At 43.1% G+C, this 72,089-nt stretch overlaps 1 protein-coding gene across 1 annotated transcript; it reads right to left on the bottom strand.

Annotated features, from left to right (window-relative positions):
* Positions 1 to 12,800: 12,800 nt before the first annotated feature.
* LOC140507438 (cell adhesion molecule CEACAM8-like) lies at positions 12,801 to 67,652 on the bottom strand. The gene is given in 9 exon segments (XM_072615527.1): positions 12,801 to 13,016; positions 13,220 to 13,270; positions 15,150 to 15,211; positions 16,671 to 16,720; positions 17,327 to 17,462; positions 22,142 to 22,597; positions 25,932 to 26,026; positions 26,028 to 26,280; positions 67,401 to 67,652. Coding segments are annotated over 9 exon segments (1,383 nt in total). The 5' UTR covers positions 67,612 to 67,652; the 3' UTR covers positions 12,801 to 12,947.
* Positions 67,653 to 72,089: the final 4,437 nt, after the last annotated feature.

The following is a 72,089-nucleotide window of genomic DNA, read 5'->3' as shown; positions in this document are numbered from 1 at the left end:
TCTTCTATTTCATTAAAAGTGCATCCCCATCCTTACGTTAAACTCAATTTGTCATTCTTGGTGGTAAGGCTATATTTTGGGGTTTGGGAATATCATACTGCAATACCATGACACCTTAGTAATGATAACCTTTTTAAAGGTTAAGTTTTGTATGATCACTGCTCTGATTCCTTGTTGACTCAGGACAAGAAAGTAAGGGTGGTGAACTTGCACAACCATCCCTCACTTAAATCAAAGACAACTGCAAGTCATGGCATCATTTTGATGTCATGGTCCTCTTTGAGAGCAAAGGACAAACATAACCTGTGAGTGAGTAGCAGCTCCTCTCCTCCTCCTCCCTCCTTCTGTCTCCTCTGGTGTTCCACCCAGGGGAAGGTACACTCCAAGCCCAAAAGGTGCCTCTTTTCCTCTGGGTTTACTAGCTACATTTCTTGCTCCAAGATCAAGCCTTACATCCAATTCACTCTGGAGCTCATAGACTGGACAACAAGTCCCTACCCACCTAGCACAGAGTGTATGTAATTGCTAAATAGTAATTGTTTCTTTTTTACTCAGGAACCCTGAGGATCTTTCTCTCCCAGTTTGATTTTCTTTCTTTTGATTAATGGGGAGCCATCCTTTGAGTAACTACTTAAAAGCCTATTCGTTGAATGGGTGTATCTCACTCAAACTAAGAATGTAATAGGATCTTAGACTGAAAAGGCTAGGGTCTCAAATTGCATCCTGGGCCATCTCCAGTTGTCCTGATGAATATCAGGCCACTCAACCCAGATGGCTCAGGAGAAGAAAATGAAGTTGGTTACCCTGAACAGCTCTCCCTCACTCAAATCAAAGACAACTGCAAATCATGTCATCATTTTGATGTCACGGTCCTCTTTGAGAATGAAGGAGAAACACAACAACTTGGACAATTTCATTCTGGATTTTATAAATTTTTTTTCTTTGACCTGGAACTCTGGATTTTTACTGTGATATTCCTGGGAATTTTCATTAGAGATTTTTCTTTTCAGGAGCCGAATTTTTACTGTTTTCACTTTACCTTCTGGTTCTCATACTTCTGGACAGTTTTCTTCCTTCCTTCTTTCCTTCCTTCCTTCCTTCCTTCACTTCCTTCCTTCCTTCCTTCCTTCCTTCCTTCCTTCCTTCCTTTCCTTCCTTCCTTCCTTTCCTTCCTCTTCCTTCCTTCCTTCCTTCCTTCCTTCCTTCCTTCCTTCCTTCCTTCCTTCCTTCCTTCCTTCCTTCCTTCCTTCCTTCCTTTCTTTCTTTCTTTCTTTCTTTCTTTCTTTCTTTCTTTCTTTCTTTCTTTCTTTCTTTCTTTCTTTCTTTCTTTCTTTCTTTCTTTTCTTGGAGAGGGTTCAGACATTTCTCATGTTACCATAATCTCTGTACCATGCCAATTTTTGTAGTTTTGGCTCTCAGGTATCACATGTTTTCTTCTATTTTTCAGTTTTTGACTTTGTTTTAATTTTTTTACTGTCTTGTGGATTGCTTAACTTCTGATTGGTTCATTTACATTTTTATGCATCTGTTATTTGGGTAACTTTTGAACTTTTGTAATAAGATGTTGATTCTCTTTGAAGTCTTTCTCTCATAGTTAGCAAGGTAGACAGGGCAGAGTGCTGGACATGAAGTCAGAAAGGCCTCAATCCAAATCAAACCTCAGATGTTGCCATTGGTATGATCTTACATAAGCTACTTAAACTCTGCTTGCTTTAGTTTCCTCATCTGTAAAATGGGGATAATAAAAGCACTGACTTCCCAAGGTTATTGTGTAGATAAAATGAGGTAATATTTGTAAAGAGCTCTGTAAACTTTCAAGTCCTATGTGAAAACTATTTATAAAATACTTTGAAACTCATAAGAAACCGTTCTTAATTTCTTCCAGGACAACTTATTAACCTTGAGTCCGAATTATATATTCCATTTGAAGTTTTGCCTGCAGGTATTTTGGATTATATTTTCCCCATAGGTTGTATCTTGGACATTCCTGTCTACATAATAATTTTTCCATAAGGGTAATTTTTTGTCTTATGCATTCTTCTAGAATTGCTTCCTGAATTTCTTTTTCCTGCTAGGACCAGACCTGGCATTCTTCTGGAAAAAATATCTGGACCTTATTTGGTCTTGTTTTATGGTCTTGGGTATCTTCTGCAGTTTTCTCTGGGTTCTCAATGTTGTATTCTTCAAGGGTATCAGAAGTGGCTCAGGATGTTGACCTGCTAACTTTCTGTGTGTCCCAAACAACCTTATGTAGAGAGAATTAAGGTCATTACCCTCTTTGTCTGAGTTTTAGAAGTGCTTGACTTACACCTGAGTCTTGGCAATGCTACTGCAAACCTTGGCCCTAGTTGGAGTTTTTGTAGACTCCTGTTGGCCACAGCCCATATGAGCAAGCTGCAAGGTTCAGTAGGAACAGAATTACAGGTTCCTTCTCATTCTGAGTTCTCTGCCCTGGTTCCTCAGTTGCAGGTCTCAAACTCAGATGAAACTCAGTTTCCTTCCCACTACACAACCTCAGGGTCACAAATGCTCCCACTCTTTGGCACAGGTCCCCTCCTCAGTCAACACTGATTCCATGGCCTAGATCTGTATCTGGACTGCAGGGCTACTAGTTGGTTCCTCTTCCTATTCCCTATAAAGTTCCAGGTTAATCTCTGCTGGATCCCTCACCATTTGTTCCCCAAGTTCACAGCCTAAAGCTGTCATTCAGTCTCTGGTCTTCTTGTCACATTCCCTCTTAGTCTATATGCTCAGATTTGGGTCTTCGTGACTATGCTGACCTGGGCAGGAAAAATGACTCAGCCTTGGCTGTGATGAGACCCAGAGTAGGCCAGCAGTCTGCTACTATCTCAGCAGCAGAGAACCGGAGATAGCTGGGGGCAGCTGGCCCAAGATCCTTCAACATGCCTGATCAATGGGTCATCCAGCCTCTGCTTTTCCATGACTTTATCAGTGTTCAGGCCTTTCTTTCCCTGGTGGACATCTCTGCTTGTGAAGTCTCCCTTAGGTTGTGTGACATTGTCCTCCCTGTGACATCCCCCCTCTGGAGCCATATAGAGGAATGCCAACCTCAGGGTCCTTGAAGGCCCTAAGGTCTGCTTTCTTCTGCCCTCTCTACTCTGACCAATCCCTCCAATCATGACTGAGTCACCACATTCTTATGGGTGGATACTCTGATGCTCAAATACTTGTGATATGCAGGTCTTTCTTCTACCCCATAGTTGTTTGTCCCCTTAAGTAAATGAACATCATGAACATCTGAGAGCAAAAAATCCATTTGCTGGCCAAGCTTGGGATCATGAGCCTCAACTCACTTGAAAAAAGCCAGTCCTTTGATGAAGGATTCATCTGCTTCATGGAGTCCCTCCTACCATAGCTTGCATAGGAAAATCCTGGGTCACCTTCCTGGCTCAATGAGACCTTGAAGATCAGCTTCATGACTGGGGTCTTGTCCATGTCCATTTTGACATGAGGTGCCGAGATCTGAACACAGCATGTTTTCCTGGGGAGATCTGTCCCGCCCAGAGCTCAGAAGAATGTCTGTTTCCTTAGCACCAGACAGTATACTTCTACTACTGAAACCTAAGATCAAGTTAGCTTTTAGTTCCACCAGTTCCTGAATCTTTTGCACACCAAATGCTGCCAGGCCTTGTATCCCAGCTTTTGTATTTAGTGAATCGCAGAGTATCTCACAATTTGGAAGAGGGGGTCATTTAGCCCAGTCCAATCTAATCTTTGTATGGAGACCTCTGCTGAAGAGGGGCCTCCTATCTGCTAAGTCTACCCATTCCCCTTAGATGAGAGTGGTGAAACAGGGGAAATTCCACCTGCCTTATCACATATATCACATTTCTCCTTCCTTTACATAGGGGAAGACCTCTGGGAATGAGGAGCTCTCTACTTATACGGAGCACTTTGAGACAGGTCAGTTTTAGAAGTTTGTCATGGTAGTGAGATATAGTCTGCCCTCCTTTAACTTAAATTTGATGTTCTGTATTATTAACCCTAAATGCCTTGTCCTTTGGACATGCTCGAGACCTGACAGATCAGTGACTACTGTCATTTTTGATATCTTTTTGAAAGACAATCCTAGAATCTTATAGCTGTTAGAGACCTCAAAAGGACCAGCTGATACATGAGTGGGAATCCCTTTTACATCCTATTGAACAAGTACCACTCATCCCCTGCTGGAATAAACTAAGGCAATCAGGAACAGAATATCTCTGAAGGCAACCCACTCCTGACCAAGTGATTGTGTCACCCCCTAATGTCTTTTCCAGTTCTTTCAACGAATCTAAATAATATGCTTTCCAGTCCCCCAACCACCCTGTTTTTCTTTCTCTTGTCAAACTTGAGATAGCTCCATTCTGAAATGCAACATCTAGAACCAAATGTGATGTTCCTGCTGACTGTCTACCTCCAGGACATGCCCCAAGCTCTGTCACCTCCACAACTTGGATCACAGTTCCAAGGGTTATTGGGTAAGCACTTTAGATCTGGCAGGGACCTCAGAGATCATCTGGACTACCAGCTCCTCAGATTCTTTGTCTCCTGAATTCCTTGGGCAGTCAGTCTGAGGAAGCCTATGGACCTTTGGTCAGAATCATGCTTTTAAATTCACAAAATGAAAAACAAAAAAAAATTATAAAGGAAACCAAAAGTTAGTTAAAATAAAAGTAGAATTTTTTCACATTCATGTTGACAGACCCCTTGAAATCTAAGAACCCCTGATCTAGTTCAATAGCCTCATTCCTAGAGGAGAAAAGAGAGACCCAGTGTTGTGACTTTTCTGAGATCAAACAGGCAGCAAGTTGCAGAGGTGGATGTGAATACAGATCCTCTGATTCCAAGACCAACCCTTTCTCTCCCCTTAGAGAGTTGCTCAAGGCTCAGATCTGAAGTGACCAGCCCATTGCTACAGAATTAGGTAGGGTCAGAGGTAATACTTGATCCCAGGTCTTCCTGTGCCTGAATCTTCTGTTTGTTCACTATACAACTGCCCTTAAACTACAACAACTCCATCCCAAATATGTTCAAGGAGGAAATCCCAATCAGAATCCCCAGTAACTCAAGGCTGAGCTAGATTGTCTGTAAGCTTCCTTCCAGTTCTAGGTGCTCTCACTGGTCAAAACTCCAGCCCTGACCAGTCCAAGGGCAGCTCCATGTTAGAGCAGAGGAGGAACAGCAGTTGGAGGTCTGACATTCCCCAGGGAGCTCACTCATCACGGACAATCCCTGTTCTCTTGATCCACAAGAGTGAGTATGGGTAACACGAGGCTGAGGCTATAGGAAGGGATGGGAAGGGACGGCCAATAAGGAGGGAGGAGGCCAGGGCAAGGAACCAACTCCTCATGGGTCAGGAGCCATTCAGAACCATTAGGAGTAGGAGAAGAGAGAGAATCCCAGCAGCCCAGAGACTTCATGCTCCTTGAGAAAGACAACATTGCTTCTCAGTAGCAATCCCATAAGCCAATACCCCACAATGATTTTTTCTGGTCTCAGGGGATCCCTGTAGAAAGTTGGGTGGGAGCAAGTCTTATCTAGGTGTTCCCTTTTCCTTCACCCTGTGTGGCTCAGGCCAACACAGCCTTCTCCTGGATGGATTTTACACCACTTATCTTTAGACTCACAATGTTCCAGCACACTTGACTTCCATCACAAGCCATACCTGAAAGAATTTACTAGAGTCTAGGTAATTTTTGTCACTTATTGACCTGCCACCATTCCCCTTCATACATTTACATTCTAGGTTTCCTGCAGAAATCCTCTTCCTTCTATCACCCCTAAGAAGCTTTTTTTCATGTTGCCTGCCCCAGGTGACAGCCCCATCCTCAAATTATCTTAGAATTTTTTTTTTCTGATTCACTCTATGCACAGGTCGGCCTAGCTGTCCAATTCATGTGTTGGTCAGGATTGAGTAGGAGGAGCACCTAATGGAGCCTCCAAGGAGTAGTAATCATTCCATCTCTACCACACTTGAAAGGTCTTTCCTCAGGACAGCAAGAGAATCAGGGAATGCTGGGATTTGTATCCCAATTTTTACAAGTGAGGAAGTGAAGAATCACTGAACTGAGGTCACATAGAGAATGCTAGAGCTGGGTTAAGGAGCCAAACCTCCTGAATCCAGGTCCAGAGCTCTCTTCTACCCTTGGTCCCATCCCACTAACAGAAGCTGGAAGCCCTGGGAGAGCCCAGCTCACCTTGTGTCTGGTGAAGGTCCCAATCCTTTGCTTCCTCCAGGCTTGGGAAGTTTCTGCAGGGGAACTGAGGCAGCCTTGACCCCACAAGAGTTCCTTGTCTCAGCTGCTATCCCTGGGGTTCCCTTCATTCCGTCTTTATTGCCAAGCTTCTCAGAGATTCCAGTGGGCTGAGCTTCCTGCCCAGGTTTCAACTGCAACAGTTTCCTGTGCTGAGGAGGGGAACCATGCCCCCAAGCCTGCCATGCCCTTTTCCTGCCATTCCCATTTTACCTTCAAGATGCCCCTTTAACAGGACCTCCCCCAGAACCCTTTTCCTGATGCCATCATCTGCTGTACTCTCCCTACCTAGAGGGCCTGCCTGGGAGCCAGGAGGACCTAGGTGCTTGTTCTGCCTCAGGCACACTGTTTAATACTGGGCAAGCTGCTTCTCCCTCTTACTGCCCAAGAGAACTCTCTAAGAGCAGGATTAGAAGACAAGGTGCCAACCTATCTTGGTGGAGGGGTTGCCACCCCCAGGAACTGCCTCTAGCCAGAAACCATCAGTCTAAGGCTGAATCTTCTTCTTGTATTTATTCCACATAAGTGTATACATGTTACCCCAATCAAAAAAAGCTCCATAAAGTTAGTGGCTCATTTTTTTCTTTGCCATTTATGCCCAGTCCTCTGCCCAATGGCTTTGGTGTAGTAGGTGCCTAATAAATGCTAGTGGTTGAACAGATTGATGATTCCTAGGTCCTTTCTCCCACTATATTCTCTGTTCAGAAGCTGAGGAACAGGAAGTCCTCTGTGGATGACCAGCAGGGCCCTCCAGTAACACTGACCCCTGCCTCATCATTGAATGCATCCAGCTACAGACAGATGCCTAGGACAATTTCCAGAAGGCACATCATGGAAGAAAGCCCCAGGGTAGCCTGAGCTGTCACCCCTCCCCCACAAGCTCAGAGCCAGAAATCCCCCAGAGGCCTCTGGGATTCTTTGCTTCAGACCCTCAGAGGTCATCTTGTCCATTCCAGTCCTGGTGAGGGATCCCCACTCAAACACCCCTGAGAAATGTCTGCTTGAAGATTCCCAATGCTGGGAAGTTCACTCTCTCCTGAGGTAACCCTGCATGGTAAGAAGTATCTAAGTCACGATGTGATGGAATGATGGATGTGGGAGTCTGGAAGACCTGAGATCAAATCCTGCCCCAGCTACAGGCTAGCTGTGTGACTGGCCAAGTCACTCAATCTCTCTCAGGATCATTTTGCTCACTTACACAGAGCACCAGCATCACAGGCTCTATGAGAAGACCAAATGAAATATGATACATCAAGTGCTTTCCTCACCTCCAGGCACTACACAAATGAGAGCTCTTGTTAATCATTCCCCAACTAGAAATCCCTGCTTGTTGGCAAAGTCACCCCAGTTGGGAACCTCAGATGACCTCTTTGCTCCCCACATTGAATTTCTCTTCTTCTCCTCCAGCTGAGACCTCAGCAGGAGCTGTGACCCTCTGTCCCAGCCTGCTGCTTCAGAGCAGCCTAGATCCCTCTGTCTTGGCCTTTCCTGTAGAACATGGAGGAAATACAGATGTCCTCTTTAAATGCTCCCCCTACCAGCCCTGGGAGCCTCAAGATGAACAGGCATCCAGGTGGTCCCAGGCATCCACGCACCCAGACTTCTGGTTCTTGGGGAGCAGGGAATCTAGACATGAGCTCTGTTGGCCCCAGCTGGAAGGGGAGTGACAGTGACTTTCCCCACCACCAGCAAAGTTTCCTTCTGTCCCATGAAGTTTTAACTATCTTGGAGCAGGTGACCTTCAGGTTGCTTGCCTCAGGCACCATTCTTATCCCTGAGCAACCTCTCCTAGTTTCACAGTATGACCTGGGAAAGCTAGCGGGCAGGAGATGGCCCTCCAAATTCTGACTCTGCTCTCCCAACCACCTTTCTCTCTCAAGGACTCCTGGGCCCAAAGCCTCTCTAAAGAACCCTTTCTAAGCTTGGGAGTTGGACGATGTAAGAGAAAATGAGTCAGTGTCAAGCTGATGCCCCTTCTTTGTCCCTTCTGCCCTAAAACTTCCTAGAGTTAATTAGGAGCCTCTAAAGGACTCTGAGCTTAGCCCATCTCCTCATTGGGATGTAGGCCTTGGGGACAAAGGCAGGATTGTAAAGATTCTCTTGTCAAATATGAAGCTGAGTTGCTTTTGTCAGCCTGCTTTGGCCCTGCCTGACCTGGGCCTCTAGGGGCTCCCTGGGCTAATCTCTCCTAGCCTTCTGTTGGTGCTGTCAGGAGTCTTATTCTGTATTCTCCTGCTCCCTGGGCACAGAGCATAGGTGAGGGCTCTCACCATAATGGTTAGCAAGAGAAAGTAGTGGAGGGACAACATGGCCCCTGAGAAGGGTACCACTTGCCATACATGGCTAAATGTCCCGATGCTGTTACTTTGCTTTTGCCTGACCAATGAATAAGTTCTACAAAGTAGCCATCAGTGTCACTGAGGGTGAGGTCAGAGATGAGCAGGGAGCCATTGGAGAATGCCTTCAGCTGGCTATGTAGAGTTGTTTGCTTTCCAGAAAGAACAACATAGGAAGCAATTGGATTAGAACCTTCTCTTGTCTTTCTGAACCAATAATAGACTAGAGGGTGCTCTGAAACCCTCTGGATGTCCAAGATGATGCTGCTGCCCACTGTCCCATAGGGTGGGTTTGGCAGAACATGGACAGTGTCACTTTGAGCAGATGTTGACTGGATCCACCAGCTAAGGATGGAGGCTGAGACGGGAGGATGGAGGCAGAGGTCAGCAGGGTGCCCCTGCCCTACTGAGGGGCCCAGGTCACTGAGATATACTTAACATAAGAGAGAAGCCTGCTAAGCCTTCCTCGGGGTCTTCTGGGGGTTCAGTGGGGTGTGCTTGAAGGGGATTCATGTGCCTAAGCATCAATCTGTCAGCCTCAGTGTCCTCAGTGGTTCTGAGAGTCTAGTCTGTAACATATTTCAAGCTACCTCTGTGGACTTGATATATAAAGAAACCTAATAGCGTGGAAGGCAAGACACTGAAGGGAGAAATGAACCAATAAAGTGTTGCAGTTGAAGAAAGAAATTAGATCTTACACCTGGAAAGAACCTTAGAGATCACTGAGTCAAGCACCCTCAATTTACAGATGAGAAAATTGAAGCTCACTTAATGTAATCAATGCAACCGATATAAACAGGAAATAGGAAACGCAACATTTGAACCAAGATCTTCTGGCCCAGACACAGGCAAGGGCTTTCCCACTAATCCCTGGATGAATTTTTAGGCTGATAGAGGTTAGCTCCCAAACAGCCTGGGAAGAAGGGGAACACAGGCTGAGGGGGACAAGTGAGCTGTCCTTGGTCACAGAACTGAGAAATGTTTGAGGTGGGATCCACACCTAGGTCTCCTCTGACTGTGAAGACGAACAGCCTCTTCAGAGATTGCTCAGCTCCGGACCGAATGTTGCCCTGATTCCCAGGAATATGGACTGAGAAAGCTGAGCTGCTACTCCCCTCTCTGTCCCTGCCTCAGGAAAGACAAGGCCAAGTCCCTGGCCAAGTCTATAGAGACTGTCTGTGGGAGAGACCCCAAGGTCCTACCTCCTGCTCCTTATGTTGATTGACTTGTCTTTGTCTGGGCTGGAATCACCCAATCCCCCTCTGCTCTCCTGGGCCCCAGCAGAGCTGGTGTCTCACCTGTGAGCAGTAACACCTTCCAAAGGCTGTCTGTACTATGGGGAGCTTGTGAGGGGCTCTCCATTTGTCTCTACATTCCTCTGTGTGTGACCACCTCTCTCACTTTGCCAGGAATCTCAATCTTTTCCTCCTGGGCTGTGTCTTCCTTTACAGAGCCTAAGTGCAGATGCTGGAGGTGTCTTTCCTGGGGACAGTCAAGACTGTTCCTGCATGTAGCCTAGACTTCTGTTTGCTCTGTCACCTTCTCCTTCCCTAGAGGACTAAGGTCTCTCCCTTCAGTGCTTCACGTCCTCTATCTGCCAAGTTGACATGGACCCTACTGATAAGGGAGTTGGCCTCTGACTTTCTCCTTCTTCCTCTTTCCCCTTCTTTCTTCTCATCCCAACTTCTGTGGTTTCCTGCCTCTCCCAGGGAGCCCCTCCCCTGCACAGATCCTTCCCACTGTCTATGGAGAAGTGGTTCTGTTCCCAAGGGGAACATGGTTCATTCAGTATTATGCACTCTTGATTTGTATTTCCACCTGACTTCTTCCTTATTTCCATCCCAGAGAGATACTTTCAACTCCTAAATAAGTGCAGAGAATGGTGGGTGGAGGCAATGCTCATGGATCCCTATTCTAAGGTTCTAGGACCCAGACTACTCAGTGTCCCCTCTTTTATCAGACAGAGGACAGGACCCTGAGCATTTCTTGAGCTTTTCACTGGGGCTTCTGGGAGGGCCCGAGAAAGCTGCAGAGAGGGAATAGAGGGTGGTACAGACTAGAGTGGCCTCCTCTATAGCAAGAAAAGATAGAGTGCATCTTCCTCTACCACCACCACCTGCTTTCCCAGTTTAATGGCTCAGTTGATGTAAGGCTGGGTTTGGAGACAAGAAGATGGGAAACTGTCTTCACATCTTCATGGGGGTGGTGGGGAGGACTAGACCTGGACTTTCTGCAGCCTCAAACCAAAGAGAACCTGTCTAGAAAGAATGGAAAAGCAGCAAGGAGGACAGAGAGAGGGTACTGACAGTAGACTGAAAGAGACATGGGGAAGAGCTGTCAACCTCCTCATGGGTTACAAAAAGACAAAGCAGGTGAGGGGGAAAGGCTTTTGGGACAGGACTGGCCAGAGATAGCACATAAGGGAGAGAGGACCTCAATGTGAAGGAGCTGAGGATGGGGAGAAGGATCCTTCTTCAGGCCAAAAGGCTCAAAGGTAGACAAGGAACTGAGAACCCATGAAAGTTGAAGGAATCCAAAGAAAAGTCTCAGGTCTTCTGCAATTGTTCTTTTTTAATGCAATATTTTACAGTTGAACTTGATGAGCAATTGTCCTGAATACATGATACTCCATCTACCAACTGCAGCTTTACACAGACTCTTCCCTCTACCAGGAATGCCCTCAGGCTGGCAGGCATCATCATTGAGTGTCAAATGTGGGACAATGACAGAATATATCATCAGGAATAAGGGAGATTTCTAACAGACAGGAATTGCAGACTGAAACATGTCAGTGAATCTGGCCCCATTTACTCTTCGCTTAAATTTGTGCATGTCTCTCCTGGTTTTTCTGAGAGCATTCTGCTCATCATTTCTTATACTACAATAGTATTCTATCATAATCACATACTAACATTGTCCAACTGATCGTCATGTATCGGTTTCAAATTCTTTGCCCACAGAAAAAAGTTGCAATGGAAATTTTTAATTTTTGTTTTTCATATATTTTTGAATATAGACCTAGTAGACATATAGCTCTGTCAAAGGGTATGCATGATTTTATAGCCTTTGGGTATAGTTCCACATTGCTCTACACAATGTTTGAATCAGTTCACAAGTCTACCAACAGTGCATTAATATCTCATCTTTTCCCCATCTTCTTCATAATTTCTGTCCTATTAGCCAGTCTAAAACTTGTTAGATAGCACTTCAGAATAGTTTTAATTTGCATTTCTCCAATAAATCCTGATTTAGATTTTTTCATATGTCTATAGATAGCTTTGATTACATTGTCTGAAAACCAGTCAAATTTTTGTTCATCCATCATTTGGAGAAGGGTTCTTATTTTGATAACTTTGACTCATTTCTTCATATGTTTGAGAAGTGAAGATTTTATTGGAGAAACTTGTTTGAAAATAATTTTTACATTTATGAGTGCTAACACATCCCTATATCCTATTTCCCCCTTTATTTATTCTACTCTCTCCTTTCACCCTGTCTCTCCTCAAAAGTATTTTGCTTCTGACTAGCCCCTCCCCAGTCTGCCCTCCTTTCTCTCAGCTCTTCCTTCCTAATCCCCTTCTCCTTCTGCTTTCCTACAGGGTAAGAGAGATTCCTATACCCAGTTGAGTGTGTATGTTATTTCTCCTTTGAGCATTCTGGCATTTCTACGTTTTATGAGCAGTCATGATCCCCATAACTCACAAATGTCCTCAAATAGAATTGATCTGCTAAGTTTGGATTATGGCACAGGCTGCACTTGAGGACCTAGAGGGCTACATGTGGTCTTGAGGCTTCAGGTTCCCCAACCCTGATCTGATCCATCCTTGAGGTCATGTTGTCTAGAGTCAAAGACTGCTCATTCCATGGAATCTCAGAAGCAGAAGAGCATAGACTCTTTGATTCTGAGAATCTCAACATCTTAGGATCATGAAGGTCAGATGGATCATCTACACCTGAGGAATAAGTATGAAAGTATCCAGAAGGACTTTTACATGGATAAAGGGTACAAAGAAGGCAGGAAAATAATGTGAGTTTGAAAATATTGAAGCACTTGGGGACCAACAGAGTATGCACCCAAACTCATTCCACAGGGTACCTTGGTTCTAACTATTTCAGGCACACACAGGTGGGCCTTCTTTTATCACTGTTAGTCCTCCCTGAGTAGTCTGGGTGTCTGTGTGTCCCTGGAAGCCTTCCCTCTCCCCACATTCAGCCTCATTCTCTCTCTCCCTGTTGATTTTTCCCACTGACCCAGATGTCTCAGTTTTCTCCCCTGAGAAAAGTCTCTGAACCCTCCTTAATGAAGGGAAATAGAAGGATAGTCACAAGATAGGTGGGGACTTTTGCCTCTCCCTTAGGCTTGAGGGTTCTTCGAGGAAACAATTTTTTCATAAACATCCACTCTCCTGATGTCTAGTGCCTGCAGAAGGACAGAAGAGATGTCACTGGCATCTCAGAATAGACTAGGAGGACTCTTCCCTCTCCAAACCCTGTCTCTACTTCTCTCCATCCTGACCCTATTCTGTTCCCTCTCCCATCAGCAACAAGACATCCATCTTCAACCTGAATTTTGACCTCTCCTTTAGTCCATGAATGAAGCTTGGCCCCTCCTCTTCCTCATAAATGATAGGAACTCTCAGATGAGACTTCAGGAAAAGCAGGGGATGAAGCCAGGTCCTGTGGAGGGGGAAACAACCACTAGTCAAAACCTCCAAAAGCAGAGTTGGAAAGGAATTTAGGACAGAGAATGCTTGATCTAGAAGGAACCTTATGACATGTGACAATCAGGTCTTAGAGATGTCACAGTCATGGATCCCCTGAATTAGAAGGGACCTCAGAGAAGATCTGGTCTGAGCCAGACCATAGCATCAATGTCCTCTATACCTCATGTGACAAGTGGTTATCCAGCCTTTCTTGGAGACTCCCAGTGTGGAAAATGTCACCTAAATATCCCAGGTAGCCATTCTACCTGCATCAATTCAACAAACGCTTATTTAGCGTCCCCTGGGGTACAAACCATTGTGTCAGAAGTCCTGTAAAGACTTATCCTTTTCCCTCCTGGAACTCTTGCTATTAAAAACCTGCCTTTAAGCCATTAATATGTCCCTATGTGGCTACATTTTCTCGACGTCTGGAATTTTCCTCAATGTAAACATTGTTGACAATGAGTACTTTTATATATATTAGCAAATTCTTCACTTAGCAGAATGCTTGTTACACAGAAAACAGTAAATATGATTTGAATGTGGATCCTTCACTGGATGAATAATTTTTTTATTCTTTCATTCATGAGAATTAAAGAGATGACTGAGATGAAATAGCCTCTTTGTCAAGGAGCAAACTCTACTGGAAGGAAGCCATGAGTAGATAATAAATCTAAACAAATAGTTAAGGATGAGCAGAGAGAAGGCAGAAGCAATAAAAAGGAGCAGGGCAGGCCCTTGTTGGGATTGACACTCGAGCTGAACTAGGCAGGAGGGTCAGGAATCCATAAGAAGAAGTAAGGAGGGAACACCTTCCAGGAATGAAACACAGTCTGAACAGGAACCCAGAGAGGACAGGTGGAAGTTGGTGTCCTTGGAACAAAAGTGGGGTTAATTAGATTGAACCTTTGAATTGAGGAAGGACAGTAAAGTGTAATAAACCTGGAGACCATGACCTAAGAGCCATCCAAGGAGCAAGGGACAATAGGTAAAGACTTGACCTGGAATTCAGAAGGAGCAGATTTCAGGTCTGGCTTCTGACACAAGCTGACCTTAAGAACACGGGCAAGTCCCTTATGGTTTCAATGCCTAGCAGATCTTTAAGACTGATGCCTATCAGCATTGAGAATGGGAGTTTCCCACATCAATCAAATCAGAAAGAGAACCCAAACAAACCAGAGGGTGGTTATAGATTCTTTTTCTGGCAATAGGGAGCCACTGAGACTTCTTGATTCAGGAAGTTACTTGGTAAAATCTCTGCCCATGGACGTGTTTCCCAGTTGTCTGGAGGAGAAGGGAGACCCTTGTGCTTGGGACACCAGTGATGAAGCAGCTGCAGTATTTGAGGAATGAGATGACGATGTCTTGAACTAGATTATTTTCATGTTTAGTAGAAGAGAAGGGGATAGTGGTAAAAGAAGATTTGGCATCTCATTTCTGGCAAGATTTCCTGACATCAACCTTCAATTCTTCGCTCCAAATTCCCTTAATTGTTCCCTACTCTCCTCTGTTCAGCAAAGGAGGGTCAATCTGGACCCTTTCCCACATGTCATGCCTCCAAAGAGTTACCAGGCCCCCATTTGCCACTACATCCCTTCCCAAAGCCTTTTCTTCAAACTGGTCAACCAGATCTCTTCACAATGCTAGGGAATGCTCACCTTTCTTTTTACCCTCCTTTAGACACTCCACAGCTCATCAGGGTGATCTAGTGATCCTATAATCTCTCAGATACATTAAAAGCCCCAAGCTCAAGACTGAGAAGAATCACTAGATCAGAGCAAAGGGAGCCATTCCACTCCCTGACAGACACCCAAAAGTGCCGGAAGTGAGTGAAGGAAACTTTATGTCCCTACCTGTGCAGACAGAGCTGAGCCTTTTGGGAAAACAAGGTCTGCATACAGGGTAGTGTCCTCACCTGGAAGAAGAGAAACCCAGACAGAAGATTACATTGGTGTATCCTAAACCTGAATTTCATGAAGGACTGACTCTTTATCCTTCCCCCTCTACTCACTCTTCAAACAGATGAAGAGTACACAGGAGAATTGCTTCCTCTCCATCTCCCCACAGAAGGTCAGTCAACAAACATTCATTTAGTTTCTATCCTGTGGCTGGTGCTGTGCTCAGCAATGGGCCAACAAAGAAAAGGAGGGGACAATCCCTGCCCTCAAGGAGATTATAATCTAAAGGATGAGACAAGATGCAAACTGTGTGTAAGGAAGAAATAGAAAGGATGAATTGAGGAGATAATGAAGAGAGGGAAGGAACTAGATTTGAGGGGAATGAGGACAGGCTTCTTGTGGAAACTGTGATCTTAGCTGGCATTCTAAGGAAGCCTGGAGACCAGGAGGTGAAGAAAAGGAGGCAGAAGCTTCCAGGCATGCGGTACAGAATGAGAAAATGCCCAGTGAAGGACTTCGAGGATCTCCTTCATCTAGGGCCCTGAGTTTCTGGGCTTCTAAGATTTCATGATTGGATGTACGCATTCAGATTTGTTAAGACTTCCAGGTCTTTGGTTCTAAGAACTAGACTTCTATAGTCTGACTCTAGATGGGCCTTGTCTTATCTCTGGATCTCTCTTGATGGGCAAAACAGGGATACTACCAGAGAGTATAAGCTCATTGAGAACAAGGAAGGTGACATTTTGATCACAAAGCCTTGCATCAAGGCAAGGAGGTGACCCAGAGTTGCCAAAGTCTGTGCCCCCAAGATGGCAGCTCTGGAAGGTTCCTCTGTTGTGAAAGGTTTTCTATCCCCAATATGGAGAGGCTCACGCTCAACAGATTGGTCATGCGGAAATGAGTTCTTTAGCTCTGGCAGCCCAGGGTGAAAATAAAACAACACACAATGACTCTAATCTTGTACTTAAAAGACAGCTTGCCTTTAAGTCATTGTTTGGAAGTTGAGATTTTGAGGTAGAAGTGACCATGAAGGCCAACTACTCTAATCTTCTCTCTACACCTAAGGAAATTGTGGCATAGGGACATTTTTCCAGGGCTACACAGGTGTTAAGCACAGAGTCAGAAAGTGATCAGAAGAGTAGACATGGGAGTGGCCAGTGTTTAGAGTCACCATGCCTAGTCCCTGTACAAAGAGCAACTTGACTCTTCCCTAAATATGAGGGGTTTTGACAGTGCCTAATGGGAGTACATGCTAATAAATACTGTTTAAAATGAATCAAATGGAGGACTCTTATCAGAGTTGGATTATATGAGGCTTCATGGTCTTCCCATCAACAAGAAGCCAAAGGAGTAGGCCTTCATTAGCAGGATAACTCATAGGTTCTCCTTGAAATAAAGGAAAGGGACTGTGGTGGGAGCCATACTTCCCAAGGATACCATTAGTCACTGATTTCATTGGTTGATACTGTTACTTACCATGTTTTGGTGTTGAAGGGTTCTCCTCTGAAAGTTGCTGTTTGCTAGCCCTTAAAAAAGAATAGACATGTGGGACTGAGATTCACATGCTAAGTGAAAGATTTCCCTGAGCTGGAAGGGACCACTGGAGCACAGTTAAGGCTGGTCTTTGCATACCCTCAGGTGTTCTACCTCATTGCTCAATAAAGCCTCCTCATTGTTAGTTTCTTTACCTACAGTTAGTAACAGTGTCCTATTCATCATGTCCATGGAATCTGGATCAGCCTCAGTGGGGGCTCCCTCATTTGGGCTTTCCTTAGACTGTGAGTAGTAACCTATCTCTTTTCTCACCACAACCCTTTCCATTTTTTTTCCTTGGTGCCTTCTTGGACCCCTTCTTTGTGGAAAAATGGTTATATCTAGTTCCTACCCCAATGGGAAAGTGATCACCTGTTTCCAAGAGGCAATCAAATGTAAGGGCTGGATAAGATGAAAGCTCAGAGAAAAAAGTTAACTAAGGGAATTGGTGCTGAGAAAATAGGAGTTTGGAAAGGGAGGTAGATCAGGTAAAGAACTGCATACAGAATGAAGAACACCATGGTGGTTCCTCTGCCTTGTCTGCCTTGTTCGTAGAGAGAAATGAAGAGGGAGGAAAACCAGAGGAAGTATCATTCTACTCTCCAGTCTTTCTGAAGAACAGGAAATAGATGAGGGCCCCAATGAGAGCCACTCCAGCCAGGACTCCAATCACAAATCTAACAAAGGCCTCTCCAGAGAGTGAGGACCCATGACCTTCTCCTGGAGACTCTTCTCCTGTAGACATAGAAGAGAAAAAGAACCTTGAGTGTTTTTGAGCAGTCTCCAATATGAAGTGCCTACACTTGTACTCAGTGCCATTACATTAGGCAATGCTTGATGATTGAGGAAGCCAACTTGGCATTTGTTCCTCACAGCCTGGAAATCTCTTTGGCAAGATCGCATTGCCCAATGTCTGGCAAAAAACTGGGGACCCGGAATATCAGCCAAGCACATCAAACTCTACATACCCAACTTCTGAACTCATAATTTCCTCCCCACATGGTGCTCACTGTCCTTCTCTACTTATATTGATGGCACCACCAACATCCCTGTCATCCAGGTTTAAAGTGGCAAACATTTTTAACCCCTTTCCTTTAAACCTCACATGTATACAATTTCTGTGACATTCTCCCTAATGATGTGACTCTTTGGATTCAACTTGGACAGTATTTCTCACATCAACACTGTACACTCAGCTTCTACTCCAGACTTCCTCATGTCTTCTCTTCCAGATTATGCCCATAGTTTTCTCATTGGTGTTCCTGCCTCTGGTCTCTGACCTCTTTAATTCATCCTTTATACCATTGTCTAAAATATAATCTTCCTTAAATACCATCTGGATGATGTCACTTTTTTCCTCAAAAATCTTTAAATGAGTATCTCTCACATTTATCCTTGTAAGGTCATGCACTGGAACAGAAAGAGCCAGAGGATTGGAATCGGGAGACCTGAATGAGAATCCCGACCCTGTCACAAGCTCCCTATGGGATCCTCAATTCTTTCTCTTCTCTGGACATTTCCCAATTAATAAAATAATTCAGTATGCACTAGATGATCTATCTGTAATATTCATCCCAGCTTTAAATCTTGTGAGCTTACCTTTCTCTCTCCTCCCACTACAACACCAAATTCAAGTCCTCATCATTTTTCATCTGAGTATTTTCAATAGCCTCCTTACTGTTCTTTCTGCACCTAGTTTTTCTTCCATTTTTTCCCTTTATCTTTCTGTTTCAAGTACTCTATGTACTGTCATTTATGAAAATGATTACCTTCTGGTACAGTTTAAGCTAAGTTCTGGTATCAGAAATGGAATCACTTACTCTGAACAAGAGGGGAAATGAGAAAATGGTCTTTGATCAGTCAGTTCTTTGTAAATACACTTCGAGCTTAGTTGATCATTTTTAATCTTCTCTCCCCAGGTTTTTTGTTAAATATTAATTTTTTATATTTGGATCAATATAAGATGTATTTGATGTTCTCTTTTGTATTTGTGAGTATTTTATGCCTTAATGAAGGGTCAGTTTTTGTAAAATTTTCCCTTGCCGCTGAGAAATATGTATATTCTTTTCTATTCCTAAGCACCAGAGATCTATCATGTTGGTTTTTTCATTAATTTTTTCTATATCATGCAACTTAGTGCAAATTCATTGTTCTATTCAAACAATAGTTCATTGTTTAACGTACCTTTAACCATAATTCAGTTTCCCTGCTTATTTTTTTTTTAATCAGGTTAATTTTTGGTGATTTCTTGTCTCATATCATGATTGCTACTGGGCTTTTTTGAGTTCAGGGAAGTGTAACATTCTTCTCTAGCCCCTTCATTTTAATTTTGTGAATATTTGTATTTAAAATGTGTCCCTAATGGACTACATATTGTGCTTTTTTTTTCTAATCCACTCTGCTAATCTCTTCTGTTTTATGGGTGAGTTTATCTAATTTACATTCACAGTTACAACCATGGTGCACTTTCCTCCTTCTTATTCTCTCATGCTTTTCCCTCTAATTGCTCACTCTTTTCTCTAAAAAGAAAGAGAAGTTAGAGAGGACAATGTTTGGAAGGCTTCTACTTCATTAAAGGTCCATTCTCCCTACCCACAGGTGGGATGATACGTATTTTGCTGGATATGTTATACTGAGTGGTAAGCCTATAATTTTGCATTTTGTAATATCATATTCCAATATCATCGCTACTTTATAATGATAGCTGCCAGATTTTATGTGATCTTCACTATGACTCCTTGATACTTGAATGGCATTTTATTAGATAATCAAAGTATTTTTTTTTTGACCTAAAAAATCTGGATTTTGCTTTTAATATTCTTGGGAGTTTTAACAGAGGCTATTTTTTCAGAAGGAGAATTTCTTCTATCTTCACTTTGCCTTCTGGTTCCCATACTTCTGGATACTTTTGTTTCACGATTTCTTGAAACCTGAAGCCCAAATCCTTTTTTGCTTGTTTCTTTCAGATTTCTCCTCCATCTATTTTCCAGGTAACTTTTTTTACTTTAAAAAGATATTTTATATAATCATCACATCACCACCATCATCTTCTTCTTCTTCTTTTTCAGTATTTGGACTTTGTTTAATATTTTTTTGCTGTCTCATGGGCTTACTAATTTCTATTTGGTTTATTCTAATTTTCAGAGAGTCTATTACTTGTATAACTTTTGAACCTCTTGTATTAAACTTTCAATTTTTCTTATAAGTCTTTTCTCTATAGTTAGGAAGTTAGAGTGAATCAAGAACTGGACCTGAAGTCAGGAGGGCCTACAACAATTCCAGTCTCAGACACACACTTGCTGTGTGATCCTAGACAAGTTGCTTAATCGCAGTTTGTCTCAGTTTTCTCATCTGTAACATGAGAATAAAAAAAGACCTCCTAGGTTCTTGTGAGGTTTAAATGAGATAATACCTGTAAAGTGCTTTGTAAACCTTAAAATGCTATATGCTATAAATATTATTTGTAAAATAATTTTAAACTCAAAAACTATTATTATTATTTCTTCTAAAAATTCAAGTTGACCTTGGATCCAAGCAATATTTTTTATCCGAGACTTTACTTGTAAGTATTTTGGAGTAACTTTCCTTCCTGGATCTGTATTTTTGGCATTTCTTTTTCTTTTTTTGGGGTAGCATTTCTGGATTATTCAATATTCTATCCTTCTTATTGAATTGGTACTTTATTATTAGGGCCAGGCTCTGTACCCAGGAAGCAAGGTCTGAGCCTCATTTGGTTTAGTTTGGTATTCCCTGGTATCTTGTTGCTGCTTCCTTGGGGTATTCATAGTGTGATCTTCAAGGATATGAGGAGTGGCTCAGGATGGTGATCTGCTAACTTTCACTCTGCCCAAAGCCATCAGATCTAGAGAGAATTCTGATCACTTCCCTCCTTTTCTGAGTTTGAAAAGCTGTTTCCTTAGGTCTGAGTTTTAGCAGCCCTCCTGCAGACTCATGCCTAGTTGGGGTTTCATAGACTGCTGCTGGACACAGCTCCTGCCAACCAGCTAAAAGGCTTTGTTGCTATAGAATTACACTTTTCCTTTGCCCTGCTTACTTATCTGTAAGCCTCAGCCTCAGATAGAGGATGAAACCCCAGCTTCTTGTTCACTGTACAACCTCAGGCCCACAGCTACTCTCAGCCCTCAGCACAGGTCTCTGCTTCAGCACTGGATCTGTGACCTAGCTCTGGGGCTCATCTGACTGCTCCCTGCCCAGTGCCAGGCCATCTCTGCTGAAATCCTGACCACTTATTCCCCAAGTACACAACCTAGGGACATCATATAATAAATAGTCTTCTTGTCACCCTCCTGGTTGGTCTATGTGCCTGCACTTTGGTCTTTGTAACTATGCTGAACTGGGTAGAAAAAATCACTCTCTGCATTTTTCTCTTGGTCTTTTGCTCTTTTGAGACCTTAGTTGGAATGGCTGTGAAGGAGAGCTGGGCTGGAGAGCTTCTTTCTCTTCTTCCTTCTACCACCTTGCATGATCTGCCTCTCAGTGAAATGCACTTGTATAATGACTCCTTCTCACTCACAGCTCTATTTCCTATAGTCTCATCACCTTAGCTTGGGGCTCAGGCCAGTTTTACTGGAATTAAGGGACTGAAAAGAAACTTTAGATCCCCCTAATTTTTACACATTCTGGTTGTCTGAACCAAGTCACAAATGAAATTAAACAAACTCTGAGTCTTGACTGTCAGGTTCAATCTTACAGGTCTATCCAGTATTATGAATGACATATCCCAACCAGAAATGTGTGGAATCCTCTCTTCTTCTCTGCTAATTCACTTTGAGGGACCCCACTTTACCTAATGAGTGGCCTTTGGTGTTCTGAGTCTGGCATTCAATGCTTTTCACAAAATGTCGGCACCCCTCTGTAATATTTCTCCTGGCCATGCATTATCTGCTCAGATTGCATTGCTGTACACTCTGCTCACAGACACATATTTTAGTTTCCATTCTCTGACCCTTGGCTCTGTCCATTTCTCCATAGTAATAGAAGATTCTCCCTGTTGACCTTTTAAACTGCTCTCGTCCTGTAAACCCTGTTCAAGTGATAGCTCTTCTAAGAAACCTGACCTGACTTCTGTGCACCCCCTTCCTAAAATGGTCCTTTCCCACAGGTCTACAACATTTTATTTTGTAATCATAGTCTATGCATGCACATCATGTAATATTGTGTATTATTTAACTGTATTTGGGCTCTGATCCTCCTACTTGATTGTAAGGTCCCTGAAAATAGGAAATGGAGTCTTAGATAAATCTTACATTTCCCTCTGTGCCTGGCACAGTGCTTTGCAGGTCTGCACGTAAATGTGCATCACATACTGGATGAACTTGTGTTGTACATGACTGTTTCTAGAATTATTTCTGGAAAAAGGGAGGCTAGTTACAATAGGCAGGACAGAATAGCACTCAATGGATGGACATTCACTGCAAGTCTGCCCACATTCCATCGAATCAGGTCCTTCTTTTCCATGTCTTCTCCCAATGCACTATGAACAATCACTTTCCTCCATGGGCCTGAGCACCTGCTCCTGGCATCCCTCCTTTGGCCAACCCAAAAAGCTAATTCTCTTAGGGAAGGGAGAGACCACTTACCAACTGAGACTGTGACATCCTTAGGGACTGATAAGTTGGTCACGTTGTTCCATGCCAAACGTGTATACTTTCCTGAATCTTCCCAAGATGTACTGTTGATGGTGTTTGTCTTATCAGAGAAGTTAGAATTCACAGTGCCATTGACTCGCCATTCATACTGTGCAGGTGGGTAAGACTCAACCTGACACATTAAGGTCAGTGGATTGTTGAACGTGACCTGAATCTCATTTCCTACAGAGTCAGGAAAAAACACAAAATGGTCTGGTCCATTTGTGAAAATAAGAAAGAGAGAGATGAGATGTGAGTCATTGTTGGAGAAAGAACTGGAGAAGGAGGAGACTCGGAGTCACTCACAGTTCACAGTCAGGGTAAGGGGGTCACTTCTTTTGGCACTGTTTGGAGTCCAGACTTCACATTGATAGGACCCTGCATCCTCCCTCCTCACATTCCTGGTGGTAAGGGTCTGGTTATTCTCAGACAGGTACTTCCTCTCATTGAGTGACAGGGATGTCTTATTGAAGAACCACCGAATGCTCATCCCGTCATGTTCTGTGATACATGTGAACACCAAAGTGCTATGCTCCAGAACGTTGGTACCATTGGCGCTGATGGTAGGTTTGGATACTGCTTCTGTAGGAGGAAAAGAAGAGAGAGTTGTATGAAGGACTGGCCTGTGTCTTCACCAGGTCATGTCTCCCAAAGCCCAAGCCCAAACACTTCCATTGCAGACATACAGCAATGGTCTCTGGCCCCAAGGGCAGGGAGATGACCCCTGGTTCTATAGTTGTGCGGGTAAGGAAGGTGAGCAGGAAGCCCAGGGGACAGAGTGATGTGTGCTGGGCCAACCTCTCCTTCACACAGGTCCTAGAACATGCAAACCTAGTGACTAAGGTGGGGATGGGAATCAAGCATTCATGAAGTGCCTACTACAAGCCTGGCACATGATAAATGCTCTCTACCCGCTGTTATTTTCCTCGTTATTATGACTCTTCTCGTCAAGCACTGTGTTAAATATCATATTATCTAATTTATCCTCTTGGAAAGTAGGGGCTTATTCTTTCCATTTTAACAGTTCAGGAAACTGAGGCACACAGTGGCTAAGTGACTTGTCCAGAGTCGCATGGCTAGCAACTGCCTGAGTCTTTCTGAACCCAGGCCCAGTGCCCTCCCTATCCACTAGGGCTCCTCCTGCCTCTCATCAGTCATCTCATTCTAATCCAGGGTCCTTAACCTGGAGTCTGTGAACTTCTTTTTAAAAAGATTTTACAATTGTATTTCAGTAGAATTGTTTCCTTTGAATTCTTATAGATTTTCTTTTCTGCATTTAAAAGCATCCTTCTGAGAAGGGGGCCCTGGGCTCCCCCAACCTGACTGCCCCAGGACTGTTTGAAACAAAAGAAAGGGAAGCCCCCCTGTCTCCCGTCATTCTCTGTTCCCCAGTTATTCCCTTAATTTACTCAGCTCCTAACCAACTGTGGTTCCAGGAAGTAATTAACGTACATATTATGATTCTGGGCCTTAGTTCCTCTCCATATGCTGACTCTTGCCTCCTCTGGGCCTCAGTTTCCCCATCTGTAAAATGAGGGAGCAGGAGTAACTGTCTTCTAGGTCCCTTTCATCATCAAGTATGTGATACCCCCCCAGGATCCTCACAACCAGCTTTACAAAGAAGATACTGGAGGCTCAAAGAGAGGATGAGATTGTTCAGACAGAGAGTAACTTCTCCCTTTCCAGCTCCTGAGCTCTCTCCTGTGGCTGATGGTCCTTCTGGACATTTTTCAGACCAGGTACCTGAAGGCTCAGAGCTGGCAGAGATCAGAGGACCCTAGTTCTCCATCTGGAAGCATCTTCTCCATCATCTCATATACCCACTTATTTTTCTGATGAGAAAAATGGTAACTCCCTAGGGCCAAGTAACTCCTACAAGTTCCACTGAATAACAATAACAGACCTGTGGTTGTAACCCTGGCATGCTGGCTCTGAAGCCAGGCTCCCTTCAGCACATGCCACATTCTCTCAGGATGTTGTCTCCCAATAGACATGGGAGTGATTGGCAGAGGGACAGCCTTGAGATCAGAGTCGTTCTCCTTTGGGTACCCCCTTCCTCTGGTGTCTTGGGAGGAGAGTCCTGGGGGCCCATGGACCTTCATTGGCAAACTCAGCCTCCTTTCCAAATCAGAGACTAAGGATGGGCTCCGTTTGAGGGGTAGTGTGGCTGTAATCCCTTCCACAAACCTCCCCTCTAGAGGAACATAGATAGGGCACCTCATGGGGAGACCCAGGACATCCACAGTCCCTGGCTTGGGGTGTGAAAGGCTTAGCCTCCCATAGACTCCCTGAAGATTTGAACCTTATGCACTATCCCTGGTCAAATGAGATGACATTTGTAAAGAACTTAGCATGGTGCATGCACACAGTAGGCACTCAAAAATCCTTGTTCTCTTCCTCCTCCCCCTAGTGCAGCTTTTGTTCCTCCTTTGACCAACTGGGAACACAAAGAGGTCAGCAGAAGCTCTCTGCCCCAAGTGAGACACTGCAGCATCCCCTAAGGACTCAATAGCCTTGGCAGGGATGAGACCCAGGGTAGGCCAACAGTCTGCCCCTGTCTGAGCAGCAGAGAACCAGAGATGACAGGGGGCACCCGGCCCAGTATCGCTCAGCATGCCTGATCAATAGTCATGGAGTCTCTGCTCATCCATGACCTTATCAGTATTCAGACCTCTGTTTCCCTGGTGGAAAGCTCTGCTGGTAAGCTCTCCCTTAGGCTGTGTGACATTGTCCCCCTGGGACATCCCCACTTGGGTACTAGCTCTCCCCTGGGGAACCATATAGAGCACCGCTGACCTGCTTCCCTAGAAGGACCCTTAAGTGGGCAGTCAGGGCTTGAGATGTGCTGCACCTAGCTGGAAAAGGAGTGTCAGTGACTGTTCCCTACCTCCAGCAAAGTTCCCTTCTGCCTAAGAGACTTTTAAATGTCTTAGGGCAGGTGAACTTCAGGACCAGGTTGCCTGCCTGAGGCACAACTGGAGGGGCCAGGTACTCCATCCTGAGACCTCAGTGGTCCTCCTAATTTCATAATATGAACTGAGAAACCTGGGAGCAAGAAGGAAGTTCCCCCCCAAAAAAGAATTCTGACTGTCCCTTCTCAACCAACCTGATCTCCCAAGGATGTCTGGGCTCACAGCCTTTCTAAAGAATTCTATCTAGATTTGCACTTGGATAATATAAGAGAAAATGAGTCAGTATCCAGCTGATCCCCCTCCTCCAGCACTTTCTATATCCCTCTTCCTCTCAGATTTCTTAGAGCTAATTAGGAACCTCTAAGGGGCTCTGAGATAAACTAATCCCCCACTGGGAAGTAGGCCTTGGGGACAAAGCTAGGATTACATAGGATCCCTGGTCAAGTCAGCCTACTTTGGCCCTGTCTGACCTGGGCCTCCAACAGCTCCCTGGCCTAATCTCTCCCAGCCTTCTGCTGGTGCTGCCTGGGAGTCTTTTTCTGCATTTTCCTGCTCCCTGGGCAAGGGGCTTAGAGAGGTCTCTCCACCCAGACTGAATGAGGGATTGGAGGGATAGTGTGGGCCATGGGAAGGGCAGCACTTACCATACACTGCTAAATGTGCTCGTGCTGTTACTATCTGGGTGCTTGTGAACTTAATAAATTGTACAATGTAGTCATCAGTGTCACTGAGGGTGAGGCAGCGAGCCATTGGAGAACACCTTCAGTCGATTATTTGCTGGTGTCTGCTGTTCATTAGCAACATGGTAGAGAATGATCTGGTTGGAGGGGTCTACTTCTCTTCTGACCCAAGTGTAGCTGGGAGGCTGCTCTGAGGACCCTTGGATATCCAAGATCACGCTGATGCCCTCTGTTCCATTGGGTGGGTTTGGCACAACACTGACAGAATGACTTTGGGCAGATGCTGGCTGGATCCAACAGCTGAGGATGGAGACTGAGAGGGGAGGAAGGAGACAGAGGTCAGCAGGGTTCCCCTGCCCACTTGAGGGTCCCAGATAACTGAGTTGTTCCCGAGTAAAGGGAGTGGGCTGCTGAGCCTGCCCCAGAGTCTTCTGGGGGCTCAATGGGGTGTGTTTGAAGGGGATTCATGTGCTTTTTCATCAATGAGTCACTCCCAGTGTCTGCAGTGGTTCTGAGAGTTTAGTCTGTAACATATTTTAAGCTCCCTCCATGGACTTGATTCAGACAGGATCTGCCAGTATGGAAGGCAAGACACTGAAGGGAAAAAGGAATCACTAATATGTTGTGATTGAAGATAGAAATCAGGTCTTACACCTGGATAGAACCTTACAGATCAGTGAGCCAAACACCCTCCATTCACTGATGAGGGAAGTGAGACCCACATAGCACAATGGATGAGACCAGCATTAAATAGGAAATAGTACAGGCAACATTTTTTTCAGTTTTTTTTCAGTTTTTCAGACCAAAAACCAGGCAGGGCCTTTCCCACTAAACCCTGGGTGCATTTTAAGGCTGACAGTGTAGCTCCCAAGCTGCCCTGGGAGGAAGGTGATGTTGCAGGCAGACACAAGCTAAGAGGGGTAAGTGAGCTGTCCATGGTCTCACTGCTAGCAAACATCAGAGTTGGGATACACATCTAGCTCTTCTCTTACTGTAGAGACTAACTTAGCTTCATCACAGCCTGCTCAGCTCCACCACTAAACCTTGCCTTGAGTCTCAGGAATATTGACTGGTAACCCTGAGTTGCTATTTCCCCTTTGCCCCTGTCTCAGGAGAGACTCCCCTGGCTAAGTGTACAGAGACTGTCTCTGGGAAAGACCCCCTGGGAATGGTCACATAACCTCCCTCAGCTCCACCTGGCTCCAGCAGAGCTGGTATCTTACCTGTGAGCAGGAACACCTTCCAGGGGCTGCCACCACTATGGGAAGTTTGTAACATGCTCTTCATTGGTCTCTGCTGTCTGCTGTCTGTGACCACCTGTGTCTGCTTGTGCAGAATCTTTGCCTTCCCCTCCTGAAAATGTCTTCCTTTTACAGAGCTTAAGTGTGTTCCCTGGAGCTGTGTCTTCTAGTGTCCAGACTGAAGGCTGTCACTGCATGTAACCCAGAGCTATTTCTACGGTCTGCTTCTCCTTCCCCAGATGACTGAGGTCTCTCTCCTCAGGGCTTCAATTCCTCTGTCTGCCCTGCTCACATTGGCCCCACAAGGCAGGGACTTGGCCTCTGACTTTCTCCTTACTCCCCTTTCTTCCTCTTTCTTCCCCTCCCACTGTCTGTGGTTTCCTACCTCTCCCAGGGAGCACCTCCTGTGCACAGATCCCTCTTCTTGTCCATGGAGAAGTGGTTCTATCGCCAAGGGGACCAGGGGTCATTCAGTATTACCTACTGTGGATTTCTGCTTCCACTTGACTTTATTCCTTCTTTCCCTTCCAAACAAGAAGGTCTTTAGAGTTTTCAAAGAGCCAGTGAATGGTGGACATGGATCCTTCTTTTGGGTTTCCAGGACCATCCCCTCTCTTATTAGGCCAGGGGAGAGGACCTTGGGCTTTTCTCATGTACTTTTTTAAAATATAAAACACATTTATTTCTTAGTGTGTTTCAGACACTGTGCCTCAGGGACATCACAATCTAATGAAAGAGTCAAAAAGGAAAGAAATATATACTAAGAAGTTCCATATTTAATACATTTTTGTTGTTGTCCAGTAGTTTCAATTGTGTTTAACTCTTTGTCACCCAATTTGGTGTTTCCATGGCAAAAATACTGGAATGGGTTACCATTTCCTTCTCCAGCTCCTTTTACAGATGAAGAAACTAAGGGAAGTAAAGTTAAATGACTAGCCTGGAGTCACACAGTTAGTAAATGTCTGAAGCCAGACTTGAACTTAGGTCTTTCTTACTCTAGGGTCAGTTCTCTGGAGACTGGCTCTGGCCAGTGCAATGTACCATCTAGCTGCCCCAGTCACAGGACTGGAGAAGGGCAACTGTTTTCTCAATTTTCAAAGTGCAAATATATTTTGCCAAATCCATGTTGGTAAGCTGGACTTTGATTTCTTGAACAAGTAAAGTACTTATCCTTAAAGAGAGGGTGAGCATCAAGAAAGAGAACAGATATTATAAAGAGGAGGCATGGTGTCATAAAGGTGAAACCATGTCAGACTAACTTCTTTTCCTTTACTGAAAGGGTTACTAAATTAGCTAATTAAATATATCAGAAATATGCTAGAGTATATATTTCATAAAAAAATTTTTAAAATTATAAGTGTTTTGAAGGTAAGGACCGTCTTTTGCTTTTTTTGAATATTTGGTTTTTAGCACTGTGCCTGCCACATAGGAGGTGCTTAAAAATTGTTTTTTATCAATTATTAGATTGATTAAACTGCTATCCCAATTAGTCTATCTCATTTATATTTCTCATTCCCTTCATCTCTTACAAAAACACATTCCAATATAAATAAGTCTGGGGCAATTACCCAGTGATTATAATGGTTCCTAGCAGTCATTAAAATCCTAAGCTGTGTTCAGTGTCTTCTATATTTTCCCATCACCACAAGAATATTCACTAGATAATACTTTATTTTCATCAGAGCAACTCAAAAAAATTTTACCAAGGTAAAGAAGGGATATGATCAGCATTTGGGAATAAAATGACCAAGACGATTAAAAAAAAAATGTGTCTTGGGGTGGAGCTAAGATGGCAGAGTAGAAAGACATACATATAACTAGCTCTTCCCACACAGCCCATAAAATACCTGTAAAGAAAGTCTCTCAACAAATTCTAGAGCAGCAGAAGTGGAGAACAACAGAGTGGAGGAGATTTCCAGTCCAGGGTGACCTGAAAGGCCGACAGGAAACATCTGTCACACTGGACGCAGAGCAGAGCCCAGCCCAGACTTGGCCTCTAGGAGGAGGACGTGAGCAGCCCTCGGGGGTGCAATCTCCAGTCGCAGTAGCAGCAGTTCGCAGATTCCTCAACCCACAGATGCAAAAGGTCAGTGACAGGATTTTTTCAGGTGGTCAAGAAGGGAGAAGGGCCTTCCCATAGCTCTGGCTTCAGGCAATTGCTGCATCAAGCAGGCAGCAGCAGTTCCCACAGCAGCCTACATCCATTGCTCCATCATAAAACTCCCAGGGGCACTGAGGAGCTGATTCTTACCTCAGCCCTGTGTAGAGGCCCTGCAGTAGCTGATCTTTATCTCACACTGAATGGTGGCCCTACTCCCCCAGTTTATCTGAATCTCAGCCCCCAGTGCTGGCTTGGTGGAACTGGAGGTGAGGTGGTTGGGCAAAGGAAGCTCTACTAAGATTCTGGAAACAGAAATCTCTGTATGCAGCAAGACCAGTGTACACACTTGATTGTGCTACCATGGACGAACTGAGATCTTAAAGATCCCCAGAGTATACCCTACTCTTGACAAAGGACCCAAAAGTCAAGTAACTGGTTGGGAAAATGCCAAAAAAAGGGGGAAAATGAGACTATAGAAGGCTACTTTCTTGGTGAACAGATATCTTCTCCCATCCTTTCAGATGAGGAAGAACAATTCTTACCATCAGGGAAAGGCATAAAAGTCAAGGCTTCTGTATCTCAAATATCCAAAATAAATATTCAATGGTCTTGGGCCACGGAAGAGCTCAAAAAGGATTTTGAAAATCAAGTAAGAGAGGTGGAGGAAAAACTGGGAAGAGAAATGAGAGAGATGCAAAAAAAGCATGAAAATTGGGTCAACAACTTGCTAAAGGAGACCCAAAAAAATGCTGAAGAAAATAACACCTTTAAAAATAGGCTAATTCAATTGTGAAAAGAGGTTGAAAAAGTCAGTGAAGAGAGGAGTGCTTTAAAAAGCAGAATTAGCTAAATGGAAACGGAGGTTCAAAAGCTCACTGATGAAAATAATTCTTTAAAAATTAGAATGGAACGGATGGAGGCTAATGACTTTATGAGAAACCAAAAAATCACAAAACAAAACCAAAAGAATGACAAAATGGAAGATAATGTGAAATATCTCATGGGAAAAACAATCGACTTGGAGAATAGATCCAGAAGAGACAATTTAAAAATTAAGGGACTACCTGAAAGCCATGACCAAAAAAGAGCCTAGAAATCATCTTTCATGAAATTATCAAGGAAAACTGTCCTGATATTCTAGAACCAGGGGGCAAAATAAATATTGAAAGAATCCACCGATCACCTCCTGAGAGAGATCCAAAAAAAAAGAACTCTTAAGAACATTGTGGCCAAATTCTAGAGTTCCCAGGTGAAGGACAACATATTGCAAGCAGCTAGAAAGAAACAATTTGAGTATTGTGAAAACACAATCAGGATAACACAAGATCTAGCAGCTTCAACATTAAGGGATCAAAGGGTGTGGAATATGATATTCCAGAAGTCAAAGGAACTAGGACTAAAACCAAGAATCACCTACCCAGCAAAACTGAGTATAATACTTCAGGGGAAAAATGGTCTTTCAACGAAATAGAGGATTTTGAACATTCCTGATGAAAAGACCAGAGCTAAAAAAAAATTTTGACTTTCAAACACAAGAATTAAGAGAAGCATGAAAAGGTAAACAGGAAAGCAATCAAAAGGGACTTATTAAAGTTGAACTGTTTACACTGTTACATGGAAAGACAATATTTGTAACTCCTGAAACTTTTTTCAGTATTTGGGTAGTTGGTGCAATTACATACACACACACACACACACACACACACACAGAGAGAGAGAGAGAGAGAGAGAGAGAGAGAGAGAGAGAGAGAGAGAGAGAGAAAGAGAGAGAGAGAGAGAGAGAAGAGACAGAGACAGAGAGACAGAGAGCACAGGGTGAGATGAATAGGATGGGATCATATCTAAAAAAAATGAAATTAAGGGGTGAGAGAGGAATATATTGGGAGGAAAAAGGGAGAAATGGAATGGGGAAAACTATCTCTCATAAAAGAGGCAAGTAAAAAACTTTTCCGTGGAGGGAAAAAGGAGGAAGGTGAGAGAAAATACACGAAGCTTACTCTCATCACATTCAACACAAGGTAGGAATAAAAGGCACACTCATTTTGGTATGAAAACCTATCTTACAATACAGGAAAGTGGGGGAGAAGGGGATAAGCAGGGTTGGGGGGATGATGGAAGGGAGGGCAATGAGAGGAGGGAGCAATTAGAAGTCAACACTCTTGGGGAGGGACAGGATCAAAGGAGAGAACAGAAGAAATGGGGGCAGGATAGGATGGAGGAAAATGTAGTTATTCTTGAACAACATCATTATTATGGAAGTCATTTGCAAAACTACACACATATGGCCTATATTGAATTGCTTGCCTTCCCAGTGGGGATGGGTGGGGAGGGAGAAAGGAAAAGAATTTGGGACTCAAAGTTTTAGGAACAACTGTTGAGTATTGTTCTTGCATATAACTGGGAAATAAGAAATACAGGTAATGAGGTTTAGAAATTTATCTTGCCCTACAGGACAAAAGAGAAGATGGGGATAAGGGAAGGGAGGGATGTTAGAAGGGAGGTCTGATTGGTGACAGGGGTAATTAGAATGCTCAGAGTTTTGGAATGGGGGAAGGGGAGAGATGGAGAGAAAATTTGGACCTCAAAATATTGTGGAAATGAATGTTGAAAATTTAAATTAAAAGAAAGGCAAAAAAAATTGAGTCTTTCCAAGCATTGAAAAAAATATGGCCTCACTGAAGATGGTGGGGAACTGTGTTAAAAATTTTAACATAATTTCAATCTGAAATTGTTAAATCCCCAAACAACAAGTAAACTACAAAACCCAGTTATTTCTAAATATTTGATGCCATGACTACATCATGAAGACCAAGGAGTTAGTAGTAGAAACTTGGGTTGACATACACTGATTAATAGGTGGGAGGTCACAATTTATTATTGTTTTGTTCCCAAAGGGTGCTACATCTAAGTCTATTGAAATATGAGTCTTAGTAAAGGGCATTTGAGAAATAAGAAATTATCAAAATAATTTTTAAAATTTAGCCAGGATAGTAATATTCCTGGCAAGTTGAATGAAGAAATTTAGAAATTTCCTGTTGCAGACTTGGAGTGGATCTACGGCACTATTCTAGATGACTAACATTGGAGATGTGTATTCTGTGCTTTGACAGAAGATCCTTCCATAATGTGCCTTTTCCCTCCATTCCATTACAGATTTTGTAATATGCTTCTTATCTTTGTCCTTCTTGAGTAGCAGCTAAAATTTGATGCTTCTTCCTCATACCCACCTCAGGAATCTGAAAACCTCAACATTCAAAATTGCTGCATTTTAGTGTACATTCAGTAATGTCTTTTAATTCATTTTATCTTTCATTAAAGAACTCATTCTAGTACAGGTATATTATTTCCAATATTTTTTTCATTTTCCCCTTGCTCTCACCTATGTATCTTTCTGTAAAGAAAACAATCATTTTCTCTCCCTGCTTAAATAGCTAGCATAGAAAGCATCACTGTTTTTCCCTCTCATAATTCTGTCTAAAAGTTAACATAATTCAATCTAATTGAATAGATACTGCTTAAGTTCCCACCATATGCTAAGTGTTGAGGATATAAAGTTTAGAGAAAGCATAGCTTGAGCTCAAAAAAATTAGGGAATAGTAAGTGGACAAGACACAAGCATACATTTCACATTATAAGTACAAAAGAGATTTGGAAAGCAATTCTCATGCAGTTTTCTGGGGCTTCTGGGAGGGTCCAACAGGGGTGGGGTGAGGAAATATGGGAGGATGTACAAAAGAGTTGTGTACCCTTTAGCAGGAGCAGAGAGGGGCATCTTTCAGCACCACTACCAATCCTATCTCTGCCTACTCAACTGGGTGGCTTAATTGATGAAAGGCTGGCTTTGGAGACAAAAAGACAGGAAACAGTCTTTACTTTCCTATTTTGGAGGGAGAGGCATTGGACCTGGAGACTTCAGAGTTCCCCAAACTGAAGAGATACTGTCTAGAAAGAGATAGAAAGAATGGAGAGTTATCAAGGAGGGCACGGAGAGGGCAATGGCAGTATATTCAAAGGGGGGTAGGGGAAAATCTTTCAGCTTCCTCACGGGTTATAGAAATAGAAAGCAGGTGAGAGGGAAAGGCCTTTAGAACAGGGCTGGGCCACAGACAGTGTGAATGGGAGAGAGAACCTCCAGGTGAAGCAACTGAGGATGAGCAGAAGAATCCTTCTTCAGGCCAAAGGTCTGAGAGAGGGACAAAGATCCAAGAGCTCTAGAAGAAGACAGGAAGCTTGAGGGGATCCAGAGAGAAGTCTCAGGACTGCTCTGATGATCCCTCAAAGCTCAGAAAGCTGTTTCTCTGTCTGGGAGGGTCATTCTCATGTGTCTGTTCTTTCCTAAGGTCCAGAGAATGACACCTTCCAGAGAAGAACCATTCAATGCAGTAAGTAAAGACACCAAGCAATGAAAGCTACAGCCAGTCAGGGTCTTAGGCCATAGGGATCCAACCAGAGACTCCTTTTTTGTCTCTGCAAGGAGAAGGGAAGAAGAATTTCTCCAACCAGTGTTAACTCCCTTCTCTTTTGGTTTGACGAAGGTGACTGAGACTGACACAATTCTGCTTCTCCAGTCCTCTTGCACTCCATTCAGTATAAACAGTGTTCATGAGCATGTACACTCATAGGCACTGTTAACAACCCTCAAGTTTGAAGATTCAGAGTTGAGCAACTATTTGTGCATGGCCTAGAAATGGTGACTCTCAAACTCTCTGCTCCCCATTCCATCATTCTGCTGACATTCTGACCCTGGGCTTCAGACCTGTATGACTGTGTGCTTTGTGCCTCAGCTTCCTCTTTGGCAGGGAGGAAGGACCAGGTTAGCTGGCCTCAGGAGTCTCTTAGACCACGATGTTCTTGCGATCACTCCTTAGATGCAAAGCAGCTTTTAAGCACAGGATATCTTATTTTCATTTTTATCACAGCCTGCCATGGCCAAAGAACTCATAACCAGAAGGCCAAACTATTGATGATGAGCCTCCCCATACTTAGTGGTGTCTTTCTCCAGAAATCAGACCAGTCTGTTGAGCAGTCCCTGCTGCACAGCCTTTGGCTGCTCTGGGTCATAGTTATGCCTAGAAGAGTCTTCAGAGCCATGCATTGTGATCCAAATGACACATTCCTTGTCCTCAGTCAACTTCCATTCCCCTATAGCTTCTCTGTTCTCACCACCAAATCAGAACCAAAGAGGAGTAGAGGTGATGAGAACTGTTTAGAGACAGAATGCAGAAGCACAGGCTCCTAGAACCAAATCCCCAAAAGCTTAAACCTTCGTATCTGTAGAGCCCATCATGAAATCTTAGCACTCCAGAACCTCAGAACCCTGGATAAGGGACAGCCTGAAAGTATGCACAGTGAACATTTCCTCTCCTCCCCTATCATAAATTCTCTCCCTTCTTATCTTCAGCCTGTGGTTTCCCTGGTTTCCTTCCTATTCCAGCTAATATCCTCCTTCCCCTAGAATACTCTTGCTATCCATCCTAATTCCAAAGCCTGCCCTCTCTTGATTGTCTCCAGTTATCCTATATCCATCTTATTTCTACAGAGTTGTTTGCAAGTGGCCTCACCCTTTGGAGTGTAAGCTCCTTGAAGCCAGAAACTTTCTTTGCGTTCCCCCACTTCTTAGCACAGTGCCTGGCGCACAGTAGCCACTTAATAAATGCTTACTGACTGGCTTTCTGTGGGTGACATGGAGAGGAGGAACTTCCCTTGTGGCCTCCTCATCTGCTTGAAGGGAGAGTGGTGGGGGAAAGAAGGTGGAATCAGGCCCCCATGGATTTCAGGCCCAGGATACATGGAGGAAATCAGTCTGGGTTTCTCCCCTTCCAGGGGAGGATACCACCTTGTATCTAAGAAGATGGTTCGACCTGGACATGCTTCAGGCACTTTGATGAACCTGAGGGTGTGGCTGGTTACTGGAGCTCCTGATGAAATGGAGAGTGTGTGAAGGAGGGTAAGAAGAAGGGTGCACAATCCCTGCCATTTTGTAGAGTTCTGGCTGGGGGTCACTCTACCGGAGAAAATCCCTTTGGAGGGAATGTGGTAGGAGATGAGGACTCAAAAACAGTCTTTGGGGGGATGTCATGTGAGGAAGGGATTTGTTTTATCTTCCTCAGCACCACAGGACACAATTGGGAGCAAGAAACAGAATTTTGAGTGAGGTATATTAAATTGGGCAGCCAGGTGGCATGATAGTGCATAGAGTGAGTAGTCCTGGAGTCAGAAAGATTTAATATCCATGAGATCAAATCTGACCTCAGACACTTACTTGCTGTGTGACCCTGGGCAAGTCACTTACCCTTGTTTGCCTCAGTTTCCTTATCTGTAAAATGAACTGTAGAAGAAAATAACAAGCTACCTCATTATCTTTGTCAAGAAAACCACAAATGGGTTAATGAAGGTTGAGACATGACTGAAATGACTGAATAACAGCAAATATTCTAAGATGCTTAGACTCCATGGTTTTTTGATAAGAATCTATGGAGCCAGGGATCTTAGGTTCTGAACTACACAATCTCTGGCTTGGCCAAGATCATCTCAGAGGTCTCCACCAATGAAAAATTCCACCCCCATTTGGACTCTATCTGTCCACTCTGTAGGTTCAACACATTCCAAATGGAAGTCATCATCTCCTTAAACCTGCCCATGCTCCACACTACTGTATTTCTGTGGAGGAAAGCAGCATCCTCCCATTCCTTCAAGTTTGTCTCTTCAGAGGCAGCCTTCAGTCTTTCCTCTGCCTCACCCCCATCCCATGTCTAATTCATTCCCAAAACTTGTCCATTCTCGCCCTACAGCTTTTCTGATATCCATCCCCTCTTATCTCTTCACAATCACCACTATGTTTCAGGCATCTGTCATTGTTTGCCTGAACCATGACCTCCTAATCAGTCTTCCTGTCTCTGGTCTCTTGGTTCTCCAACCCATCCTCCACGCACTTGCCAAGTGGACATTCCTAAAGCTCAGGACTGATGACATCATTCCTCTGCTCAAGAATTGGCTTCCTTCTCCCTTTGGGATAAAAGACAGACTCTTCTATTTGACATTTAGTCTTCACAATTGTTGCTTTTCCATGCAAGTTTCCAGTCCAAATAGATCAGTAACTGTTGTAACTACATGATGCTCTCTCTCCCACCTCTGTGGCTCTGCACAGGCTGCTCCTCTACCTGGAATCTTCTTCCTGCTTGTTTCCAAGCTCCCCTTGTAATCAGTCAGTGGGTTGACCTTCAGTCAACCAGCATTTATCATTGTCTGATCGAATGTAGTTTGTCCTTCCTTCTCATAGTGGATCATGACATCAACGAGTTGGTGACATGATTTGCAATTGACTTTGACATGAATGAGGAAGGCCTGTGCAAAGTCACTAGCCTCACTTTCTCCTCCAGAGCCATCTGGGTCCAGTGGCCAAATATCTGTCAGGATTACTGAAGATGGCCTAGGATGCAGTGTGAGACCTGGGCCTTTTTAGGAGACGTCTTTTCAAGTTCTCACTTTGAGTGAAGCAATGTCCATTCAGTGAATAGACCTCTTTAAGAAGGGAATCAAGTGATGACCTCTTCAATTAAAAAAAAATCAGATTGGGAGGGGAACACCCTCAGGGTTGCTGACCAGAGGAGAAGCACCTGCTATGTACATTCACTCTGAGCCAGGAGGGTCCAAAAACAACCAGTAACTTAAATAACCACCTGGTGCTTAGGAAGAAACCTATTATTGTCCAATCCCTGTGCTCCAGAGTGTATTAGGTTTAAGGACTCGTATTCGAGAAAGAAATCTAGCCAGTAAACCCCAAATTAACTAGGAGGAGAGGGGAGGGGAGAGGAGCGAAAGGGAGAGGACAGGAGGGGAAGGGACAGGAGGGGAATGGAGAGGAGAGGAAGGGAAGTGAGAATAGAGGAGGGGAAATGAGAGGAGAGGAGAGGAGAGGAAGGGAGAGGAGAGAAGTGGAAGGGAGAAGAGGGGAGAAGAGGTGAGGGGAGAGAACTATGAAAGTCATATGATCAACTGAGATAGTATTTGCTAAATCCTTAGCTCAGTTCCTGGTCCAAGGTAAGCGCTTTATCAATGCCTCCTCCTCCTAAATGCTAGAGAGACATTTCCTTCAAGAAGCTTATGTTCCAGGCTAATAACTACATTCATGCAAGATATACTCAGAGGAGACAGAAGGAGATCTGGGAGGCAGGGAGGTCCCAGGTCCCCTCAAGCCAGAGCTCGTGCTCCCTCTTAACTTTTCATATCCAGTCTTAAGAAGTTGGAGCTCAGAGTCTAAGTCAGGTGTTTTAGAGTCATATAATAACAAGCCATCATTATCCCCATCATCCACCTCCTCCTCATAATGACAGCAAGATTCCCGTTTTGGAAAGCACTTTATATATGCTATCTCATTGGAGGCAAATAAATGTCTTGGGAGGTTTGAGGCAAAAGGTCTTTTCTGATCAGAAGGACTGGGGTCAGCATCCTGCAGGAGATATCCCTTGCACTGGGCTTTCTTGGAGGGATAGAATTTTAACAGACTGAAAGGGAGAGGAAGGAGTTTCTAGAGATGGCGAAAGAGCTGGAGCAAAGGCCTACAGGAGGGAGATTACTTCATATGCTTGAGGAGGTAAAGTTGTCTGGTTTGTCCAGATGGGAATGTGATAAAATTGGCCTAGAAATGGAGAGTGGCACCTGATTGTGGGAGTTTTGAGCGCAGGCTCTCAGGGATAATATTTAAGTCTCACATGGGAAACAATATCAGAGCTGAGGGTAGAATATTTGTCCAGGAATAAGGATGAGTTTTCATCCGCAGGAAATCTAATACTGAAAGGTCTCAGGGACCCTGTGTCCATTGATTCTTCACTTTCAGCCAATAGGGCAGACAGTGTGGGCTTGATTTTTTATTTAACAGGGTTTGTGCAAAAATATGTGGGAGACATAATTCCAATACTCTTTCCATAGTCTCTTGTCTTTTTCATAGCTTCACTAACAGTCTATACTTTTCTTTCTCAGTATACAATTTAACAGCATATATCTGCCTCTCCCACATCTTCCATTATTTTTTTTTCTTGCCACTAATATAACATACAAAGTCAAAATTGTATTAATTCCAAGTGCTGAACTTGAAGAAAGAAATCAGATCTTACACCTGGATAGAACCTCAGAGTCAGGCACCCTCTATTTGCAGATGAGGAAATAGAAGCCCAATTAAAGTAATCAGTGTGACCAATATTAAATAAGAAATACCAAATGCAGCATTTGAACCAAGAATTTTTGGCCCAAACCCAGGGAAGGGCTTTCCCACTAAACCCTGCGGGCATTTTAAGACTGATAGAGTTTAGCTTCCAAACAGCCTGAGAAGAAGGGAAACAGGCTGAGGAGTAAGTGAGCTGTCCATATTAGAGGTGGGATTCACACCCAGGTCTCCTCTTACTGTAAAGACTAACTCAGCCCCTTCAGAGGTTGCTCAGCTCCAGGACTGGACATGTCCCTGACTCTCGGGAACGTAGACTATAAACCTGAGCTTCTACTTCCCCTCTGCCCCTGACTAAGGAAAGTCACCCCTGGCCAAGTCTGCAGAGACTGGCTCTGGGACAAACCTCATGGGACTAATCTCGTTGCTCCTGGTCCTTATACTGGTGGACTTATCTTTGTCTGGGCTGGAATCACCCAAGCTCCACCTGCTCCCCTGGACTCCAGTAGAGCTGGGGTCTCTTCCAGTGGCTAGCCCCACTGTGGGCAGCTTGTGAAGAGCTCTCCATTTGTTTCTGCAATACATTGTATGTGACCACCTCTCTCACCTTTCCAGGAATCTCAATCTTTTCCTCCTGGGCTGTGTCTTCCCTTTACAGAGCCTAAGTGCAGACCCTGGAAGTGTCCTTCCCGGGGACCAGAGTCAAGGCTGTCCCTGCATGTAGCCTAGACCCATGTCTGCTCTGCCTCCTTCTCCTTCCCTAGAGGACTAAGATCTCTCTCTTCAGGATTTAACTTCCTCTATCTGCCAAGTTGACATGGACCCTACTGATAAGAGACTTGGCCTCTGATTTTCTCCTTCTTCCTCTTTCCTCCTCTTTCTTCTTTTCCCAGCTCCTGTGATTTCCTGACTCTCCCACGGAGCCCCTCACCTGCACATATCACTCCCATGGTCCATGAGGAAGTGGTTCTGTCCCCAGGGGAAACATGGTCCACTCAGTATTATGTAATGTTGATTTCTACTTCCACCTGACTTCTTCCTTATTTACCTCCCAGTGAGAATCTTTTAAGCCCTAAATGAGCACAGATAACAGTGGGTGAAGGTAATACTCACAGATCCCAGTTCTAAGGTTCTAGAATCCAGACTACTCAGCATCCCCTCTCTTATCACCACAAGGGAGACTTTTCTCAAGCATTTTACTAGTGCTTCTGGGAGGGTCCAGTAGATTTGGGGAGATGGAATTGAGGGTAATGCAGACTAGAGTGGCCTTCAATATAGCAGAAAAAGTGTGCATCTTCCTCTACCACTACCACCTCCCTTTCCAATTTGTTGAGTTAGTTGATGGAAGGCTGCATTTGGAGACAAAAAGATAGGAAACTATCTTTACTTCCATATTGGGATGGAGAGGACTAGATCTGAACATTTCACAACTCCAAACCAAAAAGACCCTGTCTAGGAAGAGATGAAAAGAGTGGAAAGGCAGCAAGGAGGATGGGGAGAGAGCACTGGCAGTAGATTCAAAGAGAGATGGGGAAGAGTTGTCAGCTTTCACATGGGTTATAGAAAGAGAGAGCAGGTGAGAGGTAAAGACCTTTGGGACCAAACTGGCCGTGAGACAGAGTGGAAGGGAGAGAAAACCTCAGTGTGAAGAAGCTGAGGATGGGGAGAAGGATCCTTCTTCAGGTCACAGACCTCAGAGTGGAACAAGGAGCTGAGAGCCCTGTGAGAAGATAGGAGGCTTGAGGAGATGCAAAGAGAAGCCTTAGGTCTGTTCTGATCATCCCTCCAGACTCAAAGAGCTCTGTTCCTCTGCCTGGGAGGGTCATTCCCAGGTGTCTGCTCTTTCCTAAGATCCTGAGAATGCCGCCTTCCAGAGAAGAACTATCAGTGCCCAAGATAGTATGTAAAGGTACCAAGCAATGAAAGCTGCAGTCTGTCAGGGCCTTAGGATACAGGGCTCCAACCAGAGACTCCTTGTTTTGTGTCTGCAAGGAAAAGGTAAGAACTATTCCTCCAATGAGGGCCAACGCTCTTCTGTTTTCTTTATCAGGAAGAAGTCCATGACTGATACAATTCTGCTCCTCCAGGCTTCCTGCACCCCACTCAAGTTACAGTGTTCATTAGTACATACAGTCATTAGGCTCTGTCAACGACCCTCTAGTTAGAGGATTCAGAACTGACTCATTGTGCATGGTCTGGACTTGGTGACTCTCACACTCTCCAATCCCTATTCCATTATTCTGCTCACTTTCTGACTCTGGGCTTCAGACCTGTATGACCTTGGGAAAAGAGCTTTGTCCCTCAGCTTCCTCTTCTGGAGAGAGAAAGGACTAGGTTAGCTTACCACAGAAGTCTTTTCCAACGTGTTCTTGTGATCACTCCTTAGATGCAAGGTGGCTTTTAACCACAGGATTACTTATAGTCATGAGTGGCTATTTTTGTTTTCATCATGGTCTGCCATGGCCAAACAAGCCAACGCCAAAATACCAAACTATTGGTGATGATCCCACCTGCACTTAGTGGTGCCTTTCTCCTGAAATCAAATGTAGCCTATTGAAGGGATGTTACTAGAAGCACTTCTAGAATGGGGAACCTTCCAGGGCTGCCATCACTGCTGTGTAGCTTTTGACACCTCGGGGTCATAGTCATTCCTAGATAAGGTATCAGAACCAAGTGGTACTATCCAAATGACTCATTCCTTGTCCTCAGTGTGATTATATTTTCCTACAGCTTCTCTGTTCCCTCCAAGGCAGAGTCCAAGAGGAGAGGAGGTGATAAGGTGAGGCTCATTTAGACACAGACTTTAGAGGACCAGGCTCCCAGAACCAAAGCCCTAGAAGCCTTAATATCCAATATCTCCAGGGCCAATCATGAAACCTCAGAACGCTGGATAACAGACAGGTTGAAAGTGTACACACTTAGCATTTTCTCTGTTTCTTCCCTGGTCACAAATATTCTCCCTCTTCATCTTCTGCTTCTGGTTTCCCAGGTTTCCTTCTGGTTCCAGTTAACATCCACCTTCTCCTAGAAGACTCTCCCAATCATCTTAATTCTAATGCCTGCCCTCTCTTAAATGTCCCCAATTATCCTACCCGCATTTTATTTGTACATACCTGATTACGTGTGACCTCACCTTTTAGAGTTTAAGCTCCTTGAAGGCAGAGAATGTTTTTTGCTTTCCCCCAGTTCTTAATACAGTGTCTGGCACATAATAGCCACTTAATAAATGCTTATTGATTGATGCTGTGTCAGGGATGATGGGGAGGAGGAACTTCCCTTGAGCCCTCCTCAACTGTTGTCAGGGAGAGAGGTATGGGGAAGAAGGTGAAATCAGGACCCCATGGATTTCAGGCTCAGGATACATTGAGGATATCAGTCTACATTTCTCCCCTTCCAAAGAAGGATATCACCTTACATAAAAACACTGCTTGACCAGGGTATGCTTCAGGCACTTTGATGTACCTGAGGGGTTGGATGATCATTTAAGCATCTTGATGAGATAGAGAGTGTCTGAGGGAGGGTAAGAAGAAGAGTCTAGAATCTCTGGCATTTGAAGAGATCTGGCTAGGGGTCAACCTACAGCAGAGTAGTCCTTTGGAGGGGATGTGGTGGTAGGTGTAGACCTGATAAATTGTCTTTAGGTGGAGGTAATGTGGGGGGATTTGATTTACCCTCCTTGGCTCCAGAGGGCACAATTGGCAGAAAGTAATAGAATATGAAGTGGGGTTCATTAAATTGGGGCATCCAGGTGGCATCATAGTGCATAAGGTCTGTGAAACTGGAATAAAAAACTTAGGTTCCATGAGATCAAATCTGTCCTCAGATACTCACTAGCTCTGTGATGCTGGGCAAGTCACTTACCCCTGTATGCCTCACTTTGCTTATCTGTAAGATGAACTGGAGGAGAAATGGCAAACTACCTCATTATCCTTGTCAAGAAAATCACAAATGGGAAAAGAAGGGGAATGGAGTCAAGATGGCAGAGTGAGAGCACGTACCCACCTAAGCTCTAAAACAAACTTCTTCAGATACCTCTAAAAATAGAATCTGAACAAATTTTGGAGTGTCATAATCCACTAGGAGACAGAGTGTGGCAGATTTCCAGTCCAGGACTACCTGGAAGGTCCATGGGAAGGATCTGTTGCACAGAGGTGCACAAAGAACAAACCCAGCCATAGCAAAGCTGAGCAGGAAACACTGGGCTGTCTGAAGCAGAAGAAGCAGTGGGGATTCTCAAACATATTAGCCCAGAATGGGAGTCCAGGGTAACTGAGTGAGAGAAAAGTGCAGAACTCCGTGTAACAGCAAAGGCTGGTCCTGAGACAACCAGTCTGCAGATTAAATGTCTGTAAGTCACCTATTTCAACTTCCAGACACCAAGATGACAGAGTTATCTGTTAGTGCTCTATCCCTCCCCTTGTTGACCTTGAAAAACCCAGAGAATATTTCTTCATGAAAAATCCTGGAATAGTGGGATCAGAAAAGTACAAAGGGCAGTCCCTCTTGCTTTGGCTGAAGAAACCAGTGCAGGATCAGAGGTGGCCCAGATGGCCCCACTACAGCAAACCAGGAGGAGATACTGAGCACCAAGGTGTAGGGGGAACCCCTAAGCCCCAACACCATGACACCAGGCATGCCTTAGCACAGCCAAGGTAATCAGGAAGACATTAGTGCAGAAGACGCTTCACCACCTGCTGACTCTGCTTGTGCTGTAGCTCAGGAGAGGAGACCTCCTGTGACCAGACCATCCCTCTCCCGCACCTCCTGCAACAAGCTCCAGGATAAATGTGGGGAAACTCAGAAACACTTCACCTGGCCTCTGCTTTGGCACACAAGCCAGCTGAGCACCAGGTAGGCTGCAGCATTCTAGCTTCTAGCTGAAAGAACCAGAGATCATAATACACAAAGTCTGAAGTTCTAAGCACAAGAACGATGGGACAGAGCCCCCTGTGGCCCAGAAGCAGAGATCTCCTCTAAAAGCCAAGAAAAAGGCAATCATCATGAGCAGAAAGCGGACCAGAAAAGACGGTACAATCTTGCTGTGGGGCAAGGAGCAAAACACAAATACTGAAGAGGTCACCTTTGAGCCTATACTCCCATCTGAAAACTCAGAACAGAATATAAACTGGTCTCAAGCCCAAAGAGCATTCTTGGAAAAGCTCAAGAAAGATTTTAAAAGCCAAATTAGAGAGGTAGAAAAAATTTGGCCAATGATTTTAAAAATATGAAAAAAGAATTTGTGGAAGAATTGAAAAAGAAAATTGAACAAATGAATAAAGAGATACAAAGCCCGACTGGAACAATTGGGCAAAGAGAAAAGGAGATGCAAAAGTTAACTGAAGAAAACAATCTGTTAAACATAGAATTAGAAAAGTAGAAGCTAATGACTCCATGAGACATCCAGAATCAATCAAATAGAATCTAAAGAATGAAAAAATAGAAGAAAATGTAATATAACTCACTGGAAAAATAACTTACCTGGAACAGGAAAGAGAATCTAAGAGTTATTGGTCTACTGGAAAGCCATGATGAAAAAAAGAGCCTTGAAAATATTTTCTAAGAAATCTTCAAGAAAAATTGCTCTCGAGCCCTCAATCTAGAGGGCAAAATAGTCATTGAAAGAATCCTCCGAACACTTCCTGAAAGAGATATCGAACTGAAAACACAAAGTAATATTGTTACCTAATTCCAGAACTATCAAGTTGAGGAGAGAATACTGTAAGCAACTAGAAAGAAACAACTCAGATATTGAGGAACTACAGTCAGGATCCCAGGGGACCTTGCCTCTTCTACATTAAAAGACCAGAGGGACTTGAATATGATATTTCATAAGGCAAAGGAGCTTGGACTACAACCAAGGATAAGTTACACAGCAAAACTGAGCATAATATTTCAGGCAAGGAGATTGACATTCAATGAAATAAGGGATTTCCAGACCTCCCTGCTGAAAAGACCAGAGCTCAATAGAAAATTTGATCTTTAAATATAAGTCTAAAGAGAGGCATAAAAAGGTAAACAGAAGAAAAAAAGAAAACCACAAATGGGTTAAAGAAGGGTAGGACATGACTTAAATGCCTGAATAATGACAAAGATACTAAGATTCTTGGATTCCATGGTCTTGAGATACTAAAAATCTATGGTGCCAGGTATCTTAGATTCTGAACAACCCAAAGTCTGACTTGGTCAGGATCATCTAAGAGGTCTTCCTCAATGGAAAATCCCACCCCCATTTGAGCTTCCTCTGTCCTCTTTATGGATTCAATACATTCCAAATCAAAGCCAACATCTCCCCCTTAAACCTGCCCGTGCCACACACTACTCTATTTCTGTTGAGGAAAGCAAGGATTATCTCATTCCAAGTTTGTCTCTTCAGAGGGAGCCTTCAATGTTTCCTCTGCCTTATCTCCAAGCCATGACAAATTCATTCCCCCACCTTGTCCATTCTACCTCTATAGCCTTTCTGATATCCATCCCCTCATATCTACTTGCACAATTACCAGTGTGATTCAGGCATCTATCACTGTGTGCCTGAACAATGGTCTTCTAATTGGTCTTCATGACTTTAGTCTCTTGGTTCTCCAGCCCATCCTCCACACAGTTGTCAAGTTGCTATTCCTAGAGCTCAGGACTGATGACATCATTTTTCTACTCAAGAAGTGTCTCTTCCTTGCATTTAGGTTAAACGACAGACTCTTCTGTTTGACATTTAAAATCTTCCACAATCGTTCCTTTTTCATGCAGTATTTTACAGTCTAACAAGATGAGCAATTGTCCTGAAAACAAGATCCTCCATCTACCAACTGCAACTTTACACAGGCTCTTCCCTCTAACTGGAATGCTGTCAGATTGGCAGGCATCCTAATTGAGTCTCACATGTGAGACAATATCAGAGTTGGAGGCAGAATATGTCCCTAGGAATAAGGAAGATTTTTACTGCAGAGGAAATCTCAGACTAAAACGTGTCAATGAGTCTGGCCCCATTTATTTTTCACTTAAATTGGTGCATGTCTCTCCTGGCTTTTCTGGGAGCATTCTGCTTATCATTTCTTATACTACAATAGTATTCCATCATAATCACATATTACAACTTGTTCAGTCATTCTCCAACTGATGGGCATCTATCAATTTCAAAATTCTTTGCCCACAGAAAAAAGTTGGAATAAATATTGTGTTCATATAGGTCTTTTCCATTTTTATTTTAAAACTCTTTTTGGATGTAGACCTAGTAGTGGTATTGCTAGGTTGAAGCGTATGCATGGTTTTATAGCTTTTAGGTATACTTCCACGTTGCTCTACACAGTGGGTGTATCAGTTCACAACTCTACCAACAGTGCAATACTATCTCATCTTTCCCTCATCTCCTTCACAATTTTTGTCCTATTAGCCAATTTAGCAGGAATAAGGTAGAACGTCAGAATTATTTTAATTTGCCTCTCTCCATTAAATACTGAGTTACAGTTTTTCATAAGTCTATAGATAGCTTTGATTACATTGTCTGAAAACTGATCAAAATTTTGATCATCCACCATTTGGGGACCGGCTCTTGTTTTGATAACTTTGACTCAGTTCTCTATATGTTTGAGAAATAAGTGCTTTATCAGAGAAACTTCCTTAAAAATATTTTTTTCAGTTATGGTTGCTAACTGTATTTCCCCACATCCTATTTCCCTCTTTATTTATTCTATTCTCTCTCTCCTTTCACCCTGTCTGTCCTCAAAAGTATTTTGATTTAGACTGGCTCCAGTCCTAATCTGCCCTCCCTTCTTCCCTAAACCCTTTCTCTTTCTACTTTTCTACAGAGTAAGTTGAGTATGTATGTTATTCCTCCTTTGAGCATTCTGGCATTTCTATCTTTCATGAACATTGTGCTCCCCTTAACTGCCATTATCCTTCAATGAATAGTTTCCTTCATACAGTGTAGGGGTTTCCACTGTCATGAGCTGCTTCTGCCTCAGGTAGACCCAGATGATCTGGTCCAGAGGTAGGGAACCTGTGACCTCAAAACCACACGTTGGGGGGTGGAGCCAAGATGGCGGAGTAGAAAGACGCACATACACATAGCTACGAACCCACAACCCATAGAACATCTCTATAAAGTAACTCACGGTGAATTCTGGAGAGTGAGGCCACAGAACAGTGGAGCAAAGGAGATTTCTGTTCCAGAGGGACCTGCAAAACTCTCGCAAAAGGTCCGTCGTGCTGCGGACGCGGAGCCCAGCCCAGACCTGCTCTGGCCCCGGCACCGAGAGGAACAGATCCGAGCAGGCTTCGGGGACGGGATCTCCAGCAGCCACGCAGGTCCCTCCACCCACAGGTGACAGGGGTCAGTGAGAGGGGCTCTTTGGTGGGTCGAGAAGGGAGTGGGGTGCCTCCATAACTCAGGCCCCCTCGGGAGGCAGAAGCTGAGGCAGCGGCAGACCAGGGCTCCCCAAGCAGGCAGGAGCCTGGATCCATTGTTCAAGGTCTGTGCATAAACCCCCTGAGGGAACTGAGCCTGAGAGGCGGCCCTGCCCCCACCTGAGCACCTGAACTTAATCTCACACTGAATAGCAGCCCTGCCCCTGCCGAAGCCACGAGGCTGGGGAGCAGCATTTGAATCTCAGACCCCAAGCGCTGGCTGGGAGGATCAGGAGGCAAGGTGGGTGTGAGGAGAATATTCAGAGGTCAAGTCACTGGCTGGGAAAATGCCCAGAAAAGGGAAAAGAAATAAGACTATAGAAGGTTACTTTCTTGGTGAACAGGCATTTCCTCCCTTCCTTTCTGATGAGGAAGAACAATGCTTACCATCAGGCAAAGACACAGAAGTCAAGGCTTCTGTGTCCCAGCCCACCCAATGGGCTCAGGCCATGGAAGAGCTCAAAAAGAATTTTGAAAATCGAGTTAGAGAGGTGGAGGAAAAGCTGGGAAGAGAAATGAGAGACATGAAGTCAAAACATAAACAGCAGGTCAGCACCCTGCTAAAGGAGACCCCAAAAAATGCTGAAGAAAATAACACCCTGAAAAATAGGCTAACTCAATTGGCAAAAGAGGTCCAAAAAGCCAATGAGGAGAAGAATGCTTTCAAAAGCAGAATTAGCCAAATGGAAAAGGAGATTCAAAAGCTCACTGAAGAAAATAGTTCTTTCAAAATTAGAATGGAACAGATGGAGGCTAATGACTTTATGAGAAACCAAGAAATCACAAAACAAAAGCAAAAGAATGAAAAAATGGAAGATAATGTGAAATATCTCATTGGAAAAACAACTGACCTGGAAAATATATCCAGGAGAGACAATTTAAAAATTATGGGCCTAACTGAAAGCCATGATCAAAAAAAGAGCCTAGACATCATCTTTCATGAAATTATCAAGGAAAACTGCCCTGAGATTCTCGAACCAGAGGGCAAAATAAATATTCAAGGAATCCACAGAACACCACCTGAAACAGATCCAAAAAGAGAAACTCCTAGAAACATTGTGGCCAAATTCCAGAGTTCCCAGGTCAAGGAGAAAATATTGCAAGCAGCTAGAAAGAAACAATTCAAGTATTGTGGAAATACAATCAGGATAACACAAAATCTAGCAGCTTCTACATTAAGGGACTGAAGGGCATAGAATAGGATATTCCAGAAGTCAAAGGAACTAGGACTAAAACCAAGAATCACCTACCCAGCAAAACTGAGTATAATATTTCAGGGGAAAAATTGGTATTTCAATGAAATAGAGGACTTTCAAGCATTCTTGATGAAAAGACCAGAGCTGAAAAGAAAATTTGACTTTCAAACACAAGAATGAAGAGAAGCATGAAAAGGTGAACAGCAAAGAGAAGTCATAAGGGACTTACTAAAGTTGAACTGTTTACATTCCTACATGGAAAGACAATATTTGTAACTCTTGAAACTTTTCAGTATCTGGGTACTGGGTGGGATTACACACACACACACATGCACACACACACACACACACACACAGAGACAGAGTGCACAGAGTGAATTGAAGAGGATGGGATCATATCTTAAAAAAATGAAATCAAGCAGTGAGAGAGAAATATATTGGGAGGAGAAAGGGAGAAATGAAATGGGGCAAATTATCTCTCATAAAAGAGGCAAGCAAAAGACTTATTAGTGGAGGGATAAAGAGGGGAGGTGACAGAAAAACATGAAGTTTACTCTCATCACATTCCACTAAAGGAAAGAATAAAATGCACACTCATTTTGGTATGAAAACCTATCTTACAATACAGGAAAGTGGGGGATAAGGGGATAAGCAGGGTGGGGGGGATGATGGAAGGGAGAGCATGGGGAGGAGGGAGCAATTTGACGTTGACACTCATGGGGAGGGATAGGATCAAAAGAGAATAGAAGTAATGGGGGACAGGATAGGATGGAGGGAAATATAGTTAGTCCTATACAACACAACTATTATGGAAGTCATTTGCAAAACTACACAGATTTGGCCTATATTGAATTGCTTGCCTTCCAAAGGGAAGGGGTGGGGAGGGAGGGAGGTAAAGAAGTTGGAACTCAAAGTGTTAGAATGAACTGTCGAGTAATGTTCTTGCCACTAGGAAATAAGAAATACAGGTAAAGGGGTATAGAAAGTTATTTGCCCTTTCAGGACAAAAGAGAAGACGGGGACAAGGGCAGAGAGGGATGATAGAAGAGAGAGCAGATTGGTCATAGAGGCAGTTAGAGTCCTTGGTGTTTGGGGGGGGGGGATAAAAGGGGAGAAAATTTGTAACCCAAAATTTTGTTAAAATGAATGTTAAAAGTTAAATAAATAAATTAAAAAATTAAAAAATTAAAAATAATAAAAATAAAAAACCACACGTGGCCATGTAGATCCTCAAGTGTGGCCATTTGACTGAATCAGAACTTCACAAATGTCCACAAATGGAATTGTTCTGTGAAATTTGGCACTGCAGTTTCCCCAACCCTAATCTGATCCATCCTTGAGATCATGTTGTCTAAAGCCAAAGATTGCTCATTCCATGGAACCTCAGAAGCACAAGAGCACAGATTCTATGACTGAGAATCTCAACAACTTAGGACCATCTAGATGAGATGAATAATCTACAACTGAGTTCAGTAGGAATAAATGTGGAAGTCTCCAGAATGACTTTTACATGGATAAAGGGGACAAAGAAGACAGGAAAATAATGTGATGTTGAAAATATGAAAGCACTTGGAAACCAAATCAGTATGCACCCAACCTTGTTCCACAGGGTGCCTTGACTTCTAACCAGCTCAGGCACACACAACTCTGCATTCTTTCATGACTTTCAGTCCTCTCTGAGTGGTCTGGGGGCCCCTGGGTCCCTGGAAGCCTTCCCTTTTCCCATATCCAGCCTCTTTTTTCTCTCTCTGTTGATTTTTCCCACAGACCCAGAAGTCTCAGCTTTCTCTCCTGAGAAAGGTCTCTGAACCCTCCTTAATGAAGAGAAACAGAAGGACTGTCACAAGATTCATGGGGACTTTCCCCTCTTCCTTAGGCTTGAGGGTTCTTCCAGGGGAAAATGTTTTCAGAAACATCCACTCTCCTGATGTCCTGATGCCTGGAGATAGAGAATCACAGAATCTCAGATTTGCAGTTAGTACTAGGAGGACTCTTCCCTCTCCAAATGCTGCCTCTGCCTCCCTCAATCCTGGCCCTGTTCTGTTCTCTCTCCCATCAGCCACAAGAAGTCCATCCTTGACCTACATTTTGACCTCTCCTTTGGTCTGTGAATGAAGCTTGGCCCCTCCTCTTGCACATACCTAATAGGGACTCTCAGGTGGGACTTCTGGAAAAGCAGGGGAGCAGCCCAGGTGCTGTGGAGGGGGAAACAACAGCTAGTAAAAGTATACAAAAGCCAGAGCTTGAAAGGCATTTAGGATCGAAAATGCTTGCTCTAGAAGGAACCTTATGAGATGTGACCATCAGAAGGCGTCTTAGAGATGTCATAGTCATGGATCCCCTGAGTTAGAGGGGATGTCAGAGAAGATCTAGTCTAAGCCAGACCATAACAGCAATGTCCTATACAATTCAGGTGACAGGTGGTCATCCAGCCTTTCTTGGAGACGCCCAGTGTGGAGGAGGTCACCTACATGCCCCAGATAGCCCATTCTGCCTGCATCAATTCAATAAACACTTATTTAACATCCATTGGGGGCAAAACATTGTTTCACAAATACTGGAGAGAATTATTCTTTTCCTTCCTGGAACTACTGCTATTAAAAACCTCCCTTAAAATCCTTAAAATATCCCTATCTGGTTACAATTTATTCATATCTGGAATTTTCCTCAATGCAAACATAATCTCATTGTTAACAATGAGCACTTTTATAGATAGTAGTAAATTCTTCACTTAGCAGAGTGCTTTTTACATAGAAAGCACGGATATGATTTGAATAATGAATCATTTGCTGCATGAATAATTTTTTATTCCTTTATTGATGAGAATAAAAGATATGACTGCGATAAGATAACCTTGCAGTCAATGATCTCACTCTATTGGAAGGAACCCATTAGCAGACAATAAATAAAGAAGAAAGTCCAGAGGGAGGGTACAAGCAATAAAAAGGAGCATAGCAGGCTCCTGTTGGGATTGGCACTTGAGCTGAACTGGGCAAGAATGTCAGGATTCCATGAGAAGGAGATGAGAAGAGAGCACCGTCCAAGAATGAAACATAGAAATAAAACTGAGAGAGGGTAGATGAAAGGTAGTGTCCTTGGAACAGTAGAGGAGCTAATTAAATTGAACCTTTGAATTGAGGAAGGACGAAAAAGTAAAATAAACCTGGAGACCATGACCTAAGAGCCATCAGAGGAACAGGAGGCACTAGGTAAACTTCACCTGAAAGTCAGAAGGAGATGATTTCAGGTCTGGTCTCTGACACAAACTGGCCTTAAGAACATGGGCAAATGCCTTATGGCTTCCATGGCTGGCAAACCTAAGACTGTGATGCCTCTTAGCATTGAGAATGGAAGTTTCCCACACCAACGAGATCAGCAAGTGAAACCAAACAAATAAACTAGGAGTGATTATAGATTCTTTTCCTGGCAGTAGGGAGCCACTGAGCCTTCTTGATTCAGGAAGGGAGTTGGTCAAACCTCTGCCTAGGTATATGTTTGCCCAGCTGTATGGAGGAGAGGGGAGACCCTCGTGCTTGGGACACCAATATGGAAGTGGTTGCAGTAGTCTAGGGCTGCATTGATGATGTCTTGAGCTAGAGTCGTGTCTTGTTTGGGAGGAGAGATGAGGATGGTAGGGAAAAACACTTGGCATCTCATTTCTGGCAAGATTTCCTGACATCAAGCCTAAATTCACCTCCACAAATTCCATTCCTTGCTCTCTCTTGTGGACTTTGGGACCAAGAAAGTTCGATCTAATCACTCCCCCACATGTCATGCCTCTAAAGAGAGCCATCAGGTCTCCATTTGCCATCATATCCTCTCAAAAAGTCTTCTCTTCTCCAGGCTTGTAGCCATCTCAATCTCTTCAGGAAATGGCCACCCTTCTTTTTACCCTCCTTAAAACACTCTCCATCTCATCAGGGTATTCTAGTGAAAGTGCAATCTCCCAGACACATTAAAAGCATAAGACTCATGACTGAGAAGCATCTCCAGATGAGCCAAAAGGGGCCCCTTCCCACTCCCTGCCAGACATTCCAAAGTGCTGGATGTGAATGAAGGAGACCTTCTGTCCCTACCTATGCAGGCAGAGCTGACCTTTTGGACAGTGTTTTCATACAGGATGGTGTCCTCACCTGGAGCGAGAGAAACCCAGACAGAAGATTTCCCATGTGTATCCTGAGACTGAATTCCATGAAGGAGTGACTCTTCCTCCTTCCCCCCCTTCTCACTCTGCAAAGAGATGAAGAGGACACAGGAGAATTGCTTCCTCCCCATCTCCCCCACAGAATGCTCAGTCAACAAGCATTAATTTAGTTCCTATTATGTGTCAGGTGTTGTGCGAAACATTGGGCAAACAGAGAAAAGCAGAAGATAATCCCTGCCCTCAAGGAGAATACTGTCCAACGGATGAGACAAGGAGAAAACTGTATACCAACAAGATACAGACAGGTTAAATGAGAGAGATAAAGAAGAGAGGGAAGGGAGTAGAACTGAAGGGAGTGAGGAAAGGATTCTTTTAAAATAATTTTTTAATATATAATTTATTTATTTTTCAGTTCTCAACATTCACTTCCACAAGAATGTGAGTTCAAAATTTTCTTCCCATCTCTCCCTATCCCCACCCCAGAATAGCATGTACCCCATCTACCTCTTCTTCCAGTCTGTTCTCCCATCTATTGCCCCCCTTCTTCAATCCCCTTCCCCTTTATTTTCTTGTAGGTCAAAATAGATTCCCATACCCCATTGTCTGTACATCTTATTTTCTAGTTGCATTTTTTAAACATCTTTTTAAACATTTTTTACATTCATTATTTTTAACTTTCTTTATTAAAGCTTTGAATTCCATATTCTCTCCCTTCCTCCCTCCCCACCTGCCCTTATTAAGAAAACAAGTAATTCAACATAGGTCATACATGTGTAGCCATGCAAAACACTTGCATGATAGTTATGTTGTGAAAGACTAACCACATTTCCCTCTGTCCTATCTTTCCGTCCATTTATTCTATTCTCTCTCTTGACCTGGCCTCCTGCAATAGTGTTTGCTTCTGATTACCCATTTCCCCAATTTGCTGTCTCTTCTATTATCTTCCCTCTCCTACTCCCTTCCCTTCCCTTCCTGAAGGGTAAAATAGATTTCCATATCCAGTTGAGTGTGTATTATTCACTCCTTAAGCCAAATCCCATGAGAGCCTTAGCTCCCTTATTTCCTCTCATCTTCCCCCTCTTCCCCTCAACTGTAAAATCTCTTTCTTGCCTCTTTTATGTGAGATGATTTGCTACATTCTACTCCCTTTCTCTTATTCCTAGTACATTCCACTCAAGGGCAAATTTTATTTTTATCTTTTTATATTTTAAAAAATTTAATTAATTTGTTTTCTGCTTTCAACAATTACTTCCATCAGTCTTAAATTTTCTCCTCCTCATTTTACCCTCCCTCCCTGAGACAGCACGCAATCTTATATGAGTTCTACACATACATTCCTATTAAAAACTTTTTCACGTTAGTTATGTTGCATAGAAGAGTTAAAAATAATGGGAGACCGTGAGAAAAATCAAACCAAAACAAAATATTACACAAGAGAAAATAGTCTACTTCATTCTGCATTCTGATTTCAGTTTTTTCTATGGATGTGGATGGCATTTTGCCCCAATACCTTTGGAAATGTTTTACATCCTTGCATTGCTGTGAAAAGTTATCAGAAACAATCCTCACACAGTGTGGCTGTTACTGTGTATAATGTTCTCCTGGTTCTGCTCATTTCACTCAACATCATTCCAGGTTTTTCTGAAGTCATTTCTTACAGTTCAATAGTATTCCATTACATTCACATACTGCAACTTGTTCATTCATTCCCCAATTGATGGACATTCCCTTGATTTCCAGTTCTTGGCCACTACAAAAAGAGCTGCTGTAAATATTTTTGTAAATATGGGACCTTTTCCCATTTTTATGATCTCTTTGGGATACAACTCTAGAAACAATATTCCTGGATCAAAGGGTATGTGCGTTTTTGTGGCCCTTTGGGTACAGTTCCAAATTGCTCTCTAGAATGGTTGGATCAGCTCAAAGCTCCACGAACAGTGAATTAGTATTCCAATTTTCCTATATCTTCTCCAACATTTATCATTTTCATGTTTTGTCATGTAAGCCAATCTGAGAGGTGTGATGTGGTACCTCAGAGATGTTTTGCTTTGCATCTATCTACTCAAAAGTAATTTAGAGCATTCTTTCATATGATTATAGATAGCTTTAATATCTTCCTCTGAAAACTGCCTGTTCATGTCCTTTGACCATTTATCAATTGAGGGATGACTAGTATTCTTGTACATTTGACTCAGTTCTCTATATATTTTAGATATGAGGCCTTTATCACCAGCACTAGTTGTAAAAATTCTTTCCCGGTTTTCTGCTTCCCTCCTAATCTTAGTTGTATTGGGTTTGTTTGTGCAAAACTTTTTCAATTTAATGCAATCAAAATATCCATTTTGCACTTCATAATGTTCTCCATATTTCATTTGGTCATAAATTTCCCCATTCTCCAAAAATCTGACAGATATACTATCTCTTGCTTCCCCAATTTGTTTATAGCATTAGTTTTTATACCTAGATTATATTTCCATTTGGACTTCATTCTTGCATAATGAGCCAGGCATTGGTCTATGCCCAGTTTCCAACATATTATTATCCAGTTTTCCCAGCAGCTTTTGTCAAACAGTGAATTCTTACCCCAGAATCTGGGGTCCTTGGGTTTATCAAACAGTGTATTGCTATATTCATTGACTACTGTGTCTTGAGTACCTAACCTATTCTACTGCTTTACCCCTCTATTTCTTAGCCAGTACCAAGTGAATTTGGTGATTGTTGCTTTATAATACAATTTGAGATTTTGTACAGCTAGGTCACCTTCCCTAGAATTTCTTTTCATTAGTTCCTGTGATATTCAGGACCTTTTATTCTTCCACAAGGAGTCTGATATTATTTTTTCTAGCCTCAGAAAATAATTGTGTGGTAGTTTGATTGGTATAGCACTGAAAAAGTAAATTAATTTGGGTAGAGTTGTCTTTTTTATCATATCAGCTCAGCCTACCCACCAGCAACTGATGTTTTTCCACTTATTTAAATCTGACTTTATTTGTGCAGAAAGTGTTTTGTAATTGTGTTCATACAGTCCCTGGGTTTGTTTTGGCAGGTAGACTCCCAGACATTTTATAGTGTCTACCATAGCACTGAATGGGATTTTTCTTTCTATCTCTCACTGTTGGACTTTGTTAGTAATATACAGAAATGCAGGTGATTTATCTGGGTTTATTTTATAACCTGAAACTTTGCCAAAATTGATTATTATTTCAAGAAATTTCTTACTTGATTCTCTAGGATTCTCTAAGTATATCATTTGCAAAGACTAATAATTTAATTTCTTCTTTGCATGTTCTAATTCCTTCAATTTTATTTTCTTCCCTTATTGCTAAGGCTAACATTAACTAACAATAAAGCTAACATTGAATAGCAGTAGTGAAAATGGACATCCTTGTTTTATCACTGATCTTATTGGAAATGCATCTAGCTTATCTCTATTGCATATAACGAGGCAGCTAGGTGGTGCAGTGGATAGAACACCAGTGCAGGAGTCAGAGGGACCTGAGTTCAATTCTCACCTTAGACACTTGACACTCACTAACTGTGACCTTGGGCAAGTCACTTAAACCCAATTGCCTCACTCCCTTAATTTCTCCTCTAAGAATTTGGATGCTATACCATTTGGGGTATGTATGTTTAGTAATGATATTGCTTCACTATGTACTGTACCTTTTAGCAGGATATAGCTTCCTTTCTTACTCCTTTTGGTTAGATCTGTTTCTGCTTTTGCTTTGTCTGAGATTAGGATTGCTACCACTGCTTCTTATACATCAGCTGAAACATAATATATTCTGCTCCAACATTTTCCCTTTACTCTGGTGTATCCCCCTATTTCAAATCTGTTTCTTGTACACAACATATTGTTGGATTATGGTTTTTGATCCATACTGCTATCCACCTCCTTTTTATGAGAGAGTTCATACCATTCACATTCACAGTTATGATTACTAGCTGTGCCTTTCCCTACATCCTATTTCCCCCCTTTTATGCTTTTAGCTCTCCCTTTTCCCTTCTCCTCCACAACAATTTTATTTTTTGACCACCACCTTCCTCAGTATTTCTTCCCTTCTATCAACTCCCTTCTCTTTTATTCCCATTTTCTCTTACTTCTTCCCTCCCTTTTAGCTTCCCTCCCTTTTCTTTCTCCCTCCCCCCTTCCCCTGCCTATAGAGCTAGTTAGATTTCTGTACTTCACTGAGTTTTTTGTTCCCTCCTTGAATCAAATCAGACGAGAGTAAATCTCAAATAGTTCTCATCTCTCTCCCCTCTTTTCCTCTACTGTAATATGTTTGTGCCTCTTCCTGTGATGTCATTTACCTTTTTCTGCCTTCTCCTTTTCACATGTCCATTATAATCCCTTTGCATCCTTAAATGACATTTTTTATCATCACATCACTTAATTTATACCCACTCCCTCTATCTATGTATATCTCATTTACGTATCACAATAAATATACAGTTCTCAAGATTAACAAGAATCATCTTCCCTTATCTGGATGTAAACGGTTTGCCCATATACAATAACAAGTTTTTTTTTTTCCCATTGTTTACCTTCTCATGCCTTTCTTGTGTCTTGAATTTGAAGATCAAATTTAAATTGAACTCTGGCCCTTTCATTAGGAAGGTCTGGAAATCTCTTATTTCATTGAATCTCCATCTCCTTGCCTGAAATATTGTGCTCCATTTTGCTGTACAATTGATCCTTGATAGTAATCCAAGCTTCTTTGCCCTATGGAATATCATATTCCAATCCTTCTTGTCTTTTAATGTAGAAGCTGCAAGGTCTTGTGTGATCCTGAATGTAATTTGTTGTATTTGAATTGTTTCCTGCTGCCTGCTTGAAGTATTTCCTCCTTAACTCGATAGTTCTGGAACTTGACAACAATATTACTTGGTGTTTTCATTTTGGGATCTCTTTCAGGAGGTGTTTGGTGGATTCTTTCAATGACTATTTTGCCCTCTGAATCTAGGACCTCAGGGCAGTTTTTCTTGATGATTTCGTGGAAGATATTGTCCAGGCTCTTTTTCTCATCATGGCTTTCAGGCACACCAATAATTCTTAGATTTACTTTCCTGGATCTATTTTCCAGGTCAGTTGGTTTTTCAATGAGATATTTTACACTTTCTTCTATTTTTCATTCTTTAGATACTGTTTGAATGATTCTTGATGTCTCACAGAGACACTAGATTCTACTTGTCCAATGGTATTTTATAATAGATTGTTTTCTTCAGTTTACATTTGCAACCTCTTTTCCATTTGCACAGTTATTCCTTTTAAGGAATTACTTTCTCCAGCTCAATTTTTTAATTCCTTTTACGTTTGTCCAATTTTCCTTTGTAAGGAACTTTTCTCTTCAGTGAATGCATTTTTCATATTTTTGAAATCATTGGCTAATTTTTCTTCTACCTCTCTAATTTCGCATTTAAAATCTTTCTTGAGATCTTCCAAGAACACTCATTGGGACTGAGACCAGTTCATATTTTCTTCCGAAGTTTCAGTTCGAAGTACAGTCTCAATGCTGACCTCTTCAGTTTCATGTTTTGGTCCTTGTCCCCATAGTAAGATTTTATGGTCTTTTCTTTTCTAGTTTGCTTCCTGCTCATGATATTACCTTTTTCTTTGCTTTAAATGTCGATTTCTGCTTCTGGGGCACAGAGAACTCTTTCCCATCTTTCTTGTGATTGGAACTTGAGTCTTTGTGTATTGTAGTCTCTGGTTCTTTCAGCTAGAAGCTAGAATGCTGCAGCTTATCTGGTGCTGGGATGACTTGAGTGCCAAAGCAGAGGCCAGGTGAAGTGTTTCTGAGTTTCCCAAGAGTTACCCTGGAGCTTGTTGCAGGAGGTGTGGGGGAGGGTTGATCTGGTCATAGAAGGTCTCCTCTCCTGAACTAGAGCACAGGTAGGGTCAGTAGTTGGTGAACCCCCTTCTACACTAGTGTCTTCCTGATTCCCCTGACTGTGTTAAGGCATGACTGGTGTCCTTGTGTTGGTGCTTACTGGCTCTCCCACCCTTTGGGGCTCAGTATCTCCTCCTGATTTGCTGAGATGGGGCTGTCTGTGACAGCTCTGTTCCTGCACTGGTCACAGAAAGAGGGATTCTCCCATTTGTGATTTTCCCAGCCTCACTGGCTAAAAGTCTTATTGCCCCTTCAGGTAATCCCACTAAATCTGGGATTTTTCCTGGGGAAATATTCTCTGGATTTTTCAAGGTCAAAAAGGGGAGGGGGAGAGCATTTACAGATCACTCCACCATTCTGGCTTCTGGAATTTCAAGTGGGTGACTTACAGACGTTTAATCTGAAGGCTGATAGTCTCAGGAGCAGCTGCTGCTGTTATCAGGGGTCCTGCTGTCCTCTCTCATTCAGTTGCTCAGTAGAGTATTTTAATATTTGTTTCTCCCTGCAATTCTAGTACATCAGGGCAGTTTTCCTTGATAATTTCTTGAAAGATGATGTTTAGGCTCTTTCTTTTATCATGGCTTTCAGGTAGTTCAATAATTTTTAAATTGTCTCTCCTGGTTCTATTTTCTAGGTCAGTTGTTATTCCAATGAGATATTTCACATTGTATGCTATTTTTGCATTTCTTCACTTTGTTTTATAATTTCTTGATTTTCATAAAGTCATTAGCTTCTGTCTGCTCCATTCTAATCTTTAAGGAATTATTTTTTCAGTGAGCTTTTGGACCACCTTTTCCATCTGGCCAACTCTGCTTTTCAGGGCATTCTTCTGCTCTTTGGCTTTCTGGATCTCTTTTGCCATTTTTGTTAGTCTGTTTTTTAAAGTGTTATTTTCAGCATTTTTGGGCTCTCCTTAAGCAAGCAGGTGACTCGTTTTTCACAATTTTCTTGCATCACTGTCATTTCTCTTCCCAATTTTTTCTCTACTTCTCTTACTTGATTTTCAAAATCCTTTTTGAGCTCTTCTATGGCCTGAGACCAATTCACATTTTTCTTGGAGGCTTTGGATGTAGGAGCTTTGACTTTGTTGTCTTCTGTTTGTATGTTTTGGTCTTCCTTGTCACCGAAATAAGATTCCATAGTCTGATTCTTTTTCTGGATTTTCCTCCTTTCTCAGTCATTTACTTGATTTTTGAGTGCTTTATCACAGTTTTTCTCTGTTTCCAGTGTGGGTGGGGGGTGTAGTGGCACCCACTTGATCCCTCCACAATCTGTGAGCCTAGAGCTCCAGAAACAGTGGCTGTAGCTGCTGCTGCCCCTGATCCTGCTATGGCTGCCCCAGGTTCCTCTGCCCCTTTTCCCCTTTGCTGCTCTGCTGTTGGGACTGGACCATTCTACCCTCTGACACAAGTCCTACAGGTTTTTTCCAATGACCTTCCAATTTGTCCTCAGCGTTTTGATGAAGTGTAGAAACTGCCACAGATGCCTGAGATTCAGGTCCCTAGGGCCTGCTTGATCCCTTCTCTGCTGGTGTGGCACACACTGGATTGTGCTCTGCTCCCAGTCTGGCATGATAGATACTTCCTGGCAACTTTCCAAGTTGTCTTGGATTGGAGATTCGCTTCATTTCATTATTCTGTGGGTTCTGCAGCTCCAGGATTTGTTTAGAGCCATTTTCAACAGGTATTTGACTGGATTTGTGGGTAGCACTCTAGAAGGTCCGTGGTCTTACTCCATCATCCTGGGTTAGCCTGTATGATGATTTCTAAGAATATTATGGGAGACAGGGAAGCAAATCTCCATTTTTACCATGGAGAAAATATCAGTAAATGGACTGACATTTATTGCAGTCTGACCACATTCCGTAGAATGAAGTTCTTTCTTTTCATGCCATCTCTGAATTCACCATGAAAAACTAGCCACCTTAATGGACCCAAGCACTTCTTCCTGACATTTCACCTTTGGCCAACCCAAAAAACTTATACTCTTATGGAAGAGAAAGGTCACTTACTAACCCCCTTGATTCTGATGTCCTTAGAGTCTGATGAGTGGGTCACATTGTTCTTTACCAAACATGTATACTTTCCTGAATCTTTTCAAGATACATTTTTTAATGATGTAGATGTCATCAAAGAATTCAGAGTTCATGGTGCCACTGACTTGTCATTCATATGGCGCAGATGAGTAAGACTCAATGTGACATTATATAAGGCAAAGGACCATAGACTACAACCAAGGGTCAATTACCCCCCAAAACTGAGCATAATATTTCAGGCCAGGAGACGGATATTCAGTGAAATAATGGATTTCCAGATCTTCCTGCTGAAAATACCAGAGCTCAACAGAAAATTTGACCTTCAAATACAAGTTTAAAGAGAGGCCTAAAAACATAAACAGGGATAAAAAACAACCTGTTATTCAATACAGGCAAACTGTTTACATCCCTAGAAAGGAAGATAATACTTATTAATCTTGAGAAATGTTTATTTATTATGATATTTAAAAGGGATATATATATATATATATATATATATATATATATATATATATATATATATATATATATATATATATATATATATATATATATATATATAGACAGAGGGAGTGGGTATAAACTAAGTGACATGATGATAAAAATATGATTAAAGTGTGTGAAGGGATTATAATGGGAGATGTGAAAAGGAGGAGCCATAAAAAGATAAATTACATCACAGGAAGACGCATAAAACACATGACAGCAGAGGGAAAGAGGGGAGGAAGATGAGCACTGTTTTAGATTTACTCATATATGATTGGGTTCAAGGAGGGAACAACAAATTCGGTAAAGTACACAAATCTAAGTAGCCCTATAGGCAGTAGCAGGAGAAAGGGGAAGGAAAAGGGAAGGGAGGCTAAAAGGGATGGAAGAAATTGTAAGGGAAAGGGGGAAACAAATGGGGGGGGCTGACAGAAGGGAGCGAAGATGGAGGTTGGTGGTGGTCAGAAATTAAAACTCTATTGTGGAGGGGACAGGAGAAGGGAGAACTAAAGACATAAACTGGGGAAAATAGGATGGAGGGAAAGACGCAGCTAGGAATCATAACTGTGAATGTGAATGGAGTGAACTCTCCAGTAAAATGGAGGCAGATGGGAGAATGGATTAAAAACCATAATCTAACAACATGCTGTTTACAAGAAACACATTTGAAATGGAGTGATACACACAGTGTAAAGGTAAAATATTGGATCAGAATATATTGTGCTTCAGCTGATGTAAAAAAAAGCAACGGTAGCAATCCTAATCTTAGGCAAAGCCAATGCAGAAATAGATAAAATCAAAAAAATAGGGAAGGAATCTATGTCTTGCTAAAAGGCACCATAGATGAGGAAGCAAGATCATTACTAAACATATATACTCCAAGTGGTATAGCATCCAAATTCTTAGAGGAGAAGTTAAGGAAATTACAAGAAAAAACAGACAGCAAAATAATACCTGTGGGGTGCCTCAAACTCTCCGTGTCTTAATTTGATAAATCTAACCTCAAAATAAACAAGAAAGAAGCGATAGATGTGAATGGAGCTCTGGATAAAGTAGATATGATAGATCTCTGGAGAAAACTGAACAGGAGTAGAAATGAATATAGCTTTTTCTCAGTGGTACATGGCACATACACAAAAATCAACTGGGGCATAAAAACCTCACAACTCAGTGCAGAAAGGCAGATATAGTCAATGCATCCTTCTGAGATCATAATGCAGTGAAAATTATGTATAATAAAATACCATGGAAAGATAGACCAAAAACTAATTGAAAAGTAAAGAACCTAATCACAGGGAATGAGTGTGTTAAACAATAAATCATAGAAACAGTTAACAACTTCATTCAAGAGAATGCCAATAATGAGACAACCTGCCAAAACTTATGGCATACTGCAAAAGCAGTTCTTAGGGGAAGGTTTATATCATTGAACAACTACATGAATGAAATAGAGAAAGAGGAGATCAATGACCTGGGCATGCAGCTGAAAAAGCTAGAAAAATAACAAATTGAAAATCCCCAAGTAAATATCAAATTAGAAATACTTAAAACCCAAGGAGACAGTAATAAAATTGAAATTAAGAAGACTATTGAACTAACAAATAGAAGTGAGTTGGTTTTATGAAAAAAAAACAATAAAATGGATAAACTGTTGGTCAATTTGATTAAAAAAAGAAAGAAGAAAATCAAATTACCAATATCAAAAATGAAAAAGTTGAACTCACCTCCAATGAGAAGGAAATTAAAAACAATAATTAGAAATTACTTTGCCCAACTATATGCCCATAAATTTGACAATCTAAGTGTGATGGATGAATATTTAAAAAATATAAAATGTCCAGATTAACAGAAGAGGAAGTTGAATACTCAAATAATCCAATCTCAGAAAAAGAAATTGAACAAGCCATCAATGAACCCCCCAGGAAAAGTTCTCCAGGGCCAGATGGATTTACAAGTGAATTCTATCAGACATTTAAAGAACAGTTAATTCCAATACTATATAGACTATTTGGGAAAACTGGTGAGGAAGGACTCCTACCAAATTCTTTTTATGATACAAATATGGTTCTGATACCTAAACCAAGAAGAGCCAAAGCAGAGAAACAAATTTATAGACTAATTTCTCTAATGAATATAGATGCAAAAATTTTAAATTAGATGTTAGCAAAAAATAACATAACAACTTATCATGAGAATAATGCATTATGATCAGGTAGGATTTATACCAGGAATGCAGGGCTGGTTCAATATTAGAAAAACTATCAGGATTATTAATCATATCAACAATAAAACTAACAGAAACCATATGATTATCTCAAGACATGCAGTAATTGCATAGGTCAAAAGAAATGATGGGGTAGACCTGATCATGACATAACTTCAAAAACTGAAACAGTCAAGAGATATCTTAAAAGGAGAAATTATCTTATACAAATCAGGTAAGAGAAGAAGCACTGACACAGAGGAATTAGAGGGGGTAGGAAAGTTGTTAGTTTTGGAAACCTACTTTCATGGGGAATGGGTTTAACAGAGAAGAGTATGAACATCTTCTAAATTTAGAAGGAAATGAAACACTAAGAGGATAGGGAAGGGGAAGAAGGTAAGAGAGGGATCTTTGGAAAGGAGAGTGAGGAAATAGGTAAAAGGGGGTATAGAAGGACATTTGGATTTATCGGAATGGTAGAATAAAAGAACGATCATTGGAAGGGGGATAGTTTAAGTAATAGGAGGGCAAGGTAGCTAACAGAAGTAAAGTAGAGGAGTCAGGAGGGATAATAAATGAGATCTATATAAATATAAAAATGAATATTAAGATTTGAATCTGTTAGGGAAAAATATGTGAGCATGTATATATGTATGTATCTGTGTATATGTGTGTATACATATATGTATATATATATGTATGCTTAATTGCAGTGTGGGGGAGGGGGGGAAAAGAACAAAATAAAAAGTACAACCAAAAAGAAATCCTGAAAGGAAGCAAAGACAGATGGACAGATCTCAAAGCCATGTGTGGTATTTATTATATAGGCTTTCTTGAAATGGAAATTTATTTCTATATATTTTGAATCCTCTCTTGTGTTCTGCTGTGCACATGAAATGTTTTTCTTTTCTTACGTATTTAAGCTTTGATATGTACAGTTATAATATGTTTCTTTTCACATTATGCATTTAAGTTTTAATATTTGTCTAAAATGAAAAAAATAAAAGCATCCTTCTAGAAGGGGTCCCTGGACTCCACCAGACTGACTGCTCCAGGGCTCTTTGACAAAAGAAAGGGAAACTATGTTGATTAACATCATTCTGCTCCCCAGTTACTCCCTTAAGTTACTGTGCTCCTACCTAACTGTGGTTCCAGGAAGTAGTTAATGCACACATTATGATTCTGGGCCTTTTTTCCTCTCCATATGCTGACAGTTACTTCCTCTGTGCCTCAGTTTCCCCAGGTGTAAAATGAGGCAATAGGAGTGAGGCTTCTAGGTCCCTTTCATCTCCAAGTATATGATACACTCCAGGATTCTCACACATTATGTTACAAAGGAGAAAATGGAGGTTCAAAGAGATGGTGAGATTGTTCAGACAGAGAGTGACTTCTCCTGTTCCCCCACCTGAGCTCTCTCCCTCTTTTCCTGATGGTCCTTCTGGCCCTTTCCCAGACCAGACACCTGAGGGATCAAAGCTGGCAGAGGTCAGAGGACTCTGGATCTCCGTCTGGAAGGGCTTTCTCCATCATGTAGTGCACCCACTTATTTTCCCAATGACAGAAACGGAAGCTCCTCAGAGTCGAGTGACTCTTACATGGTCCATTGGATAACAACAGACATGGGGTTGGAATACTGGGTCCTGGCTCTGAAGCCTGGCTCTCTTCAGCACATCCCACATTCTGTCTGTGCAGGAAGCTATCTCCCTATTGATATGGGAGCAATTGGCAGAGGGACAGCCCTGAGCTCAGAGCCACTTTTCTTTGAGTACCCCCTTCCTTATGTCTCTTAGGGGGATGCCCTGGGGGCCCCATGAAGCCTTATTTGCAAACCCAGCCTCCTTTCCAAATCAGAGCCCCTGCCAGGGGTGGGCTCCGTTTGGGCGGGTTGGCCTTGCTCCCTTCCATAAACCTCCCCTGGAGAAGAGCATAGACAGAGCCCTTCATGGGGAGACCTAGGTCATCCACTGCTTGGGGAGGCTTGGGCTCCCACAAGATCCTTGCAGGTTTGAGTCTTATGCACTACGACTGATCAAATGAGATGACATTTGTAAAGAACTTTGCATGGTGCCTGTTAACATGGTGCCTGCACACAGTACGCACTCAATAAATGCTTGTTCTCTTCCTCTTCCCCTAGTACAGCTTCTCTTCCTTGTTAGCCCAGCTGGGGACACAAAGAGGTCAGCAGATTCTCTTTGCCCCAGGAGAGACATTGCAGCATCCCCAAAGGGCTCAGTAACCTTGTCTGGGATGAGACCTAGGGTAGGCCAACAGTCTGCCCTGTCTGAACAGAAGAGAACCTGAGAGGGCGGGGGACACCTGGTCCAAGATCCCTCAGCATGCCTGATCAATGGTTATCTAGCCTCTGCTCATCCATGACCTTATCAGTGTTCAGGACTCTGTTTCCTTTGTGGACAGCTCTACTTGTGAGCTCTCCCTTATGCTGTGTGATATTGTCCCTCTGGGACATCCCTGCTTGGGTCCTAGCTGTCCCAACAGGAACAATGTCCTGTTGTTCACTGACCTGCTTCCCCAGAAAGGTCCTTAAGTGGGTAGTCAAGACTGGAGTTGTGTTGGGCCCAGCTGGAAAGGGAGTGTCAGTGACTGTCCCTATCCTCAGCAATGTTCCCTTCTGCCTCAGAGACATTGAAATGTCTTGGGACAGGTGAACTTCAGGACCGTGTTGCCTGCCTCAGGCACAACTGGAGGGGCCTGGTGCCTCCTCCTGAGGCCTCAGTATACCCTCCAAGCTTCATGGTATGGACTGAGAAAGCTGGGAGCAAGAAGGAAGTTATCTCTCAAATTCTGACTGTCCTCTCCCAACCACCTTTATCTCCTAAGGAGGTTCACAGTCTGTCTAAAAGACTCTATCTAGGCTTGGGGCTTGGACAAGATAAGAGAAAATGAGTCAGTATCAAGCTGATCCCCCCTCCTCCAGCACATTCTTTGTCCCTCTAGCCCTCAGACTTCCTAGAATTACTTAGCCCCTCTAAGGGGCTCTGAGCTTAGCCTATCTCCCACTGGAATTTAAGCCTTGGGGACAAAACTAGGATTACAAATGATCCCTGATCCTGGTCAAATCAGCCTACCTTGCCCCTGCCTGACTTGGGCCTCCAGGTACTTCCGGGCTAATCTCTCCTAGACTACTCCTGGTGCTGCCAGGAGTCTTGTTCTACATTCTACTGCTCCTTGGGCAGGGGGCTTAGGAGAAGGCTCTAAACCCAGACTGTGGGAGGGAACTGGAGAGATGACAGAGCCTATGGGAAGGGCAGCACTTACCATTCATGGCAAAATGTGCTCGTGCACTTACTTTCAGAAAGTGTATGGGATTAGCAAACTGTACAATGTGGTCATCAGCGTCCTTGAGGGTAAGGTTGGAGATGAGCAGGGAGCCATTGGGGAAGATCTTCTGTAGGGTGTTTGTTGTTCTCTGATATCCAGTAGTAACATGGTAGAAAGCGATCTGGTGGGAGGATTCTATTGTGATTCTGAACCAAGTGTAGCTGGGAGGCTGCTCTGAGGACCTCTGGATGTCCAAGATGACGCTGCTGCCCACTGTCCCATATGGAAGTTTTGCCACAACACAGAAGGAAGCATGTTGGGCAGATGTTGGCTGGATCCAGCAGCTGAGGATGGAGGCTGAAGCGGGAGGAAGGAGGCAGAGGTCAGCAGGATCCTCCTACCCTCCTGGGAGGACCACGTCACTGAGCTGTCCCCAGGTAAAGGGAGGGGGATGCTGAGTCTGCCCCAGGGTCTGCTTGGGGCTCAGTGGGTTATAGTTAGAGGGATTCATGTGCCTAAACATCTTTGTATCAGTCTCTGTCTCTGAGAATTTAGTCTTTAACACGTTTTACACTCCCTCCATGAACTTGATTCATACATGACCTGCCAGTTTGGAAGGCAAGACACTGAAGGAAGAAATGAATGAAAAAATTATTGTGGCTGAAGACAGAAATCAGGTCTTAGACCTTGATCAAACCTTAGAGAGCAACTGAGTCAAACACCCTCCATTCACAGAGGAGGAAACTGAGACCAGCTTTGTGCAATCAATTTGACCAGTATTAAATAGGAAACAGCAGAGGCAGCATTTGAAGCCAAGTTTTCAGACCAAAAACCAGGGAGGGCCTTTCTCATTAAAATCTAGGTGCCTTTTAAGGTTGGCAGTGAAAGTCCCAAACAGCTTTGGGAGGAAGGTGGTGTTTCAGGTAAACACATGCTAAGAGAGGTAAATGAGCTGTCCATGGTCACAGCAAGTAAACACCAAAGCTGGGATCCACACCCAGATTTCCTTTGGCTGTAAAGCCTCCCTTAGCCTCTTCAGAGGCTGCTCAGCTCCAGAACTATGCCTTGCCCTGTTTCAGGATTGAAACCTGGATTGGTAACCCTGAACTGTTATTTTCTTTCTGCTCCTGGCTCAGCAAAAACACCCCTGGTCAAGTCTACAGAGACTGTCTCTGGGGTAGACCCCCTTGGACCAGTCTCCTTGCTCCTGCTCCTTATATTGATTGATTGGTCTTTATCTCAGCTAGAATCCCCCAAGCTCCCTGAGCTGTCCTGGGCTGCAGAAGAGCTGGTGTCTCACCTGTGAGCAGGAACCCCTTCCAGGTTCTGCCCTCACTGTGGGGAGCTTCTGAAGGACTCTTCATTGGTCTCTGCTGTCCACTGTGTGACCACCTTTCTCCTTGCCAGGAATGTCTGTCTTCCCTTCCTGAGCTGTGTCTTCTCTTTACAGAGCCTAAGTGCAGATGTTGGAGGTGAACTTGCTGGGATGCAGACTCAAGCAGTCCCTGCATGTAGCCTAGACCTTTGTCTGCTCTGTCTCCTTCTCCTTCTCTCGAAGACTGAGTTCTCTCTCCAGGTCTAGAGCTCCTCTATCTGCCAGGATCACATGAGTCCCACAGGGCGGGGACTGGACCTCTGACTTTTTTTCCTTTGCCTCTTTTCTTCTTCTCTTTCTTCCCCACCCAGTTTCAGTGGTTTCCTGTCTTCCCGGGGAGCCCCTCCCCTGCACAGATCCCTCCTACTATCCATGGAGAAGTGGCTCTGTCCCCAAGGGGAATAAATGTCACTCAGTATTACCTACTGTGGATTTCTACTTCTACCTGACCTTCCCTCCCAGAGTTGGTTGGTTGGTTAGTTGGTTGTTGTGCTTCGTTCTTGAAGAGGATCCAAATGACATCACCACGATAAAGTGAAATTTCACTAAGTCTGACTGTGGCTGATCAGAGCAATATGAGCTCGGAATGTTCTACCACAAATTGGGCACAGATAGTCCATATGAATATTTGGAGTGGATACACCAAATTTGCGCATCCTATGTTTACTTTGTGCTGTCTCAATTCTGCTTTGCTCAAAGAGCACAGCACTCTTTCTTATGTGAGCACACCATGCTGAGTGATCCTGTGCCAGTGTCTCCCACATCATGCAACCAGTTCCAAAGTTCTTCAGAGAGAATCTCAGAGTGTCCTAATATGACTTCTTCTGACCACCATGTGGGTACTTGCTTTGTATGAATTCTGAGTAAAATAAGCTTTTAGCCAAGCATGAGTTTGGCATTAGAAGAACATGGACACATCAGAGGTGTGCTCTATTCAGTAAAGTCTGAATGCTTGGCAGTTCAGTTCAAGAAAGGACTTCATTGTCCAGTACCTTATCCTACCAGGTGATCTGCAGAATCTTCCTGAAGTAATTCAAATGGAAGTGATTTTATGACTGACAGAGAGGGGCGGCCAGACAGCCCCAGGAGGAAAATGGTATTCCAGATAAACACAAGCTAACAACTGTGAGATCTGTCCATGGCCAGAGAGCTAGTAAACATCAAGACTGGGACCCAAACTCAGGTTTCTTCTGACTGTCAAAAATCTCTTTGTATCTTCAGATATCACTCAGTTCTGTGGTAGGACGTTGATCTGAGTTTCAGGGCTGTGGACTGATGGCCTTGAGCTGCTACTTTCTCCTCTGACTCAGCTCAGGGAAGACTTCCCTGACCAGGTCTAGAGACACTATCTCTGGGACACATGACCCTGTAACTAATCTCTTTTCTCCCGATACTTGGTAAGCTGCCTATTTGGGGGTGAGAATCGCCCAAGCATCCCCTCTTCCCCTTGGCCCCAGCAGATTTGGTGGTTAACCTGTGATCGGGAGCTCCTGAGGGGCTACTCCATCAATCTGTACTGTACACTGCTATGATCAAATTTCCCTTTGCCAGGAATCTTTGCCTTCCCCCTGTTCACTGTGTAATCCCTACACTGAGGTGAAGTGCAGACCCTGGAGTTGTCCCTGCTTGTGATGAGGCTCAGGGCTGTCTCTGTCTGGCTCTTCTCTGTATCTGTCTACTTCTCTAGCAGTCTGAGGTCTCTTTCTTTCTCTTCAGGGCTGGAGCTCTTCAGTCAGCAAGGATCACATTGGCACCTCAGGGCAAGGACTTTATCTGTGACTTCTTCCCCCCTCCCCTCATCTGCATTTTCCTCCCCTGCCACCTTCTGTAGTTCCCTGCCTCCCAGTCATTCCAGGTGGAGGGTAACCTTTAAGTCTTAAACCCATGGTTGAGATAAGGGGCTGTCTCTTTCAAATGTGAAGACTTTCCCCAGCAGACAGAGCAGATGGGAACAATATGTTCCAGCAGCCATGAAGGTGGTGAAAACAGGCACTGCGGACTGCTTAGAGTTTGGTCAGACATTGAAGACAGAAGGAATTCCACTGCATCATGGACTGTTGCTTTTGTCTTGCCATTGGACTCAGGAAGAGAGAGAGGAATGTTAACGACTTTGCACAGCTCTGCCTCACTTAAATTCAATTTGCAGACAAGTCAAGATGTAGCCCCATGATTTCACTGATATTCATCAAAAATGAAAACCAGACAAAATCATCCTTCCCTATTTCCTCCCTCCCTTCACAGATCTCTCCCACTGCCCTTGGAGACTCTTTTGTCTCTCAAGGCTAAAAGGGATCAGTCAATCTTAGTCACAGGTCCTTGTAATGCTACCTGACTCTCCCTTCTAGAGTAAGAGGGTTCTGCATGCCAGAATGAGGACAGAGAGTGTGGGGGAGGGAAGGACACATGATTGGATCAATGATTGGAGCTTTTTCTGGGACCTGGACTGCTGGGCTCCCCTCCCTTCTCAAGCTAGGTCAGGATGCCAGTGCCCTTAATCAGGCATTTTGCTTTGGCTTCTCTTTTTCATTGGCTTCTGAGAGGGGTTTCTCACAATTTTCTACACAGCTGGGGTATAGGAAAAGGGGATGGAACAGACTAGAGGTGTCCTCCCCTGTACTGACACCAAACTATTCACACCACAGGAAATATGCTTAAGATTCTGGTTTCCACAATATATGAACTGAGAAATACAGAAGAGCAAGGTGATTTTCAAAGGGGCAGAGGAACTAGACACAAAATTGCCAACACCTCCTCAGTTGTTGAAAAACCAAGGGAGTTCTAGAAAACCACATCCTTCTGCCTCATTGACTACACTAAAGCCTTTGAGTGCAGATCACAACAAAATGTGCCATGTTCTCAAAGACATGGGAGGACCAGGCCATCTGTCTCCTGAGGAACCTGTATGTGGGTCTAGAAGCAACGCTTAGAACTGGACATGGGTAATCTGATTGGTTTAAGATGGTAAAAGGAGTACAACAGAGTTGTATGGTGTTAGCTTACTCATTTAACTTATGTGCAGGGTGTGATAGGCAGAGTGCCAGGCTGGACAAATCAAAAGGACAATTCAAGTTGACAGGCCAAATTTCAACAATCCCAGATATGCAGATGATGCCACTCAGAAAGTGAAGAATCAAAAAGCCCTTTTATGATGGTGAAAGAGGAGAGAGTGAAAACAGTCTTGAAGCTAAACATAAAAACAAAACAAAACAAAACAAAAACCTTAAGACCACGGCACTTGGTTCCATCACTTCTTGGCAAATACAGAGAGAAGAAATGGAAGCTCTGTCAGATTTGATATTTTTGGATTCAAACATCATTGCAGGTGGTGACTCCAGCCATTAAATCAAAAGGAATTTGCTCCTTGGAAGGAATACTACAACAAATCTGGACAGCATACTCAAAGGCAAAGCCATCACCTTGCCGACAAAGGTCCACATGGTTAAAGCTGTGTTTTCTTTTGTTGATTCTTTCAACATGTAGCAATGTATGGCTGTGAGAATGTAAACATACATGCAGCAATGTATGGCTGTGAGAGTTAGACTATAAGGAAAGCTGAGAAATGCAGAAGCAGTGTTTTGGAACTGTGGTACTGGAGAGGACTTCTCAGTGTCCTTTGGACAGCAAGAAGATCAAACCAGCCAATACTTAAAGAATTCAGACTATTCTCTGGAAGGTCAAATACTGAAGCTTAAATAATCTTGCCATATATTGAGAAGATAGGACTTACTGGAAAAAAATGATGGTGGGAAAGATTAAAGGCAAAAGGGAAAGGGGACGGCAGAGGATGATGCCATCCATTGAGGGAGAGTGAGGTGGAAGACTTTGGGAGATAGTGGAAGACAGAAAGGGCTAGTGTGCTATGGTCATGGGGGTCTCAAAGATTTGGAAACAACTCAGCAACAACAACAGTATAGAGGATATGACCCTACAACTTCATTTGACAGTGGAAGAAAGAGGGACAAAGACGGTATGACCTACCCAGGGTCCCACAGGGAGGAAACAAGAAAGCTAAGATACAAGTGTAGTTCTTTTGGCCCCAGATACAGTGCTCTACCTTCCTCAGATGCAGCCTAGGCTCAGCTATGGAAATCTTGAAGTTTGTATGTCTGGGAGAGTATACAGCTACCTACTCCATCTATATGTGTTGCTGCATAATTAAGGAGAAATTTATGGTGAACCCCTCTCTTTCCTCCTCCCTCTGCATTGTGAGGCTAAGCCTGCATCCCCGTGTATTCCCTGATCTCCCTAGAAAGCTAAAGTCCAATTCCCAAGGGTATTTCTCTTCCAGCCAAGGGGTGGGAGGTTCATTTCATCAGAGATCCTCCGAAGTCATGATTAACCCCAAAATAATCCAAGTTACCAGGTTTTCTGGTTGTCTTTAACTTTTTTATTCTTCTGATCACTCTGTGAATTGATTTCTCTGTTCTTCTCTCTTCAACATGCACAGCTGATGTAATTCCCTCCTTATTTCACTGAATCCATCAAATTCACATTTCTCATGACACAACAAAATTCCATGATATTCATACACCGGAGTTCATAATCTGTGTCCCATTGGATGATTGCCTAGGTCATGTCTAGTTTTTTACTATAACAAAAACTGTTACTATAAAT

This window comes from Notamacropus eugenii, chromosome 5 (genome assembly GCF_028372415.1).
Source record: "Notamacropus eugenii isolate mMacEug1 chromosome 5, mMacEug1.pri_v2, whole genome shotgun sequence".
NCBI lineage: Eukaryota > Metazoa > Chordata > Mammalia > Diprotodontia > Macropodidae > Notamacropus > Notamacropus eugenii.
This window is presented reverse-complemented; position numbering and strand designations above follow the sequence as displayed.